General features: G+C 36.0%; 2 protein-coding genes and 1 pseudogene across 2 annotated transcripts; all 3 read left to right on the plus strand.

The window, feature by feature from the left end:
• On the plus strand, positions 21,606-22,732 carry LOC109837611 (annotated as a pseudogene).
• Positions 27,025-45,901, plus strand: LOC109819596 (transmembrane protein 208 homolog). The gene is made up of 5 exons (XM_020385378.1): positions 27,025-27,186; positions 35,416-35,609; positions 43,697-43,781; positions 45,438-45,503; positions 45,596-45,901. The coding sequence occupies exons 1-5, from the start codon at positions 27,103-27,105 to the stop codon at positions 45,686-45,688; spliced, it is 522 nt and encodes a 173-aa protein (XP_020240967.1). The 5' UTR covers positions 27,025-27,102; the 3' UTR covers positions 45,689-45,901.
• LOC109831120 (probable E3 ubiquitin-protein ligase ATL45) lies at positions 47,375-47,797 on the plus strand. The gene has a single exon (XM_020398462.1). The coding sequence runs from the start codon at positions 47,375-47,377 to the stop codon at positions 47,795-47,797; it is 423 nt and encodes a 140-aa protein (XP_020254051.1).

Raw genomic sequence — 72,089 nt, forward strand, 5'->3', positions numbered from 1 at the left:
CAGTTGAACTCCATAGGTTTTTAAGAAAAGTTCTGGCGGGATGTCTGAAGGCGTACGATAGTCTGGCGATCTGGTGACTATCTTGCGCCCCTGCCTGGAATTTCATGGCGAGGAAGAAGAAAGCTAGCGGAAGAAAGATCCTAAACATCGGTCTGAGGTCCTCAAGCTCTACTCTCCTTGATTCTGATGATCATTCTGATAGTTTCTTTGAGGAAGATGATGAAGGCAATTGTATAATGGGTTCAACTGGTCAAAAAGGGGAAAGAAAGAAGAAAACAATGGAGGAAATCCTCAATTCCTCTGATTTCATTGTTAATCCTTCGATGTCTCCTCGAGTGAATGGAATTCAAGCTCGACAACTCAATTCTTGTGGAGATAGTGACTCTCGTAGGGTTTCATGGGCGGAGGAGGTGGATCTTGAGGTAATTTCTTCTGATTTCCCCATTCTTCAGAGCTCTCCTTCAAATCCTGCAAGTGTTCCTGGATTAACCACAATGATTCCTGAAAAATTAACTGATAAGACTACTGTTTCATTGAAGAAAGTTGCTGAGGTTAATCCTCTGCCGAATGTGGAAAATCCTTTAAGTCACCATCCAGTATCTGATTTTATTAATGAGGATGTTAGTAATCAGACTAAAGGGACTGAAAATATGGTATCCAATGATCTTAAAGAATCAAAATCTTTTGTCAGTCTCTTCTCTGATAATAGGAAATCAGGGAATGGAATGCCTCTAAAGTTCTTGCCATCTACACAACATAATACAGTTTTGTTCTCTAATGATGAATGGAAGGAGGGAGAAGTTATTTGGAAAAATGCCTTAATTGGACATATCATTGGCTTAAATGTAAAATTTAAAGCTATGGAAGCCTATGTTAATAAACTTTGGGGAAAGATTTCTATACCTAAGGTTTCCTTAATCAAACAAGGATTATTCCTGTTTGATTTTCAAACTGAGAAACAAATGAGAGATATTCTCGAGGCTGGCCCTTGGTTCTTTGGCTCCAGACCTCTGATGCTGAAACCTTGGAGCATAGACACAGATATAGATAGGATGCAAGAACAATTTTACCCTATATGGGTGCAATTTCCCCAAAGTTTGTGCTGTTTCATACCAGGCACAAGACGGTAGTCATGAGTCACACACACCTAACCTTGAGTGGCGTCAAGATATACAAGGCAGTAGAGAAGCTTAACTTTCAGAGTAAATTAACACAACCCAAAAGATCACTTTTTAGTACACCATACGTAAGGAGAAATGTTGAAAGAAAAAGGATATTTTAATTAAGGAGAAATGGTTAGCAGCCCAACTTCAAGTTTGTGCTGTTTCATACCAGGCACAAGACAGTAGTCATGAGTCACTTGGCGTCCTAAAAGTCCATCCTTGTGAAGAGTCCACTTGTTCTCGGCATACTTCTTCTTTGAAAATGGCGGTAAACCAGTGACAAACCTACCGATGAAGTATGCATGATTTATCTGTGCTGGCACTTGCACGAACATTATACTCCTAGAAAAAAGGACGTACAGCAGCAACAATTATTATACCCTTATCAAAGTTACATCACAACTACGACAAAAAGAACCCTTGTTCTTGCATATTCCAATTATGTGTTAACCATCTATTAGTTTCACAAACAGATAATAAATACATATATATAAATACTTGCGTATCTATAGACTATTTATTAATAAACAATATAACAAAATATTTATTAATATATTTTTATATATAGATGTACAAACATATATGTATATTTATATACAATCCTTTTCCGTTCAACCTGCAACCTGCACAACTCAGTACATAAATCAGAACGTTCATAGTGGTTTGTTATTATCAAATAAGGTTCATAGACAATTATACCCTACAATCTCCCCTTTTGATGATAACAAACCTAGAAGTTAAGATTGATTCTACATTAACATGTCATGTGTTGAGTGTGTTCATTCATGGAGCATAACTTGCCAAATTGCTCCCCCTATCGACATGCTCCCCCTAAAACCGTGCTCCCGGTCGTGAAAATAATTTCTCCATATTTTTAAAACAATTTGAAACAACCATCAATCTTAACCTCTCTCCCCCTTTTGTTTTGATCAAAAGCATATAAAGCAATAGAAATAGTCATATAAGAAGAAAAAAACTTTGTACGTATGATCAAGAGATGACATAAAGACACATATGACTAATCAAAGCATATGTCAAATCATGAATCAAAATCTCCATGTGCTCAAAAGGTGTAAGTGAGAGATATAAAATGATAGGAAGCATGATTAGAATCACAATGGGGTTTTTAAAAGAAAGAATTTCCAACCAAGCTACCACTTTTCCCGCAAAAGATTCAAAATATGTACTTATATAAGAATTACGTGTCCTCAACTCATTAAGAATGAGACCAAGATACTCACATCCAAGTATAGCCATATAAGAATTATGTGTCCTCAACTCATTAAGAATGAGATCAAGATACTCACATCCAAGTATAGCCATATAAGAATTATGTGTCCTCAACTCATTAAGAATGAGATCAAGATACTCACATCCAAGTATAGCCAAAATTCCCTCTTGATTCCTCCCATGAACGAGAGATCCACCAAATCAAGCGATCAAACCTTTAAACAGTTAGGGTCATCTCAACCTCCCATTTGGTCAAACTTTTGAACAGTTAGGGCCAGAGCCAAAATCCTCTTTCGGTTCCTTCCATGAACGAGAGGTTTACTTTCAAATTGGATGATTAAATCTTTGAACAGTTCGGGTCATTCCAAACTCCCATTTGGTCAAACATTTGAACAGTTAGGGCCAAAGCCAAAATCCTCTCTAGATTCGTTCCATGAATGAGAGGTCCACCAAATCGAGCGATCAAAGTTTTAAATGGTTAGAGTCGTCTCAACCTCCTATTTAGTCAAACCTTTGAATAGTTAGGGCCAAAGCCAAAATCTCCTCTTGATTCTTTCCATGAATGAGAGATCCACTTTCAAATTGGACGATTAAACATTTGAATAGTTAGGGTCGTTCCAAACTCCTATTTGGTCAAACATTTAAATGGTTAGGGCCAAATCCAAAATCCCCTCTCGATTCATTCCATGAACGAGAGGTCCATCAAATTGAACGATCAAACCTTTAAACAGTTAGAGTCATCTCAACCTCTCATTTGGTCAAACCTTTGAACAGTTAAGGCTAAAACCAAAATCCCCTCTCGATTCTTTCCATGAATGAGAGGTCCACTTTTAAATTAGATGATTAAATCTTTGAACAGTTAGGATCATCTCAAACCCCACTTGGTCAAACTTTCCTACAAATATGGCCAAAAATTGGAATTCTCTCTCGATAAATGAGAGGTCCACCTTCAGATTGGGTAATCAAATCTTTGAACAGTTAGGGTTATCCGTATCTTTTTGATTCTCAAAGTGGAGATCTCACTCTTAGTTTCACCTTTCAGATTCTCGAAGTAGAGATCCCACTTTGAGTTTTTTTAGCAGGAGATAGAATATAAAATTCTTCCTCTTCGGTATCAGGTTCCTTTTTGCCCCAAGAAAAGACAAGCAGGAGATAGAATATAAAAAAATCTTCCTCTCCGGCACCAGGTTCGTCTTTGCCCTAAGAGAAGACATAATCTTTCAACATCCAAAATCCATGCCTCACACGTATGGGGACTTTATCTTGATCCCTATATAGAGATAAGCTTGCATCTAACACATGCAGCTGGGTGGTCCGTTCTCGTAAAAACAACAAAGTATACTTATTCAATATCGTAGCGACCAAAATCCATGTCTTTCACACATGAGTGACTTTATCTCGATCCCTAATTAGAGATAAGCCTATGCCTAACACGCGTTACCGGATGGTACGTTCCTGTAAAAATAACAAAGTCTACTATTCAGTATCGTAACACTAAGTCTAAAAGAGTTTATTCTTTTAGTGCAACATTACATGTAGAATAGACTTAGACAATCTACATGCTAGCCTAACTCAAACCGTAATCGATAAAGACTCATCAAATCTGTTCATAGCTGAGAGTTTGCCAAAAATCCTATAATAAGTAGCTCGCGACGATAGATTCTCTCTCAACTTGTATGGAGTCTGCGGTGATAGTCAAGCCTTGGTAACCTCCTCCTCCATAACATTGCTTTAATAGTCATTGACACACCAACTTTATCAGTTGGTCTCGTGACTCAAGCACCTGGGGTAGATTTAGAGGTAGTAGCTGTATCAGCACCAAGGGCTGGTCCTATAATCAAATCTCGCACAAATAGCTCAACCTGGCGAGTGTACGATGCATTCTCAGCTTTTTTTCCCAAACCCTGAGAAGTATATGAGTATAAACTGCTCCTTCATGCTCCAACGCCTTAAGAGTTTAAACTATGTAGACTCTAGCTACGTACAAGTATAAACTGTGTTTACACCATATCGAAAGTCAACGGCTGACGGTTTTGCCAAAATCAGGCTCAGGACAATTCCATGCCAAACTCACTCCTGGGAGTTCAATCGTAATTCAGATACAAACTTCCGACAAAAATGATCAGTTCAATGTACACTCAATGACATGAACTAGTTCAGACATTAACATATCAGATCCAGTTCTAGATTTTAATGATGGTCAAACGATAAACGCAACACTATAAGTATTTCAAAATACTCGACAAAACACTGAGTAAGTTGAAAGTCGAAGAAGTTGAAGAACTGAAGCCATTCACAGGTCCTTTTCACCCAATCTCCTCGACAAAATACTGAAGAGATTGAAAACATGGCCTATCTTATCCAAAGTATTCCAGACTCCTCGATAAAATATTGAGGAGACTAAAATACTTTGGATGGGGTATCTGTAGGCATAAAAAATTATCTATAAAACCCCAAACTCAGCTTAATACAAAGAGAAGATGAAGAACGGCATCATCTAAGTTAGAGATAATCATTCAATGTAAAAGAAAGCAAATGAGAATGCAAAACAATAGCCAAAAGGGACTGGAACTGTCTCATAGTTACCGAGACAATATACACTATCTCGCATAACTGATGCGAGACAGTGTAGACCGTCTCGAAAATGCGAGACAGTAAGAACTATCCCACAAACTGCAGGACAGTTCCTTATATTTTCTAATATTTTTTGTGACTTTTTGTGGGGACCACGTGACTCCTTAACTACTTGGGATCATCCATAAACACGGGGAGACCGTTACAAAATAAAGAGATGCTCAAAATCCCCAGAAATCATGGTATTTAACAGATTGAATGTTGGTTACAAAACTGCAGGAACGACCCCTTCTTTCGAGACAGTAGACACTGTCTCGAAATTAAGAGTTAACGGATGAGGTTTGTTTTAACTTCTTATCTTCAGAAATGGTTCCCAGGGGCTATAAATACTTCCCCTACACCCTTGTGCATGGAGATCTAATTAGCAGCAGAGAATTAGCATTGTGGTGAGCTTTGTGATCCAGAGAGAGAGTGTTCTTCACATCCTGAGAGCCTTTAGTATTTTCCTTGAGATCAAACCTTGTTTTGTTCTTGAGAAGAGTGTTTTATCTCACCTTGTTGAGATATCCACTTCTATCCTTGTTTCTAAAAAAAACATCGACTCCAAGCCTTCTTCAGATCAATCTAGATCTGTGACTCGATCGTCTATGTACTAACGCGTCCCCAGCACAGACAAAGATCATACGCAAGTAGAGACTGCTAAACAAGAGTTTTTGCGTGTGTTTCTAGGAGATCTCATTTATTTATTTTCATTTGTGTAAGAAAAGTCTTATAAAAAGGCTCCTTCTTATTGAATATGTAATTGATAAACAGTTGTGATGGATTCCACAATATAAAAAAAATTCGACGTAAACATTAGGTAGTTGGTATCCTAGAAGCATGTTTAATGTTTTTTTACTAACTTTGAAATTTTCAATCATCAATTCTAGATCGTGGATTCTGGATTCCAAGAAGATATTTTTATTAACTATTAAGGTACAACAACTAGCATAAGTTTTTTGATTTTAAATCTCACTTTTCAAAAGATCATCCTTTTGTTTTTCAAACGTTTTTTTTTCTCCAGAAACTTTTCTTTTTCCTTTTCCAATTCCTTTTCAACCATTGGGCATTTTTCACAAATAGTTTTTGTTTTCAAATCATTTTTCAGTTTATCTACTTCACTCCAAATTTTTCTTAGAAGTTTTGATTTCTAATTCAAGCATAGAACACCTCTCACAAATTTTACTTTCTTGCGAAGCATGTTTTTCTTTGATTTTAGCAAGAAGTGTTTTCAAGGTTTTATTTTTATTTTCTAGCTTTTTATTTCTTATTTTCAAATTATAATCATCTTCTTGCAATTTGTAATTTTATTTTTATTTTCTAGCTTTTTATTTCTTATTTTCAAATTATAATCATCTTCTTGCAATTTGTAATTTATTTCTTGAAACTTCTAGCTTTTTATTTCTTATTTTCAAATTATAATCATCTTCTTGCAATTTGTAATTTATTTCTTGAAACTTCTTTATGCTAGCTTGTTGTTGTTCTATCCTGGTGTACATGTTATCACAAATCGCAATAATGTCAGACTTGGATAAGGATTGTACCTTATCGTCATTGTCGTTCTTGTCGACGTCTCCCATTAAGCACAATGTCAAGAAAGCCTCCTTCATCTCAGATCATTCTCACCATCATCATCCTAGGTCACCATAATTTATTTTTCACTATTCTTCAGCAATGGACAGTCAGCTTTCAAATGGACTGGTTTCCTGCAATTGAAATAATTAGATTGATCAGCTTTATATGACTCAGAAGATTTTGCAGGAAAAAATATTTAAAATGACTGAGGTTCTTAGCCATTTTTGCTCTGCCCCTCGGGGTTCCGATGATCTTCTTGAAGCCTCGAACCATCATGGCATGCTCTTCGTCAAAATCATTTCACTATCATCCTTTGCCTTTAAAGCAAGCGGCTTCTTGCCTTTGTTCTCCTCTAAATCTTGTATCTCACGCGCTTTGAGCTCCATCTCATGTGTCATAAAGTTCCCAATGAGCTCCTCTAAGTTTTTATGGTTGAGATCTTTTGCTTCTTGGATGGCGATGACCTTCGACTCGAAACTTCGCGGAAGTACACGCAAGATCTTCCTTACCAACTCAACTTCTGTATATGACCTTCCAAGAGCCTTTGAGTTGTACACGATGTGTCTGAATCTTGCATACATGTCGTCTATACTCTCGTTTGGCTACATTTGGAATGCCTTGTACTCATGACTCAATAGCGCCAACATGAATTCCTTAACTTGTGAAGTGCCCTCGTGTGTAACCTCCAAGATATGCTAGATTTCTTGCGCAGTAGAACAATGAGATATGAAATTAATTCCAGTACGATCTAAAGCACATATAATAGCATTCATTGCTTTATTATTTAAAGAATATAACTTTTTATCATCTATGTCCCACTTATCCTCTGGTTTCTTAATGTCTGTGTCCTTAATACGTATAACAGGTGGTGTGTAACATTTAACGGCTATATCCCACACTTCAAAGTCAACTGACGCTAAGTAGATTCTCATTCTAGCTTTCCAGTAAGCATAATATGTCCCATTAAATCTGGGTGGCCTAGCAATTGACTATCCCTCGGCAAAAGCACTATCATTAGTGTCCATGGTAATTATAGGCTTTCCTAATCTCGAATTAGAATATAATCATGAGTCTAAACTAGGCTCTGATACCACTTATTGGATCGAGGAATAGCCTAGAGGGGAGGGTGAATAGGCTATGACCAATTTATAAATTTTCAATTTAGCCAAACAACCACGCAGATATATCAAATCATAAATGCAGGTAGTTATAATATGCAGAAAGTAATACAGAATATAAAGCACACACAAATATACCCAGCTTCAGCCTTCACGCCTATGTCCTGCAACCAGAATCACTAGCAAAATAATTTCACAACCCCTTACATCCAGTAAGATTGGCTACCCACCGCAATCATCCTCCCCGGCATGATTCGTTAGTTACCACCACTATGAAAACTGAATCTACAAACAATTCCCATGAACTACAACCTCGTAGTCAGCAACCCAACCTAAAATAGATCTAGAGTCCAAAATAAGCGTAAAAGACAATACAAATCGATAACGAATAAAAATAAAATGAACAAAATTTAGAGAAGCTCAATATTGTCTTTGTCATATCGATCTAGAATTTTATGAAGTAGCACTCACTGTAAAACTAGTATTGATGCATCCATCTTTGAGTCTACTATGCATAGCTTCTAACAGATCGCAAAACGAAGATTTTTGTGAATTTCTATGAATTTTTTTAGTGAAGTCTGTGCAAGGAGGAGAATCTGCATATTCTGTTATCTTTGTCGAGTTGATCTAGAATTTTTTGAAGCAGAATTCACTGTAAAACTAGTCTTGGGCATCCATCTCTGAGTCTACTTCATACAACTTCTGATGGATCGAAAAACGGAGATTTTGAGAATTTCTATGAATTTTTTAGCAAAGCCTGCGTAAGAAGGAGTATATGCTAATTCTGTTGTATTCCGCTCTCTTTTTTTGTTAATTACACTCCCTATCATCATTAACAGCCTTTAAGTAGGCTTTTCTAACCCTAAACTTCTTAGGGTTTAATTCTGCCCCTTGGATATGACATGTGGCACATTCTAGGGCTATAGAAAAGTCAAAACACCCATAAAACACTCTGTACACATACAGATATAGGACTTTGTATTTGTACCACTTTTTTTGCACTTCATATGCTACGTGGCACGTAATTATTAGCTAAAATATCCTCCCACGGTCCTTTGCCTATTTTTCTCTCTCCCTTCAACGGTGCACCCATGTGAGGTGGGGCCCGCTTGCAGCTGAAATCACGCGCATTTGATGCGCACCGCTCGATCGACGCAATGCTGAACAGATCGGAGACATGTGGCTTGTAGTGATGAGATATGCACAGTAAATCTTAGCGGGGCCTGTTTGTGTGAGTTTTTTCCTACAGACTTTGAACAAGGCCTTGCGGAAATCTTGTAAAATAAATTTTCTTGGGCTTTGGAAATAGTATGCATATATATATATATATATAATTATATATTTGTTATAAATTGAATTAATAAATACATATATATAAATACTTGCGTATCTATATACTATTTACTAATTAACAATATAACAAAATATCTATTAATATATTTTTATATGTAGATAAACGAACATATACGTATATATACAGAATCCTTTTTCGTTCAACCTACAACCTGCACAACTCAACACACAGATCAAAATGTTCATAAATGTTATTATCAAATAAGGTTCATAGATGGTCATACCCAACAACACCAACAAATATAAAAATAAATCCAGATGTAGATTTTCTTGTATCAACATAGCCTTAAAAGTTTGAATCAGAATAGCCAATCAATTGTAACTCCTCAGACTGCAAAGTCAAACCAAATGACTTAATTCTCTTCAAGTACCTAAGGACTTGCTTGACACATTCCCAGTGCCCTTTCCTAGGATAGATTGAAATCTATTAAGAACTCTCACGGCATAAGCAAGATCTGGTCCGGTACACATTAAGGTATACATAAGACTGCTCACAGCTAAAGCATAAGGAAATATTATTTCATCAAGTATATCTTAGATCGAGCTTGGACAATCATTCGTTGTCAACTTCTTTGTTCCATAAGGGATTTTACCTTCAGAATAATAATCCATTTTGAAACGATGTAAAAGTGTATTAATATACTTCTTATGATAGACTTAATTTTCTTTGAGATCTATCTCTCAGAATTTTAATGCCAAGAATATACGAAGCTTTACCAAGATCTTTCATCTCAAAGGTGTTGAAAAATCATTCTTCAGTCTTCATAAGAAGAGGTACATTATTTCCAGCTAGAAGAATATCATCCACATATAGAGTGAACAAAGCAATTTTAGCTCCCACTGTTTTGACATATACACAATAATCCTCAGAATTTTGAATGAAACCATACTCTTCCATTGTCTCATGAAATCTTATATTCCACCACCGAGATGCTTGCTTCAAACTATAAATAGGCTTCTTCAACTTACATAATTTATCTTCATTTCCACTTTTAACAAAACCCAAGGTCACTCTATATATGTCTCTTCAGAAATATTTCCATTCAGAAAAGTTGTTTTAACATCCATCTGAAAATGCTCATAATCATAATATGCAACTAAAGCTAATATCACTTTGATAGACTAAATCCCAGCAACTGGAGAAATTTTTTCACCATAATCAACTACATATTGTTGAGTGAATCCTTTTGCCACCAACCGAGCTTTGAACCTTTCAACATCTCCCTCGACATTTCTTTTTCTAGTAAAAACTCACTTGCACTTAATAGGCTTAATTGACTCAGATACATCAACTAGTCTCCACACTTCATTCTTGTACATAGAACTTATCTCTCCTTTCATTGCTAAATCCCACTTCTCTACATCAATATCAGAAACAAGTTCTTTACATGATCTTAGATCTGAGGCATCTTCATTAAATCTTATTCTTGTTAGTGCAGAAGAAAACTTTTACTTTTATAGATAAAACTCTAATTAATCCCAAGATTGTTTATGTCAAACTATTAAGATAATTAAAAAGATACGGAACCATACCCAAATCCATGGAGTAGGATGTGATTCTTGAGTTTTGAGTAGGGGTGCTAAACCGTATCCGTATCCGAGAAAATATCTGTAACCGTATCCGTTAGGATACGAATATGGTTACTTAAATCTATAACCGATAGAATATGGTTACGGATATGGTTTTGTAGTGAAATATCCGTATTCGTATCTGAAATATCCGAATACATATTAGTCATACTCTTATGATAGTTTCGATTTTTAGATTATGGATTTGTGGTTAATTTTGATGATCAAGTTGTCTAATCTTAACTTTTCAATTATAATGGACATATTAACAAACTCTTTTGCATCACATGAACTATGTTTTTCTCATATCTGTTTTATATCTGCATGCATATCTGCTTGTATATCTGCATGTATATCCGTAACCGTATCTGATTTTAGCGGATATGGTTATAAATTTTTCTTACCAAGGTATATCCGTATCCATATCCGTATCCGAGATGGGTAAGCGGATATGGATATGATAAGCATCATATCTGAGCCGTATCCGGACCGAATGCACCCCTAGTTTTGAGATATAGATTTTCTAAATCTTGTACGTGTATATTTTCCTTAGAGAAACTCTAACCCTTATAAATATGAAAAATCAGAAAGAGATTCTACATAGAGATTTAGGAAACCACAACCCTATTTATAACTGAAGCAATTATTCATAATTATCAATTCAGCCCATCATAAAATTAGCAATTATATTTTAGTCTATAAACATAGGAGGCACATACTTTTAATTATGCATTAAAAGCTCAAATCCTAAATTAGATCACTTTAATAGGTTAACCTTAATTGATAGCATATAATACATATCTATTTAATATATTGACTCATATATTGGATTTAAATCCAACAATTCTCTCAAATACTTCCCTAGCATAAGTATGGTAATTTGCTGAGGAAAGTAACGAACTTGGCTTCTTCTCTCTGTTATCTTTCCTCAGTGGCTCCTAATAGTCCTTCCCTCATTTTGAGCAACTAGAATAGAAGGAATATTAGATTGATGCTCACCATCTTTCTTAAGAAAAACTTTCTCACCAAGAAATTCATCACAATCAAACTTATCTTTAAGAAACTTCACACGTCCACTTTCAATAATGCTTTTATCTATTGGATCATATAATCTGTACCCTTTCAAGTTTCAAATATTGAGGATAGCCAACAAACAAATATCCTTTTGTTTTAGCACTATGTTTATCTCTACTGGAATCAGGAATAAGAACATATGCAACATAACCCAAAACTTTTATATAATTTAAAGAGGGTTTCTTCCCACACCAAAGTTCATAAGGGATCTTTTCAACTGATTTTAATGGCACTCTATTTAGAACAAGAATAGCGGTAAGAAGTGCTTCACCCCACAAAGAGGTTGATAAGTTTGCAAGCGTCATCATAGATGTCACCATATCAAGTAATATTTTGTTACGTCTTTCCACAATTCTGTTCTATTCAGGAGAATGAGGCATGCTAAAAAGATGTACAATATCATTTTCTTTACAGAATTCAGAAGATAATTAAGATTGATACTCTCCACCTTGGTCTGAATGAAAAGTTTTAATTATTATTCCTGTAGCATATTTAACTTCTACTTTTAAGTCTTTAAAAACTTTCAGAGCTTTACTTTTTTATGTAATATATACGATTTTCCATATTTAGAATAATCATCAACAAATGCAATAAATTAAAGATCATTTCTTATTTGCACACTCATGGGTACACAAATATCATAATGAATCATCTCAAGGACATTTTTAGTTCTTCTAGCTTTATTCGAAAATGGTGTTTTAGTCATTTTTCCAAATAAATAACTTTCACAAGTAGGAAATTCTTTTACTTTAACGTTATCTAATAGACCATTCTTAATGAGGCTATCAATTCTATCTTTACAAATATGACCAAGTCATAAATGCCAGATGTAATATTTATTTGAGAACAACATAGATGAACTATTAACTTCACACACTACATTCCCGCATAACAGATATTGATACATATCAAAATTTATGAAGCCATGTAATGTTATTTCATTATCTTTGTACATCACAAATTTTTCATTTTTAAAATAAAAGGCAAATCCTAAATTTTCCAAACAAGAAACAGACAAAAGGTTTCTCCTTATTATTGGAACACAGAGACAACCTTTTAAATTTAAAACTCTATCATTGTCCAAATTCAAATGATAAATTCTAACTCTTTTTACTGATACTTTATCATCATTTCCTATGTAAATAAATTTTTTCTCATCTGCAATCTTTCTGAAAACATCCTTATGCCACTAGGAAAGAACCCTAGAGGGGGGTGAATAGGGTTTATGCTAATCTAATCTGATTTAAATGTCAATTTAAACTAATTAGCAAATATCCTACCAAATATGATACAAGCAATATATGTGCAAGGATATTAAACTAAACAAGGGCAATACAAACATAGACAATATAGTGGATGAAATAAACAATGAGAGAATGACAATAAAGATGAACACAAATATAAGTGCGCCAAACCAAACTCAAACAAGCAATATGATAACGGAGTTCGGACCTTCCGTCCTACGTCTCCGCTCCCCACTCCCAGGGAGAAATCCACTATCACACCGGGTTTTTAACGCTCACCCAAAAATGTTTACACCTCACACTCGGTTTTCGAGCTCACCAAAAACTTTACAATCCAATCTCTTGCAATCACACTCTACACCCTCTAAGTGTTGGTCTCTAGCCCGTATCTCCATCAAGTGTTAGGAATTACAACCTACCTCTAGGCATTACTATCTACCCCACTCCTCTTGGGATGACCCTATCTCTCACCACATACTTCTCTCGGTGTACAAATGTATTACAAAGTGTAACTCACAATTAAGCTCACAAAGCAAATGATTATTCTCTAAACAATGTGAGAACTCAATTAAGTACAACTTAAAGTTACAATCTCTCACAACCCTAATTATACTATGTATAAAAATACTAAAAGCTCAAGTGGGTGTGTGTAATAATGAGATTTAATAAAACAAATTAAACTCAAATAAATCTAGCTTTAAGGAAATGAAAATCAAACCAATAAATAGCTAGATAAGAGTTTAGAAAAACTTCTCTATAGATAACAAGAGAGAGAAGGAGAAGAGTTGAATGCTCAAACACCAATAGATGATCTCCCCAAGCTCTTGTGAAAGTTTCTTTACAAACAAACTCTTAAATAAACTTAAACAAAACTTAAACACCCTTTTAAAACTTGTTTAAAAACTTTCTTGAGTAACCTCAGAAGTATGAGGGCATGGGGTATATATAGGCTCATGAAACAACCCCAAAAACCAAGAGAAAACGTTACAAAAAGACAAGATAACAACAACAAGAAAATCTGGAAAAACTAACCGTTTTGCCGTCGGTCGACTGATTAGTCGACTGATGAGCTGACCGTTACAAGGAACTGGCAACTCATCGGTCGACTAAAGAACACGATCAGGCGACTGATAACCTCATCAGTCGACTGGTCAATCGACCAGAATAAAACAGAAACTGTTGCTTATTCCAAAAGATTTCTTCAGTCGACTGAACACATCTATTAGTTGACTGATAACGTGTTATCAGCCTGTTATGAACAGTAAAACTAAATTTTAAACCTATTTAAAAAATAGCAAATAAATTTAGAAAAAATATAAAACTTTGAGAAATGATTGTAAACATGAAAATGAACATGTTACAAAAACTAGTTTTGAAAAAGCATCTCCCATTTGTAAAATATCATCATTTTGCAAATATATCCAAAACATGAAAACATGAGATACTTAAATTTTGATGTTTTGACATAAACCAAGTTTTGAAACTTTGTAAAATAGTTTATAGACTTGATAAAAAGTATAAACTATAGTTGTTAAGTCTATAAACCAAAAACACAAAATTTTTCCAAATACAATAGAATATAAAACATATAAAAGTGTATATGAAGATATATATATTGTTTCATATCTATATAGCTAAACCAATATATATATATATATATATATATATATATATATACAAAACTAAAATGTGTATGTGTGTATATGATTGAGCTTAAAGTATCAACACACATAATATAAATCCTAAACTAAATTACCCAAGCTTGATGAAGGTCTTCAATAAGTACGACTTGGTAAACTTGCGGATGAAGTTTGAACTTAGATCTTTAACTTGAATTGCATTGCTTCATACCGATATCCCTACAACCTCCATTGGATATGATCGTGAATGCTCGATTTTATCCATCATCGAACCTATTGTTTGCCTAGATTAAATACAAAAATTTAAAAAAATACAAAAAACTAGACAAACAATATTAGTTGTAAATTGTTTGTTAAAACATCATCAAAATAAAAAGACCAACACTTTCTAATTTTCTTGGACCCCTGAAAATCATTACACACATGAACAGTTGTACTAGAATCAACCCACAAACTTAAAGGTTTAACATAACATACACAAGCTTCAAGAAGTAGTGACTCATGTAGTTTAGAATCTTTCTGGTTCAACCAATTTTTGAAGCTCCTACAATCCTTTCTTATGTGTCCTAGCTTATTGCAATGAAAGCATACCACTCTTTGTTCAATTTTCATGTTTCCCTTCTGGTTAAAACTCCTCCAATTATTCCCGTAAAATTGGAGCTTCTTACCTTTATTTTTAAAAATTCTTAGTGTGTTTTGGCTTCAACTCCACATTGGTGGCAGATGGATTTGACTTACTAACATCAACATGTATTTTAACTGAATTTCTATCTTTTTGGTGGCTAAACTTGTTAATCAAATGCTCAATAGACCAATCAGTTTTAGCCAAGGTATAAAAGTTCTCTATGTACTTATAGGATTCAGAAAGTGAATTGAAAATTGTTGAAACTATAGTTCTCTCATCCATAGTTCGACCATGAAACATTAACTCGTCTGCTATGACTACAATATCATTCACATGCTTTTAACATCAGCTCCCTCTTCACACTTGGCTCTAGTGAACTTCTTCCATAAATTATTAATATGAAAATCAGACTTCTTTCCATACTTTGTCTCTAACTTGTCTAAAATCTCCTTAGTAGTCTTAGTATGAAAATATGTCATGCGAAGTGTCTTATTCAGACCACTAAGAACATAAGACTTAGAAACATCATTAGCTAACTTCCAATTATTATACTTCTATAAGTCCTCCTCATATTTGACCTTTTCTTCATCATTAGTCAATGGATGGGGTAAGCTAGGTAGTTTATCTACAATCACAATGTCCTTATATCTATAAAAGGACAATAAGATATCAACCATTTGCTTCCAATCCATATAGTTGGTGTCATCTAAAAGCTTTGGTTTTAGTATATCAGCAAACGCAGATCCACCGCTAGGTGTAGGAAAAAACACCTAAAATTTATTCATATGACATTGATTAAGTTACTTACCTATTGGGGAATTGTAACTAGATTATTAGTCATAATAATCGATAACTCTCACTTACCTGTTGTAGATTCATGAAGAATTACCAATATACTATGAGGGAAAAAATTAGTTTTACTGTAAATATCTTGCATTACCCATTGGGGATTTTGCAGTCTCATCATCACACATTGGATATGTATATTGCATTACCTGTTGGGGATTTTGCAATGATATATCAAAAAAAATATTTACTATTAGATGCAACTTAAAATGAATGTACAAATAGTAAAAGTTCTAAGCAAGGCTACAAAAGATTCTTCTACATATATATATCTGAGTATGTAATCATGTGAGAACTAAAAAAAATTTAGCAAAGGCATTAATCACTTGTATTTGTTCGTATAGCTCATAAAATTAAATAAATAATTTAATCTATGAATTGAATATTAAACCCATATTAAACATAATGCTAATCTTGACTTTAGTAATTTTCAAGATAGTTCTTCCTGCTTCTGGTATATAAGAACATTTTCAAGCTCATCAAAGTAAAAAATAATAATTTATAAGTGATTAGCTTGTTACCATTCAGCTAGACTTGATTTAGATTGCATGCCTCACTTGTATGATATTGGAGCTATTTATACGAGAGTTCTTAACGCGTCACCTCAATGTAGGACATTACTGTTAGATATAGTAGTATTAGGATATCTGCTTTTCTTTATTTTAGTCTCACATCAATTAGGATTCTAGGACCTCTCCTCTTACTCTTGTATTTAAGTAGTAATACAATAAATAAAACAAGTCTCTTTTTCCCAAAAAAGTCTTTTTTTCTCTCAAAAGTCTCTCTTCTCCCAAAAGCTTTATTCTTAACATGGTATCAGAGTCATCCTCTTGATCCTAGAGAGACTTCTTTCTTCTTTCTCTACATCGAGCTACTGAGGGGGTTTGCCTAAAACTCCATGCTTCCTCTCGATGGCCTTGACACCCGATTCAACTTTGACCACCCCATCACTTACAACCTCTCATCATCCTCTGCTCACTATAAAACCCTTGCCCTAATCTTTGCCAAATGATATTGTTCATATGGGCGTACTATTCACCCGCGAGCTACTATCCTATTCGACTTACTGTTCATCTTGAACCTTGCTGCTTTGACACTGTTCACCCGCGGAGTTATTGTTCATCTTGAACCTCACTTCTTCGACACCAATTTCGACAACGACCTCTTCTTGGCTGTCACTGCTACCAAGGATAACCTTCCTCATCGACGTTCAACTTGGTGGTTGTCATCGTTCTTGAGTCTTCACACTTCCAGGTCGGACCCGCTGGTCGTCATCGTCCTTGTGGCTTCAACCCTCATCCAGACCATACCGCTGCATACTCTTGCGTTGCGAAACCCTAGCAATTCCTCCACCGCAAACATTTGCATGCCATCACAACCACTACTCTGATTGGTGTAATTACACAAACTATTCATTGCATGCACACAAGGTGTTCGGCGAATTGTCTTAGCAAGATTTCTCGCTCCTTGGCCAGCCTCCAACCAACTTCTCTTCAGTCAAGCGCTTTCCATGAACTAACGCTTGCAAGATCTGGTCACCGTGCCTCTTTTTGCGACCGCAGGACAGCCCTCTCACGACCACTGTGCGTGATCGTTGATCACTGCTACAATATCATACCTCACCGCTTGTAAGATCAGGCATCGCTCCTTCTCACGTAATTACAGGTCTGCCCTCTCGCAACCATGGTGCATGACTATCGATCACCACTACAATAACATGATCTCACCGCTTGCAATTCCAACCACCGATGTGTTCTAATTCAACCACCTCTCGCAAAGCCATGCTAACAACCATCTATGAAAAAATTTACTCGTTTATCCAAACTCACAGTTCTCTACCAACAATGAGTTTGACGGGGGGTGTTAGATATAGTAGTATTAGGGTATCTGCTTTCCTTTATTTTAGTCCAACATCGATTAGGATTCTAGAACTTCTCCTTTTACTCTTGTATTTAAGCAGTTTAATACAATGAATAAAATAAGTCGCTTCTCTTCCCAAAAGGTCTCTTTTCTCTCAAAAGTCTCTCTTCTCCCAAAAGCCTTATTCTTGACAATTACTAGCCATAATTATCATACACCACTTGCTTCTCCATCTAATACCACACTTAATTCATGGTCATTAAACTTTTAAAACCTCCAAAACATAAATTAAAAAACAGAGAGACACCAACTCTTTATTTATAAAAAATGATTTTTTTTATTTTTTAAACCACAAATAAATAAAAATAAAAACTAACAATCAGCTCATGTGTTATTTTGTTTTCTATCTCCTTTATTGGAGCATTGACTTGTAATCTTTTCTTATATTTTTAGTTAACCTAGAAAAATCCAATTTATTACACTAAAAAGTTCACAAGGAAATAAATTATTTTATTAGTCGTTGATGGATATTACAAAACTAGACTTAAGAAAGAAAAAGAAATAAAATAAAGATGGTCAAACAAGGTGAGTTAATAACTTAGTCTACGTTAAAAAAAAAAATCCACGTGTCAAAATTTTTTTAATGTCCCGTTATAAGGAATAAATGATTCTTAACAACAGAAGATAAAATTTATTTCATCTTCCAGCAGTACACGCTATCTCTATGTAATTGTTTTACTAGTAATAGTTTCTTAATTGAACCCAAGAGGAGTATGAGTAGTACTTCAAGATATCATGTTTGACTCTCCTGAATGACACCGATACGAATTTAATTTCATGATATACTTGAGACCATGTTTTTGGTGGTGCCTTATAGGCACGATTGAGGGTGTTATACATAGGGGTGGGCAAAAACCGAAACAAACCGGTTCAACCGAAAAAACCACCCGAAAAAACGGATCGGTTAACCGAACCGAATTAAATAGATGAGAAGAAGTCTCTAAACCTTCCGAACCGAATTAAACCGGTTTGGATCCGGTTTGAACCCCTGAACCGCCCAAAAAAAACCGAACCGAATTCTTAAACAAAAAGTAGCTGGGAGCCTTGGGTGTGAAGAAAATTTATGGCTGAATGTTTAGCATTTAAGAATTGTGGGGTGGAGTTTATACTAACATATATTTGAGTACGCTGATATAGTTAAGTGAGATTTCCGTAAATCAATACAAGATGTTGAGGTTGAAGGATAAATTTAGTGTTTTGGTCAAATTTCAGTGATAACATGAATACAGCTTGCTGGTGCTGGATATCAAATTAACCTATAGTATAGGCTGTCAAGGATATAAGATAATTCTTGATGAGAAAAAGGCAGCTAAAAATTAACGAAAATCATCAAAAGGTGTGTGTGCCTGCCAAACATTGTTCTTTCTCTAAAAAAGGCTACATAATTACATGGTCCTCCTAGTGTATTAAGCTAGTTATATTCAGATCATACAATTTGATTAAGTGGCTTAGTACAGTTTTGATTGTTTCTTTTCAGTTTTGATTGCTTCTTTTCAGTTTTGGATATAACTAAAACTTACCCAGATTTTTGTGAAATGGAGTTAATTCGGTTCAAAACCGAAACCGAACCGAACCGAACCGAATTTTGGTTAGGCCGAATATTCGGATGAAGGGGAAAAAATCTGGATCTGGATGAGAGTTTTGAGAATCCGAAAAATTCGGATTGGATGCGGATTGGGCTTAAAACCGAACCGAACCGAATACGCCCAGCCCTAGTTATACACATGGTTCGAAGGATCGTGAGGATTTTTCCTAGCCTAACCAAAACCAAAATAAAAATAAATAAATAAAAATAAAAATAAAATAATAATAGAAAGAAAAGTTTCTTCATTGCTAATTAAAAGTAGCGAAGTCAGAAAAGTTTCTTAATTGCTAATTCAAAATAGAGAAGTCTACAACTTCAACATATCCAACTACTTAGCTAACTTAGGATAATGGTGAAAAGTATCACTACTATTTGTTTTGTTTGAAGGAAATAGCATTTCTACTCATGCCTTCCTACTTCAAACGCAAAATGGAAAAACTATGAATAGATGACAAATGAGATTTGACAAAATAATTTAAAAAAATAAAATATTAAATAGCAAATTTATTAATTTGACAGAATTAATTGACAAAATGAGGGTCTACCTCAGTCATAAGAGACTTATTAAACAATTTGAAAAATGGAAAACAAAGTCAAAAGAACCTTGAAAGAAATTAGACTTAAATTGACACATTTCTTTCAAGTCTACCCCACCAAAGTCTCAAGGTCAATTTCGTCATTTCATGTAACCTCCTCTCCGGTTCGGGTCACCTCACGTGCCTACCTCATACACGTGTAATCCACGTAGTCCTTTCCACCCTGGACTCGAAAGGCCATCTTTCCGACCCTCCCTACCCACACCCAACCGCCTCCTATCCGCTACTATAACCAAACACAAAACATCCTGCAACAAGCGGGGCCCATCTCTAATACCCTTCGAAAATCGACACGTCACCAAAAATCCCGCACTGTCTGTTTGAAGATCCACAGCGGATCTGGGGGGAATGGTCCTTACGTAGCTTAGCTGCCGACGCAGCGTGTAAGGAGAGGGACGCAAAGGAGCAGACCCAAGTAGCGTGAGTCTCATCCAACGGGTTACATTGCTTTTCATCAACCCTCTCAAATCCTAACCGTCAAATTCCTCGCCTCTGTCCAAAAACGTTAGGCTTTTTTTATTGATAAGCCCACTGTTCATGCTAATACAATTTTAGGCCCATCGGCCTCCAAAATTATACTTAAACCCAAAATAAATAAATGTTTTATTTTAAACCATTTTTGATATTTAAAAAAAATAGTAATTGGAGCATGCAATTGATCAAAGTGACTTATAATCCATTTCTAGAGCTTATAAGTCGCCGAGACATATTTGATAAACGGTTTATTTAAACTTATAAACCAAAAATAAATGAGATGAGTTACCCTACCTTATTTTTTTGGTGGCTTAAAAGCCATATGATATGACAAAGTAAAAGATGAACCCACCCATAACATTTAAGAAAATTTAAAAGCACCGGTTCTCATCTCCAACTCATTTTTGATCATTTTGACAAACGCTCATTTGCCAAATACTCTACAATTGAAAATAGATTATAAGCTGTTAAATTTATCAAATATGTTAGATTATAATCACTCGGCTTCTAAAGCCATTTGTAGAGTGTAAGCTAAGTAAATTATAGTCCAAAGTTGTCAAACATACTTCAAAACCTAAAAAATAACCGTTGTAAACATACAACATTTGTTTCTTCAAGTTTGTGATTCATATTCATAGAGATTCTTTACGATACTTTAGGAAAGATCAAAACACAAATGAAGTCGTTGTATCAAAGAAGAGCATTGCAAAAAGACCAAGTAATGAATTAGCAAAAAAAGTTAAAAAATATTCATTATGTTGTTTGGGGTTTAGAAAAACGATTGGCCAGTTGGGGATCCAAAATCAAAATTAAGGTAGAACTTTGGGTCCTCAAACAAAAAGCCCAGAACGTTAATATCCTCTCTCTCTTCTCTCTCTCTCTCTCTCTCTCTCTCACCTCCTTTGAGCCTTGTTTCAGTTTTGTTGAGCTGTAAACCTCGCCGCCCTCCATCTCGTCTCTCTCTCCGTCTCTCTCTCTCTCTCTCCTTCAAAATATTCGATCTCTGATAAAAATGACGAATCGGCGAGTGACGGGCGAGATTAGTTGCGCCATGGCTGGAGCCATTCTGACGACCCCAATTCTTCTCGACTTGCCGAGATCACTGCCGACGCCGCCCGCAGCGAATGCAACATGTAACTGCCTCGATTGCCCCGAATCCGCGCGATTCTGGCTTCTACTGCCGCTCCCACCGCCACTCCGGCCACCGCGTCATCCAGGTCAGCACCCCCAACCCCACATTTTCCCCCAACAAAAGAGGAAAAAAAACCGATTCTAGGACCCAATGGCAAACGCTGATATTTCGGGGCGGTTTCCGTAATTTTAGATTCGGCGGTCGTCTTACCACGACGTTGTGAGGGTGTCCGAGATCCAGAAGGTCCTCGAGCATCGCGGCGTGCAGACCTAGTCATCAACAGCGCAACGTGTGCTGTTCTCAACGAGCGGCCGCAGCCACGTGCCAGCGCCGGAAAGGCGCCGCGTGCCGCACGCGTGCGAGATCTGCGCGCGATCCCTCCTCGATCCCTTCCGTTTCTGCTCCCTTCGGCTGCAAAGTACCAATCCACCCCACATTCCCATTTGCATTTACTTTCCAGTCCGTTTCCTGATATTTTTTGTTTCTCTCTTTTATTTTTTAGTTTGGTGGGCATAAAGAGAATGGGGACGCAACGTTCGTGCTTGGCGAAGAAAAGGGGCACCGGCGTGATGTTGCCGGAGGATCGACGACATTCGCTGCCGTCGACGCCGCCGCCGCCGCCTGCGCCTGCGACGGCGTCGCATAACTCGAGGAGACGAAAGGGTATACCGCACCGCGCTCCTTTCTCTTCGTGAGATTACCAAAATGCCCCTGGAAATATTCGTTATTTACAAAGAGAAAAGAGGAATACATTATTTACAAGCAAGCAAGAATAAGACCAACAACAGCAACAAGAAAGAGAGGGAAACTTCCAATGCAAAAATTGGTATTATATAGTATACGGTGTCGTTGGGACTAATTATGTGTTTGGTTGGGGTTTCGAATTATATTAATCATTTTTATTTATTTATATTGGGTCCTCTTTCTGATTTGTATTTTGGTATTGGGCTAATTTGATGAATAAATAAGAGTAGGGGGTCCAGTTGTGGGGGTGAACCCAACCCACCACATGCGATGGTGATAGGATTTGGGGTTGGAAAGGGAGAGGAGCCCTTTTAATTATTTTTCCCCCTTTTTCTTAATCTTCCAAATTGTTTATTGTTATTATCAATAATTCTCAATTATTAATAGAGAGCCTTGGTTAACTTTAGAGGTCCCATGCTTTATGATACATTAAAACTTGAGCTAACCCAGCCCATTTCTCTTTGTTTGTAAGGTCTACGTCCGTTTCAAAAGGACCACAACAGGAGGAGAAAACATATAAAAGGGACCCCTATAGAAAAATCATATAGAGTAAGAAGAGTCTAATACATGTTTAAATTCAATTTTAAAGATGATTAATTTTAAAACATATAAAAGGGACCCCTTTTTATGCTTGTTTGATTTTTTTTTCTTCTATACGGAGTGATGTCTTTAGCATTAATTTTTTCACCACGCCACAAGTTGTTGTCTCTTTATAAACGTATTCCTTCCACTTATGATGGCATTTTAGTTGGCTTATGGTTTTCTATCAAGTCGTGTACCCCACACTAGGGCTTGGAGATGGATGCAACAAGTGACAATTGGCAATAGGAGAGGGCAATCTATGGGACTTGCCTTTCTAAACCTTGTCCTTTCTTCATATTTATTGAAAATGATTGCGAGGGCGCTTTATTTTTAATCATAGGAATGTGATAGTAAGTTTAATGGACATTTTGGGAGAAAAGGCATGTTAGTTGCATGTGTTTATGTAGATGGAGCTCGTATACAAGAAAAGTGATTAAAAAAAACTAGCTATTTCCCCCCAAAGTGTGGTATGTGATCATTATGTGCAAGGATATGTGCCACTATTGTTCCCTTTTTTGGAGTGAGTTGCTTACCTTTGTTCTATCCCTCATTGGAAGTAGCCACTTGACTTACCTATTTGGTTTATGACGAAGCAAAGCTTCAATTACATAAGAAGATAAAACCATAACCACTTTAATTTTGTGACTTGTACTACAGTGGAGGTGCAATTTTACCATACCTAAGAACTCCCCATGAATTTTTTTGAATAATGCATGTCTTCTACTTCATATTAAGGGGCTGTTTGTTTGCCTAACGAAAGAGGGAAATCAAAGAATAGGAAACCTATTTTTAAGAAAAATTGTTTTGATATTGTTTGGTTGGCTAAAAAAAAGAAGAAAATCAAAGAATGAGAGATGAGTTATCACATTATTATTGGATGATGTGGGTGATTTTTTAAGAAAATTTGTTTTGAGATTGTTTGGTTGACTAAAAAAAGGAAATAAATTATAACAAACCTATTTCCTGTAATAGGTTCTTTTCTTGTGTTTGGTTCATTCATAAAAATAAAAAAATATATGAGATGAGATGAGTTGTCATTATATTATTGGATGATGTGATCCACACTTAAGGAAAATCGATTTTCTAGCTTTTTTTTTTGGAGGAAATAGGTGGAAATGAAATGTTAATGAGATAAAATGAGTTGTCACCATATTATTGGATGATGTGAGTGATTTTTAAAGATGAGATGTGACGGAGATGAGATGAGTTGGATGATGTGACCCATTTCTTGTGCTTGGTTTTTTTAGGAGATGATATGATATGAGTTGTGAGATGAAAATAATATTTTATTAGATGTTGTGGTGAGTTTTATTGATGAAAATGAATGAAAATAATATTTTATTGATTTCCATGTACCATTTTTATTTTCTTGATTTCTAGGAAACCTAATAAGAAATTAGAGTGGTTGTATGTCATTGTTCCTTAACTTTGTAAGGAGGGTTGTAGACGTAGACATTGGATATGTTATTTTATTTTGTTTCACGCCTGTTTTCATTCTTAGTGATTTCCCCCTGAGTTCAAATTTCGAGGAGATCAAGCTTCACCTTGCCTTTTGAAAACGGTCGCCCTCAAAAGACTTGTTCAGAGAAATGACACCAAACGCATCTTCCAAAAACCAACCTTATAAAATTTTACCGCCGGTCATTTAAGCTCAAATTTTGTCAGTATCATTGGTGTTAGTTAGTGAATAAAAACAGTAAAAGTCGAGGAGTGATGCTTTAATAAAAACGAAAATTTGATGAAAGCAACTGATTTTCACGCTTCTTTTGAAGTCATGATCACCTCTTCGCGATAGTTGGTGTATTGAAAGCGGATGATGTCCACAAAAGTTCCTTTCGATGTTGTTCCTCTCTCTCTCGAAAAGAAAATAATATCTAGGGTTCACACTTCTTTATTCGTCCTAGGCCAACATGATTCATGAATTTATAGATTTGCATCTTAAAACTGTATCCAAATATTTGAATCCATGCCTGATTAATTGGATAATGAGCCTAGATTTTATTACGGGGATTCTGTCGGAAGAAAATCTTACAAATTTATGGTGAGTTTTAAAGTATAAATCTTACAAGATATGACTAAATATCGAAATAAATTATTTTAATTGCATTTGTAACTAAACACAATGATCCAATCTAAATTCAATTGCGTAATTATGTGTTTGATGAATAGAAATACAATATTGGAAGAATTGCAATCCTTTTGCAACAATCATAAGGTACAATTACTAAGGACAAAACATTAGTTAAGTTTTCCCATCAGAAAAGGCAAAAAAAAAAAAAAACATTATTTAAGTTTCAACTATTCATAAAGTAGTGAACCATAATGATTTTTGCTTTTAGAAGAGTGACGTTGTCCTATGCTCGTTAAGATTGCGATGCAAAAGGAATGATGTGATGGTTTTAATTCGATACTGATGTGCAGAAATCATAGCAAGGCATTGTGAACAATATCAGATTATTCTGAATAGAACAGTGATAGCTACACTATTATTCTAATGTTACTTCGACATTGTAAGATAAAAAATTATGGAGTCCATTCTCTTTTGTAGAAAAATGACACGAAGAGAGTTTAAAGAATACAATGTACTTCAAAACATCTCGCCAGTGTTATAGTGTCTTTTATGTCAATAAGTCATCACTATGTTTTCGGGTCACATACACAAATGCAACTTGCAAACCCGCTCACACCCACACGCACAAATGTAACTTGCAAATAGATATAATTTTTCAGAGATAGAAACTCAAATTTTAAGGGAGAGGGTATGTCGCTTATAAATGATTGATAATAAAATAAAAAATTTGGTATTTTGTATCTCTCAAATACATTTCAATTATTTGCAAGTTACATGAAGGAGAATCGGATGAGAAAATGTTAAAAGTTTAGGGACGTATGAAATACCTCAAAGTTTAGGATGGGTATGTGATGGTAAAAACTTTTATCATTTTGAATGTATGTGTTGGTTGGTTTTTTGTTTTTGTTTTGGTGGGGTGGGGTGGATTTGTTGTCCACGAGCAAATTATCTAAATTCTTCTCCATATTTGGCACGCTCGTGCTTCTTGTCGCGAAATAATAAATCCTTGAAAGGACTTTAATTTGACTCATATCAACAAAGTTTTTTTTAGGTGATAGCAGATTGAGGACGGTAACAACGAGAATAACGTTGGATTATATAACAATAAACAACAGGGGGGCAGGATTAAAATGTTGACGCATGACATTTTTAGCTTTCCCCCCTTTTATTATTGCTAGTAGTTGTTAAAAACATCTAAATTCACATTATTACACGACTAAAACAAACTAAAGAAAAAAATAAAAATGGCATCAGAAAGCATAAAAAGGGTTGAAGGAAGCTTTACACGAATCAGTTAAAGAATTGCAACGGATTAAGTGGAAGATGTATATCTTATTTAGAAATAGATTATAGTTATAATTTACCAAAATCACTTATTTGCAAATCAATCCCCAAATCGTCAACTTTAGGAAAAAAAGTATCTAAAATCAATAAATCATTAGATTGTTGAGTAAACATCTGACTTTTATGTTGATAATTTTTACATTATATAATTACACAATACCCTATCAAAAGTTGATGACTAATTGATTTGAGTATTTTTTTTCCCTTTCAAATTTGATGATTTGAGAGATAGTTTTTATAAATACAAAGATTTTAGAGAGTGGTTTTGCAAATACCCACGATTTAAGGGTCATCTATGCAAGATCATAAGTTTTGACTTTTTTTTGAAGCTAGGACATCAAAAACAATTTCTTAAAAAAACCAAATAGGTCATAACATTAAAGAGGTTGGTTTATGCTGACCTGTCAAAAAGCAGAAGCAATTGGGCTGGCCATTATTCTGTCAAGTACTCTCCGTACAGCGTAGCCCATAACATAACATAACTGGATCCTAATGGGCCGGGCCCCCAAGCACCGTACGTATCTGGTAATCGCAGTTACACTACAGTAAGAAGCTCGACCAGAGCGAGCGAGCGAGAGAGAGAGAGAGACAGAGAGGAGGGTCAATGGCGAATCAAGGAGCGAAGAAGAGGAAGGAGGAGAACAAGAAGCACATGGCCAATCTCCTTCGCCTCATCATCGCCTGCAACGTTAGTGTCTTCGAAACCCTAGCTTGCTATTTTCTCGGATTTAATTTCTCGATCTGTTCGATTTCAGTTCAGTTGCATTAGATTTATTCACTAAATAGAGATCTATGTGGATCAGTGGATGAAAACATGAGAAATTGCCCTAAATTTCCTCTTTTTAAGTTTAGGATGACTCTATTTGGTTTTATTTGCCATTTAGGGTTTCATTCGGTCTAGGATTTGTGCTAAGAAATTGTGGAGATAAATTGTTCGGAAATGGCAAGAAATCGATTGAACAGAAGAAGAATGAAATTGAGGTAGCAAACTTATCTAAAACGACTAATCTGAATGATATGCTGAAAATGCTTGTCATATGTTACACAACATGATTTTATAGGGTTCTAAACAACTAACCTGAATGACATGCAAATGCAAGCAAACATAGAATAACAAAAAAAAAAAAAGATCGAAATTGTAAATCTAAACTAATAATCAAAACGGTAACGAAAGCTATAATGGTGATGGGAAAGATTGACTTAGACCTGTAGCACGTGAGAAGTCACCCAAAATTTGCAGAATCTGTAATGGGTAGTAAGACTTCTTGAATTGATGTGAGTTAGAGCATGCAAATGACCTTCAAGGTTGAGGTTCTTTACCAAACGCAAACCTTTGACCAGCGCAATTGATTTAACCACAGGATGATGTTGTGATTTGTATTAGATCTATCTCTAGTCATTGATCGCAAAGGTCCATGAAGGAAGCTTGGGTTGGCAGGAGGTCCGGAGAAGAAAACTTCATGTTGGTTGTGGAATGTGGAGGAATCGGCGCTTTGGGGTTTGTGGATGGACTAAGGAGATTGGGATTGGATGAAGGTGGTTGTAGCGGGGGACTAACGAGGTGGTGGTCAGCACTGATGAATTCGGTGAGATCGGCATTATGATAGGGCAAAGTCGAGCGGAGGACAGAAAAATCAAAATATAAGGATGAAGGTGGGAGAAGATCAGAGGCAGAATCGTCTTGAGACAAAGTTGATGGACAAGACAAGGTGGTAAAGATAAGGCAAAACTCCAATCACAACTGAAGCGAGGGTGGTTCTTGACTGTAAGGATCAACGGTGAGCCGGTGGAGGAACCAACGTCATAGTTGCTGGTTTAAGGGGTTGAGGGCGGAGTCAAGTATTTTCACGGATGAGAATTGTATCAGAATCGCAGATTGTGCTCAGGACGTGGGAGTTCGGTGAGGATCAGGTGGTGTTTGGGTTCAAAGTCGCAAGAGTTGTGGAGCTTCGGTTCACGTGAGAAGATGATGAGACGTATTTGAGTAGAGACCATGTCAGAATCTTAAAAGGGATGGATGCTCTTAGATTGATTTTGAATCGCAGCGAGACAGTCTTTACTGTCTCGCAGCGAGACAGTCTTTACTGTCTCACCATGCGAGACAGAATTTACTGTCTCGCATGTGAGACAGCTCTCAGATGGTCAAAACTGCCTTTGTAACTGCCCTACACGTGGCCACTAACTGTTCAAGAACGTGGGAAACGTCGTGGGCGAGAATCACGTGGATAACTGCCAAAATAACGGAGTTTGAAACGTGGGAAGGCAGTTACAGCGAAAACTGCCTGACGGTTACTGTTTCCGAGATAGCGTTTACTATCTCGCGGGCCGAGACAGCAAACACTGTCTCGCCCGCCGAGACAGCAAACACTGTCTCGACAGCCGAGACAGCAAATGCTGTCTCGCGAGTCTGTTTTCGCCAACTGTTCTTGGAGGTTATAAATATCCCCCGAAGGCCATCTGTCTCACGGGCCGAGACAGCAAACACTGTCTCGCCCGCCGAGACAGCAAATACTGTCTCGACAGCCGAGACAGCAAAAGCTGTCTCGCGAGCCTGTTTTCCGCCAACTGTTCATAGGGGCTATAAATACCCCCCGAAGGCCATTTTTCAGGGGGGCTGATCATTTTGAGCATTTCAGAGCAATCCAGAGCAGAGAGAGAGCAGAGTTCTTGAGCTTCTGGCAACTCCTTGATATTCAGGCTTTGACTTGATTTCAAGAAGAACGACTATCTTACCTTGATAAGATATCGTTTCAAGTTCTCACTTCGATAAACGAAGTCAGAATCATAAACCCCTCACGATTCGATCAGAATCTGTGATTTGGTGGTCCACGAGTCAAAGCGCTCCCGGCACAGGCAAAGATCCCACGCAAGCAGCGATCCAAACAACGATCCTGCGTTTGTTTCCCAAGAGTTCTAATTTTTTATTTTGTTGTGTAAAAGAGGTCTTATAAAAAGGCTATTTCTTTGAATTTATTGTAATCGAACGAAGATATAATGAATTCCACAGCAAAACCAACTTTTGACGCAAACAAGCTGGCGAACACAGTGGGAGCCAACGGTCTCGCTGCCGAGACCGTCGTGTCGCAGCCAATCATCAAGATTCCAGTTGAATCCATGGTCGAATACGAATTCGACCAAACCAAGTTTGAGGAATATCTCTTATCATCCTCTTCAAGATCTTCATTGTCTCGCAAGTACAAGAGGATCTCACCACTGAAGAAGACTTCCATGCCAAAGAAGACACAAAATGAAAACTCTCGCCTGATTGTTGCTGAGGATTTTACTCGCATCACCTCTGCTCACAATGACTCTTATCTAGTTAAAGAGTCATCGAATCAAAGCCCATCAGCATTGACGAAGAGAGCTCGTCAGAGACAACGTCAGCGCCGCGCTCGCCAAATGACTAAAGCGTTGGAACAAACCGACGGGGTTCGTTATCATGCGGACTTAGAGTCGAGGAAGCATCGAGTGGTTCAGTTGTCTCAACAACCAATCATTTATGTCTCTGCTAAACTCATGACGGAGGAGTGGACTACTGTCAGAAGGACTCGTTCGACCCTTAAAGAATGCATACAAAAACATCGTGCAAACGCTGCTCATGTCCGTACTCTCTTACAACAAAGACGAGAAAGGAAGAAGGAAACGGTGACCAAAGAACCACCGAAACTCTGCAACAAAGACGAGAAAGGAAGAAGGAAACGGTGACCAAAGAACCACCGAAACTCTGCCAAGTTTGGATTCTAAAGTCTGGAGTTGTGCAAAATCAGCATGATTCCAAAAACTGGAGTTGTGCAAAATCAGCATTCGGAGCCCGTTAAGACTCCATACCCACAAGGGGGTGGTTCTAAACGTGCGACCCCCGATATAACCTTGGATCGTTTAAAGGCAACAATAAATTGTCCTGAGAATGCCAACAAGGTTTTACACCCTCAGAAGAAGACGCATTCACCAAAAGACATCGTCATACCTGAGAAGTCATGCCAACAAACGATACGATTTTTTGGCAATCATACCGATGAATCGTATTATCAAGTTGGGGGTGTGAATAAATTTCAAAAAGGAATTATTCGCTCTCATTGTTCCTGTGCACGACTTATAAGATCAGCTATCCAAGATGATGAATTCCTTGAAGTCACCATCAACGTGGCTGATAAAAGAAAGTCTAAGCGGCATTCAAGTGACTCAAATCCTGACTTTTTCCCGAGAGGAAGAGTCAATCCAAGAATTCTCTAAGGATGTCTCGACTCCAATTAGGAGCCATCAGACGCAGAAATTACAAGAGAATGCAAGAAGGAATGTCCTCGGAGGATGAATTCTCGGACACTTATTCTGCAATCGCTTCTGATGATACAATGTCTAGCACAGGACAAACCAGAGAAGTACTCACGATCACCTCTGATCAATTTGCTCAAATACTTCAAGAAGCTCTAGCCAAACAACGTGAAGAAATTAGAGCTGAAGTCAAGACAGAAACGGAGTTAGCTATCCAACAAATGAGAGAATTGCTAGCTCAGCGGCCTCAACCCCCTAAGTCCAGTCAAAGAACTGAATCCAGCCGTCACACTCAGAAAGTTGTGGATGACAGTGATCCAGAAGTGGATAAAGTTATTATAGCTGATACACCTCCCAATGACAATAACACTGGGGGTGGTTCAACAGATCCTCCCAATAACGATATTGGGGGTGGTTCAATAGCACCTCTCACTGGGGGTGGTCCAATTATCTTTACTCGACATCATTCAGAAAGAAATGAAGACGATGACGGGAAAATGCAAAAACTTGAAGACAAAATCAATGCTTTGATGACGGCTCAAGAAGTTAAGAAGACGGGTATTCCATGTCCTTATCCGAGGGAATGGGATTCAATACCATACCCGACCAAATTCAATCTGATTAACTTCACACCGTTTGAAGGGAAGAGTTCGCCGATTCAACACTTGATTTATTTCAAGTCTCATTTGGGCATGATCTCTGGAAACGAGGCTTTAATGGTCCGGTCATTCGTTGGCACCCTTCGCGGGCCCGCCTTCGATTGGTACCGACGGCTCAAGCCAGGGAGCATCAATTGTTGGGATGACATGGAAAGTTTGTTCCTCAGCAATTTCTTCGATGATGACACCGAAGTGTCAATCGGAACCCTTTTGGATGAGAAGCAAAAAGACGGAGAGTCTATTGATAATTTTGTCAAGCGCTTCCGTGACAAGGCAATAAATTGCAAAGATCCTATTACAGAGGAGTTCATCCTGCAAACATGCCACAATAACCTCTCCATCGATGTCTTGGAAGCTCTGGGGGTCGTGCCATCCAAAACTTGGAAAGAGTTGAAATTACGTGGCGAACAAGCTGAACACTTTCTTAAAAGAAAGAAAGTTGAGAGAGGTCAACCGACGGCATCCACAATTCCTGTGAACGCAACTCTCGATCCGAGGTTCCAAAAGGAGTATTCTTTCGAAGATGATGAAGCTCCAGCCATATTGGAATACCTCCTCGCTAATGACAAAATTGAGCTACCACATATTAAAGATCAGGATGGAGCTAAGAGGATTACGGATCCAAACTATTGTGCGTGTCACAGAAGGGTTCTTCATCCCACCGAGATTTGCTTTGGACTCAAAAACAAGATCCAAGCCCTAATTGACTCCGGCGTCATAACGACGAAAGAAGTCGAGTAAAGACGACCAAAACAACTCCATTGGGTACACGAGTATAAACTGTTTTCCCTGACTCCGATGAGTATACGAGTATAAACTATTTCTCCATCTCACTCCGAAAAGTATACGAGTATAAACTGCTCCTTAATACTCCAACAGGTATATGAGTCTAAACTATTTCCTTTCTTTCACGGGAAGTTCCTGGAGAATGCCATGCATGGTACTTTTAAGGATAACCCGATCAAATAGCTAAACATAATGATAAACTCAGTTTCGCAAGAAAAAGCTGGGGGTGGATGGTTCATATAACGGAAGTTCCCAAAAGAATGCTATATGTAATTTTCTTAGGAATAACCCGATCATTACAAATAAAGTGTTAAACACTACATCTCCACGGTGATTTACGAATATTCTTTTGCTGAGATAAGATTCGATCACTTCGTTGGATCAATCTTCCTTCTCAAACCCTCATTTGGTCAAACCTTTAAACAGTTAGGACCAAAGCCAAAATCTCCTCTCGATTCGTTCCATGAACGAGAGGTCCACAAATTGAATGATCAAACCTTTAAACAGTTAGGATCGTCTCAAATTCCCATCTTGGTCAAACCTTTAAACAGTTAGGACCAAAGCCAAAATCCCCTCTCGATTCGTTCCATGAACGAGAGGTCCACAAATTGAACGATCAAACCTTTAAACAGTTAGGATCGTCTCAAATTCCCATCTTGGTCAAACCTTTAAACAGTTAGGACCAAAGCCAAAATCCCCTCTCGATTCGTTCCATGAACGAGAGGTCCACAAATTGAACGATCAAACCTTTAAACAGTTAGGATCGTCTCAAATTCCCATCTTGGTCAAACCTTTAAACAGTTAGGACCAAAGCCAAAATCCCCTCTCGATTCGTTCCATGAACGAGAGGTCCACAAATTGAACGATCAAACCTTTAAACAGTTAGGATCGTCTCAAATTCCCATCTTGGTCAAACCTTTAAACAGTTAGGACCAAAGCCAAAATCCCCTCTCGATTCGTTCCATGAACGAGAGGTCCACAAATTGAACGATCAAACCTTTAAACAGTTAGGATCGTCTCAAAACTCCAACTTGGTCAAACCTTACTACAGTTAGGACCACAACCAAAATCTCCTTTCGATTCATTTTTTGCGAACGAAGGGTCCACTTTTGAATTGAGTAATCAAACCTTATGACAGTTAGGATTATTCAAACCAATCCAGATTCTCTAAGTGGAGATCCCACTTTGAGTTTCTTTACTCCAGGAGATAGAATATAAAATTCTTTCTCTCCGATTCTGGGTTTATCTCTACCAACAAACAAGAGACCAGGAGATAGAATATAAAATTCTTCCTCTCCATCATCGGGTTCATCTCTACCAACAAACAAGAGACCAGGAGATAGAATATAAAATTCTTCCTCTCCATCATCGGGTTCATCTCTACCAACAAACAAGAGACCAGGAGATAGAATATAAAATTCTTCCTCTCCATCATCGGGTTCATCTCTACCAACAAACAAGAGACCAGGAGATAGAATATAAAATTCTTCCTCTCCATCATCGGGTTCATCTCTACCAACAAACAAGAGACCAGGAGATAGAATATAAAATTCTTCCTCTCCATCATCGGGTTCATCTCTACCAACAAACAAGAGACCAGGAGATAGAATATAAAATTCTTCCTCTCCATCATCGGGTTCATCTCTACCAACAAACAAGAGACCAGGAGACAGAATATAAAATTCTTCCTCTCCATTATCGGGTTCATCTCTACCAACAAACAAGAGACCAGGAGATAGAATATAAAATTCTTCCTCTCCATCATCGGGTTCATCTCTACCAACAAACAAGAGACCAGGAGATAGAATATAAAATTCTTCCTCTCCATCATCGGGTTCATCTCTACCAACAAACAAGAGACCAGGAGATAGAATATAAAATTCTTCCTCTCCGATTCCGGGTTCATCTCTACCAACAAACAAGAGACCAGGAGATAGAATATAAAATTCTTCCTCTCCGATTCCGAGTTTATCTCTACCAACAAACAAGAGACCAGGAGATAGAATATAAAATTCTTCCTCTCCGATTCCGAGCCTGTTTTCGCCAACTGTTCATAGGAGCTATAAATACCCCTCGAAGGCCATTTTTCAGGGGGGCTGATCATTTTGAGCATTTCAGAGCAATCCAGAGCAGAGAGAGAGCAGAGTTCTTGAGTTTCTGGCAACTCCTTGATATTCAGGCTTTGACTTGATTTCAAGAAGAACGACTATCTTACCTTGATAAGATATCGTTTCAAGTTCTCACTTCGATAAACGAAGTCAGAATCATAAACCCCTCACGATTCGATCAGAATCTGTGATTTGGTGGTCCACGGGCTAACGCACCTCCGGCACAGGCAAAGATCCCACGCAAGCAGTGATCCAAACAACGATTCTGCGTTTGTTTCCCAAGAGTTGTAATTTTTATTTTGTTGTGTAAAAGAAGTCTTATAAAAAGGCTATTTCTTTTGAATTTATTGTAATCGACTGAAGATATAATGAATTCCATGACAAAACCAACTTTTGACGCAAACAGTAGTCTTATATGCACTTAATCTTAAATGGTCAGAATCACACATGGGCACCTATGAGGAAGCTCTCCAGTCTCCATTTTTCTCTAGCTTTAATTTTACTAAGTCATCTCTGCTTTCAATGAAGTTCACTACTACTTTTTATAGAGTTGTGATCCTATCTCTAATATAACTTTATGCTTCAAACTACAATCTGATAATCAAATAATTTAATCCTAATACAATTTAAAATCCAAATTACCTCTGTCCTAGCAGAATTCAAAAAGCAAACAACTAAATTAAAATTCAAATCTATCTAAATTAATCTGATCTCTATCAATGTGCCTATGAAGTTTCATTGAATACTTGAAATGGCTATAGTTGTCTAGCATGCCTCCATGCCATGTCTCAGAATCTCATAACTTAAGCAACAGTGTTGGTCTTGATTCACGCATTTAGGTTTTCTCTCTATGTATCTGGTATAAAAATTTGATATTCATGAGTTCCAAGTAACCCGTGCAAATTATTTGGCTAAACAGAATTGATGTTTATTTATACTATAAAATGATTTGAGTGACGAACCATGCCGGTTTACTGATCGATTACTCTCTTGATCATGCACTTGAAATTCTACCAGGCCAAATTAGAAGTCCTTTATTCTTCTTTTCTAAAGGTTTTGTACTTCATATGTGCCTAACTGATATATCTGCAGGTCATTTATGTCTTGATCAGAATGCTTTTCTTTCACTCTTCCTTCACATGGAAGCATTGGGTTGGTCTCCTTGTGACATCTGCTGCCTATGGTATTTCTTATCAGCAACTTGCCAATATGGCAAAGCCAGCATACTCTGATAACGGAGAACTTTTAGATGGTGGGTTTGATATGACCACAGATGGAATTTGTGGGTATGCCTTCTGCCTTTGCTGACTGAATTCTTGAATATAAAACAGAGGCTTCAATGACTATATTTGTTATGAAAAATGTGTTACATAGCTTATGTGGTCCTTTATCTGAAGAACCTTAAAGAATGATTTTGCCCATTTTTTAATGTAGTTTCATTATTTTTGTTCTTTTTGTATATAAGTCGTGATCAGCTGTTTTTACATCTAAGAAGTACCTTCACTTGTTCCCTAAAAGGTATTGTCTATACTTGTATAATTTAGATTTTAGCAAGTATGAGGTCTGTAGGGAGAGTCGAGCCATACTACATCATAGGGAACAACAAACAACCTTCACGAATCAGTTATAACTACTTTACTGCTTGTAGAATAGAGTGACAAATACACTTTACTCCTTGCTAGAGGGTGTCAATGTATTTTGTGGGGCTGTATTATATGGTTTCCAGGACTTATTGTGTAAACCTCGGTAGTATGAAGGCATTAATGTACGTGAAATATTTCATAAAAATAAAAGGAAGCATATTAAGACCTGACAGAAGCAGGCTAGGGGCTGCAGGGTGGCCATCTACTCTTAACCATCCAGACTATAGAGATCTGCCCTGTGCACTTGGTTGGGTGGCAGTGTAAAATACTAAGCGACTGTCTAGGTACTGAAACAGGTAGCTGAAAGAAAGAGGCAACTGAAAATGAATTATGTGGTTTTGGATTGGCTTAGACAGCTTAATGGTTCACTTTGTCAGGTAGCAGTGTAAATATTAAGGGACTCCCTAGGTGCTAAAACAGACAATAGAAAATAAATTATGTGGTTTTAGACAAACTTAAGGAACTTAAGGTAGTTTAAGTGCATAGTAGCATTGTCTGCTATAGTCGAGTTCCCACAGATAGAAGCACAATTTGCTCATAATTCACAGCTACCCTTAACCATCCAGACTACAGAGATCCGCCCTGTGCACTTGGTTAGGTGGCAGTGTAAATACTAAGCGATTGTCTAGGTACTGAAACAGGTAACTGATGGAAACGGGCAGCTGAAAATGAATTATGCGGTCTTAGATTGGCTTAGACAGCTTAAAGGTTCACTTTGTCAGGTGGCGGTGTAAATATTAAGGGATTTCCGAGGTGCTAAAACAGGCAATTGAACATAAATTATTTGGTTTTAGACAGGCTTAAGGAACTTAAGGTACTTTAAACAGCATAATAGCATTATCTGCTATAATCGAGTTCCCACAAATAGAAGCACAATTTGTTCAGAAATCACAGCTTGATGATTGTGATTTTTGTCAAATTGGCTATCAATGACTTATAATTTAGTTTCTTGATGATTGTGATTTTTGTCAAAGTGGCTATCGATGACTTATAATTTAGTTTCTACCTGATTGTATTTTTTTTTTTCCAAATTTGAAGAGAGTTATGCAATTTTTTTGGTATTTATCATACTTGGTGTTCTCATATTTTTAATTAAGACTAAGTGGAATGCACGTGGTCAAATATTATAATTGTTGATTTTTAGTTTATGTGTTTACTATAACATAGTTGCAAAAAAGTTTATGATTATCATAATATATTAAAAAGTTTCAGATATTTCAATATATAAAATCTTGTTCGTTTCAACACTTTACCTTACACATAATTAGTGAGGTTTAAAGTCTTAAAATATTAATAATCTAAGAGCAATTTAATGATTTGGAATTTTAATTTAAAATATTAATGATGTAAGCACCAATATCTAAAAAACTATTATTATTAATGAAAAAATAAATCTTGAATTCATCAACTTAAAATGATAGGTTTATCTGGTCAGAGGATTTTGTTTAATTATAAAGAAACCACTTGCGCCTATTGTCTACTTCCACTTTCTATTATCTGGCGACCTAGTATTATAGATATTCAAAAACTTTTTTATAGAAATTTTAAAGTTAGAATGTGCAAATTTAATCAAGAAAGAAAATATAAATTATGTGATTAATACCAAAATCTGATATTATTATCTTCCTACATCTTCTCAACTAATTAATTAATTTGTCAAAACGATTACTCTCTAATTTTAGAAAACTATAAAATACAATTTGAGAATGATTTAAACATATTTTGTACACATATGGATTGTATTTTAACAAAACAATATAGATCTATCCAATATTGAATAATATCCAAAATTTTAAGCTAAAGAGTTAAAAGAATCTAATAACACTCATATCCAAACCATATGCTTCATAAAAGTGAGACATATAAAATGAACAACTTAGTTTATTTTGTTAAATAATTTATTACAAATCATAAAAGATAGGGGGAACATAAGGATCACATAGTCATTCTAAATAAAGATTAAAATTTTTTCTGCTAATTTTGTTGCAAAAGATTTTCAGAGATATTGATAGACTTGCTATAAAATCCACTCTTATAAGATTAATGTCACATGTGTCTTAAATTGTGCTTTGTTTATGGGTTAATTTTAGAAAACTTTCCTTCAACTATGGGGGAAATATTAAAAAATCCTCCCCCCTCAACTACTTGAAATGAGTAAATGTTTGTTCGTCAAAATTGGGGTGTTATAGTTAATCTATCTCAACTTAAAATTTTTGATTTAACCCTATAAAATTTTCTCAATTTACCTCTCAAAACTGATATCATTGAGTCGAATTCATTATGTGATCAGTACTTAACTTAGAAAAACCAAAATATCCCTCAACCATAAAAGAATTAGCTTGGTTTTTTGCTAGATGAAAGAAAAAGTGAAGATTTAGAGGTAAAAAGAATTGTAAATTGGTCGTAATTCTTTTATTATCGGTTGAGAGTTTTTTTTAACTAAAATGGCTTTATTTAATAGGGCATTTTGACAAAATCACTTATTAAACTCTTTTACATTAAGGGAGTTTGTTAAGAGATGTGTAAAAGATCAGGAGAGTTTTTATAAGACACGCCAAGTCGAAGGGTGTTTTCTAAAATCGCACCAAAGTTAAAATGAGTTATCTACAACACCTCTATAGTTAGGAGGTGCTGTCAAATTAAATTAGTTGAGTGGTTTTTTGAGACATTCCCCATACTTGAGAGAGTTTTCAAAGAATTAACTATTCTTTTAAATTTAGCTCAAATATTTTATAATTCTATATTAGTACCTAAATTATAAGTAATTTCAAAATTTTAAGGGAATAATGTAGAATTATTGGAGATTTAAAATCAATGAAATGATATCTAAATTACCTTTAAATATTGCTCTTATAGGTAATATATGAAATATTGGCCGATATAGAGCTCTATCGACTAGGGCTGGGCATATTCGGATCGGGCTGGTTTTAAGCCCTATCCACATCCAATCCGAATTTTTCGGATTCTCAAAACTCTCATCCAGATTCATATTTTCCCCCCTTAATCCGAATATTCGGCCCAACTGAAATTCGGATCGGGCCGGATCCGTTTCGGATTTGGGCCGAATTAACTCCATTTCACAAAAAATCTGGGCAAGTTTCAGTTATATTCATCAAATCAAAACTAAAATCAGTGAAATGAGCGCAAACCATATCAACAAGTACATACCATATCACAGTAATAAACTCATTAAAGAGTTACTTAGTTACAAACCATGCAAATAGTCCAGAAATAATTAAAGGAACACCTACTTAAGTTCTTAAGTTCAGTACATTGAAATTAAAATAAACATTAAACAGACAGCAGCAAATCCCCATATTGGCAAATTCTACATGGTCTGATGATGAGGCTGAAGCATTTGTGACAACAGATTCTATAAAAACAAGAGAATAACCATATCAATCTTTAAAAACCATACTTACAAAACAACAGAGATATATAAATTCAAAAGCAAAACAAAATAGCTACCTGATGTGAGCTTTTCCAACTCAGAATACTGCTCCATTTCAGTCTTGATAGGCTCAATAAACACTGGCTTAAACATTGGCTTGCTAGTGTCTCTCAACCAGTCACTAGTACATACCAAAGCCTCAACCATTTTTGGGGTTAGACTTGCACGAAATGGATCCAGAATCCTTGATCCAAGGCTAAAAGCACTTTCAGATGCTACTGTTGAGGCAGGCACTGCAAAAACATCCATTGCAATTTGAGACAAGATTGAGAACCTAGCTGAATTCTCTTTCCACCAACCCAACAGTTGAAAGTTAGGGTTTCTAGGGTCCTCAGATGCCTCCATCATATACTTGTCAACCTCAGTCTTTATCTCCATCACATCTTTCTCCTGTCGAAGCTTTACAAACTCATTCACAGTTACAGAATGGTTATCCTCCTCATCAACTATTCCACTTGAGGCTGACATTGGCTGAGTTGAATTATAAGAAGCAAGGGCAGCATCAGGATCATTAGCTGCATACTCATTGAAGAGCTCCTGCAATGTGCTCTTCACATTAATCACCAACACCTCCGTCAGCTTCTTGTCTATCTTCAATTTGGGGAAAAGGAAATCCAAGTATAGAAACTTGTACCTTAAAACAAAACATAATAAAAATACGTAAACAGAATAACACTACCAACAGATGCAATAAGAAAAGTAGTAAACAACACATAAGCCAATAAGAAAAGAAGCAATCAAAACTTCAATAGTGCAATACCTTGGATCTAGAACAACCGCAACGAGAAGAATTTTGTTGATGTTTTCAACTTTCCCCCAATATTTGTCGAATTTCTCCTTCATTGATTTGGCAATTTTGGCAATCAATACATCATTACCTTGCAAAAATACGCATAAGAGGCATTTAGTTAAAATTGTTAAATTGTTAAAGACATAAAAAAAGAAGATAAAAGTAAATTTGAGATGAAGTTTAATAGTTTACTATCGATGCACTTGTTCATCTCTCCAATCAGTGTACACATCCATTGGATTGGCTGATTCTAAGTCACAACTTGTGTCCCACTGAAATCAAGGATTGCCTCATAGGAAATCTTCAAAAACCTCACCAGCCTTCCAGATTTGTTCCAATCCTCTGCAATTAGAGGTCCAGCTCTATCATTGAAGTATGCAACAAATTGTGGATCCTCATCCTCCAACCTAAGAAATGCCTTCTGGTACTTAAGAAATGCCTTTTGGTACTTAATGGCTATGTCTAGCATTAAGTATGTAGAGTTCCACCTAGTGCAAACATCCAAAGGCACTTTCCCACCTTTGTGCTCCACTTTTTCTTGAGCTGCACACTTTCTAAACTTCTCCAACCTAGAAGGACTTGATCTAATGTACTTCACACAATTTCTAATGGACTCAACCGAGGATTCCAGCTCTGCCATTCCATCCTTAACCACTAAGTTAAGATTGTGACAGCAACACCTCATATGCGGAAACTCCCCTTTTAGGACTAGCTCATTCCAATTCCCTATCTTCTTTTTCATGTAATCTAAAGCCACTTGATTAGGAGAAACATTATCAACAACAATACAAATTTTTTTCCCTATTCCCCACTTAATAAGACAAGTTTCAACTAGCTGCCCAATAGTCTTCTCCATATGGTTTGGTATCACACAAAAGTTCAAGATTCTTGTGTAAAATCCAATCATCAATAAAATGAGCTGTGAGCACCATGTAATTTAAGAAATGAAGTTGGAGGAAAGAATCGGAGGAAGAGAATTTGAGATTTGGAGGATTAGGTCTTTGGTTTTGAAATCTGGGAATGGAGTTAGGGTTTTGAGAAGGAGAGGCAGATCGATCGATGATGTTGTGGGAGAAATAGAGGTAGGGTTAGGGATTTTTAACTATTTATATTAGACAATTCAGTGTGGTAGGGTGCACACTAAAGAGTTGTGGAGACCAATCAGGAGGTAACAGATATTAAAAATAATAAATATAAATAATATATATATATAAATCCGGGTCGGTTTTTTTCGGGCGGTTCAGGGGTTCAAACCGGATCTAGACCGGTTTAATCCGGTTTGAGCGGTTTAGAGCCTTCTTCTCATCCATTTAATCCGGTTCGGTTAACCGGCCTGTTTTTCGGACGGTTTTTTCGGTTGAACCGATTTTTTTTTGGTTTTTGCCCACCCCTACTATCGACTGTGATATAAAAGGTTAAATATTTTATCTTAATAATATTTATGGTTTTATATTATTTTTTTTATTTGGTTTTTTTTCTCATATATCGATCATTATCGAAAATATTGGATGGTATAACAAAATTGAGTCATTTTCAATTTGATTGTGGGCTTGGTATTAGGTCGTGTTTGGAAACCAAAACTAAAGCACAAGTCATAAAAGCCACTATTCATATCCCAAATCTCTTAACTCTTAGCTCTCCCAAATCTCAAGCATATATCTTGACGCAAATTCTTATGTTAAAAATTCATCAATATCTTAGATTATAGATTAAAATATTATATTATGTATGAGCATTATCTCATATGACACCCAGATATTTTTTACATAACTCCTATTATTGCAATCAAATATCATGGATTTTATTTGTCCAGCATTTATATGATGCCCAACACTTTGTAGTGGTCCTTCGAAAGCCTCTTCTAAAGTTTTCTAAGCAAAGTATACAAATTTAGAAATAATTCAAAATCTTAAGATTATTCAAAATATGATGCTTTAATTTCCCCACATTTCCTCTAGTATATAAATATAAACTAACCCGCTGGCCTCATATTATACGATGAATATTATTTATCAAAGAGATCACATACTATTGCTTGTGGTTAACAAAGGTTTTAAATTTTTATTGGCTTAATTAAATTAAATACCTTACAGTTTATAAAACTTTCAATTACATACCTCCACTTGTAACTTGCTGCACTTAAATATCCTAATGTTTTTAAAATTGCATGTCTGTGCCTTCTATATGTAAGAATACTATTTGTAATTTTCCTATATGAATATAATGATATAATTTTAGGATAATTCTATATTTTCTATTCTTTCCATTAATAATTTATTAACATGCAATTGTCTTTAATATACTATTAGACATTACTAATAATTATTATGAGAGTTTTACAATAACATTAGAAGTTTTAGGGACCAAGTTAGACAAACTTGAAGTGACATATAATATGATTAATTAACAATAATAATTAATTTAGTTTAGTTAGGATTAAAATATAATATTTAAAAAATTAGGGTAATATAGTCTATAGAAAGTTTTTTCTACAACTTCCTCTTTTAAAGGGAGTATGATTCTAAGTGAAGTATATAATTTCATTTATAATTCAAAATCTTGAGGCTTATTCAAAATATGATGCTTAAAATTTTCCACATCTTTTGTACTATATAAATATAAGCTAAACCTCTTGCCTCATATTATACGATGTATATTATTTATCAAAGGGATCACATACTATTGCTTGTGTTTAACAAATGTTCCAAATCTTTATAGGCTTAATTAAACATAAATAGCTTACAACTTACGAAAGTTACATTCATTTACCTCCACTTATATCTTAATGCACTTAGATATCCTAGTATTTTCTAAAATTGCATGTTTGTACTTATGTACGCAAGAATACTCTTTATAATTTTTCTATGTGAGTGCCACGATATAATTTTAGGACAATTCTATATTTTATACTCATTCCAAAATAATTTATTAACTTACAATTGTCTATCAATATAGTATTATGCATTATTAATAATTAATATGAGAGTTTTACAATAACATTGGAAGTTTTAGGGCCAAGTTAGACAAAATTAAAGTGGCATGTAATATGATTAATTAATAATGATAATTAATTTAGTTAATTTATGATTAGAATATAATATCAAAAAAGAATAGGGGTAATATAGTCCATGAATTTTTTTGCCACAACTCCCTCTTTTAAAGGGAGTATGATTCCTTGGCTGCAAATAGGTGCGTATGAGTATTTATTATAATAGTGCTTATAGAATTGTGATCCTTTATGCATTTAGGGTGTTCATCATACTGGTGCTTTGAGAATTACTTTTTAGAGGAAAAGAGATGCCTGTTAACAATTGAATAATCATAAGACGAGCAAGCAAGAAGGAATATAACTTCAATGTATGTACAAGGAACATACCACAATTCATTTTTGGAGCCTTAACCATCCGTATCTTTTCTTACAATATTGTTCCACCCTCATAGTGGAAAGTCCTATCTAATTACCAATTGACGAATAATTTCTATTTGCAGCTACTTGCATGATGTGATCTACATAACGAGCTTTGTACAAGTGATGTCCATTATATCTGGAAAATTTTGGTGGACTTATTTGGTGGTAAGGTTTCTAATCCAATATATAGCTTTTATGTTTGCTATCATGTTTATAGTCTTGCATCCATATCTATCTATATACTAAAACAAGACCCTACAGTTGCTACTTGGCAACTTCTTAGAGTTTTTTATATTAATTTTTTTTTTACAATTCAAATAAATAATATGATAATATTGGTAATATGAAAAGTTACCTTTGTAGTGCAAACAATCCATTAAAGAAACTATTCATTATGTATAACCCCAAAACAATTTAACCCATGAATTAAATTATACTTTTATAACCCATCATTAACAATTAATTCTCACACAAACTCATTCAAATTTTCAACGTATAACCCCTTTCTCTACTAATGCACTATAAAAATTCACCATCATCATCTTCAACCTACAATATTGTATACAATCAGTTTTCAATTCAAGAATAGAAAATAACTCCATTGGGACTTCATGAGCATGGGGGAAAATGCAAAAAAAATTGTTTTCATTTTTATTTTTATTTCACTAATAACGTATATGTCTTCTGTCTCATATGATTAAGTTCCTTTTTCTTTAAGTTATTTCGTATGAGAATCTTGCATTAATGTACCTCTTGATAAATTTTGAATTAAACCAATCATCATGTGATTCATACTGAAATTTAAAACTAATTATGCGATGTACAATCATAGAACCAGAGAATGTATGTACTAATAATATAGAACTGAGGTGAGGGAGGTGCAAATAACCCAATTATTTTTTGAAAGGAGAAATTATTATTTGCAAATCTGTATTTGGTGTAGGTTCCCTAATTAAGTTGTGGGTGCAAGTTTCCAACCTATCAAGCCATTCGACAAAGAGCCATACAAATTTTAAACCTTTTACTTTCTTGGTTTGCACTTTATTTCAAATTCTATTTCCATTGAATGCAAACAGAGTGATATAAACTGCGTGATTATTTGTACAATTACATTTTATAGGATGAAAGTTAATATGACTAATTTTATTAAATTAGATTTTAGTATACAATATGTTCAACAAAGTTACATCAAAATTCAACAATATGTCTATAAAGTTAAAGCGCAATTCAAGTTGTAATGACTACGAGAAAGCATTTTAATAAGAGGAATATAACAAAAAAGTTGATGTAGCTTCTTTAATAAATAGTTATATTTAAATCAGGCTTTATCTTTCATATAAAAGAAAATGTAACAAAGAAATTCCCCATAGTAACATGCGGGTATAGCACTAGTGCTTCACTAATTTCTGCTCTTACAAAGTTGTAATATCCATAAATGGCCATTGCATCCTCACTTGTGCCAATGAATTTTCAAATTCTCGCTAATTTGAAATATCATGCAAACTTCAAAACTTGATCCCGTGCTTTTGATTTTTAAGACGCAATGGCTCTTTCATTGGAACCAACTACTGGAAATAGATTTCTTGCACTCTTCTTCTTCCTTCAGTGTCCTCCCATAGGTGCATCATAATGTAATTGATTAACAGTACATGTAATGTCGAGTGGCTTATACTGTAAAATAAAACAACGTTATATTGTTTTTTCTTTTCTTTTCCGTCTCACAACTTGTAGGAAGAATACATGGTCTAAATGCATCGTCTGAAAGCTTGAATGCCTATCTCATCTTAGAGTCTGTGTTAAAATGTATTTTCTCCTTCTCAGATACCAGTATTTGCTGCGTACAAGGTGTCCGGTCTATTGAAAGGGTTCCTTCCACATGGTTCGGAGGTATAGAGTAAACCCAACTGTCTATTGTACTTCGAGAAACTATTTGTTTCCTGTTGTGTAAGATAAATGACAATCTTTCTTCTAACATGCAGGGTGGTGTCGAGGATGATAAAAGTAGGAAGAAGAGGGAAAAGATGGAGAAGAAAGCTTCTAGAGGCAAAATTCTTAGGACAAAGGCTAGGTGATATATATACCAACAACTTCTTTATTTACTAGTAAGTGCTGTGGCTTCTGTATTCCTAGTGAATGAGAGCGAAGTATAAGCCTTAGTGAATGAGTTAATAGCATAAACATGTATATTTATGCCATAGTTATGATACAAAATTGTTTCTTGATGCTCTTCAAGTATTACTCTACAGTCCAAAAGCTTGCTTCCCCAGGTGAGCTCCTTTTCAATATCTTCTCCAACTTGGTTGTGCTCAACTCTCTCCTAGTTTACTGCAAAGTTTAAACATCAGCTCTTTCCACAAAATGAGATCTACACTTTGCTTTTATGTTGCTCACCTGGATTCTATTTGTATCTGATTTGATCTGGTTCACTCTATGCCTTATAAGAATTATATCCAACTAAATTTCTATCTGATATGAGGAGGGGATTTGAATGGGATTCAAGACTGATCACCAAGTCATGAAGCATCAGGTAGGTTTACAGGATAGTTTCTATGTCAAATGCACTGGTTCGAAACCTGAGCAACAAGGAAACTACTTCTAATTAAGGCGTTCAGAAAACAGGTAATGGAACTATAGTGATTTATGGGAGTTAAAACCATTTGTAGTTTGTGACCTGCCGGCCCTAGCATGTACGTATGCTCAAACCACTCACTAGAGGAATTCTTATTGAAAATTTGTAATTAGCCCTCGTACTCATTGGTAATTTTACAATGAAATCTCCCTGGAGTCCTACCTATTTCTTTACATATTAGGTTCATGAAATAACTCCTCTGGTGCTTTCTTTCACTGTCTCTCTCATCATTCGAGCTAGGATGAGGAAGATAACATTAAAGAGCCAACAACCAGAGCATAGAACTTAGTCGGTTCTCCATGAATGGAGGGTTACGTTCATGAAATACATAGGTTTTCATTGGATTTTTGGATCCTTCTATAGAAAAAATAGATCAATCTTATGCAACTCAGAGACGTGCCTATAAATTATGCTAGGAAACTTAGGCGCAGACTTAGAAACAGTTGCTCAACAATATTGTGCGTTGTGACTCACAGAAAGTAGCATTCTTTAATCTCGGTGTATTTGTTAAGATCTGTGTTTACGTCTCACATATTTGCTAACTATTCATATCATTGACTGCTAAATAAAAAATATAAACATCAAGCCTGTCTTAGCCCCATGACATTCTCCAAAATACTTAAAGCTTATCTTCATGGTTAGCACCCCAACAAATAACTAAACCTCTCTAACTTGTCATTAGAGACAAAGACATAAAGACGAAGACATAATACCTGTCAATGACATTTTACTCACCAGATAGAAGGTTACACATGTCCACGATAGTGTATGTACTCCTATATCATCTATTTCATAAACAAGTTCTTTAGGCACCCACTTGAATGTCTTGACCCTTTACATGACATCACATGCATATTCTTTTCATTTTTTTTGCAAGTAGCTTTTCTTGTGTGCTTGTCCTTAGCATTATATTTTGCTACCTCCAATTTTTTTCTATTATAGTGACATAGTTGACCTTAGGAATATGACAAGGTCTTTTGAGGTTGCTTCAGAGAATAACTATTCCTATTTGCCATGACCAAGGAAACTTCAGACATTTTGGAAAAGTCTTACAGATCCTGACCGACTCATGAAGGAGATGAGGGCTTAGATAAACCCTATCAAATTCAATCTTCAATGAGCACATCTAATGGCTTCAGCTGAGTCTCCATCTCCAGAACCTAGCCTTTATGTTCCTGCTCTCGTAATAGCTCTAGCTATCCTCGTTTGCGTAGTTTTAGCGCTTGCAGCACTCCATTTCATCCTGAAGAAACTATGCGGGACAAATCCTCAAGCACGCGCTGGAGTTGATCAGAGGATTCTTGCTTTGTTACCTGTTCAAACTTACAACAAGAATTTCAAGTTCCTTCCATCAGGTTCCAACGAGTGCTCAGTTTGCTTGTCAGGGATTGAAGAAGGGATGAAGATTCGTATCTTGCCAAATTGTTGCCATCTTTTTCATGTTCAGTGCATCGATGAGTGGCTCTCCTCTCACTCTAATTGTCCTTTTTGCCGTTCTGAAATAGTTGCAGGCTCGCCTCTCACTCCAGATGAAGATTTGCATCCTGTATGATTATCCCGTCTAATTTTGGTGTAAATAGAGGTCAGATGAAGATTTGCATCCTGTATGATGACCAGTAGGCTTATTGATTTCATTGTGTGAGTCACTGTTTGTTTTTGTTCATAGTTCATTGGGCAGAACACAAGGCTTACGGTGCCTTCTCTCAAGTTCTGTCTTAGATATCATGTGGTTATAATAGGGAGAAGTATAACTATCTCTGTCTTGTACAATTAGTTTGTTTAGGTTCAAGTTTCTGTTTTTGTGATGGGATCACAAATTTGAAGCATAACCAATATACTAGGACAAATTTTGAAAATCAACCTTTTTGGCAATTTAAATAGCAAAACCGACCTCATATGGTTTTATTCAGCAAAACCGACCCTTTTCAGAAGAAAAGGGTCGGTTTTGCTGCGGTGTAATTTTTACGAAATGTACGGGACTACTAGTCCCGTGCATTTCAAAGCTGGGTTGAAATGCACGGGACTAGCAGTCCCGTGCATTTCATTTGAAATTGCAACAGCGAATGGGAGACACAAACGCTTGCAAAGTTTTAGAATTAGTTGTTTAATTCTGCACATCAAATCATAATCTTTTATCAAATGACTAACATTTTAAATGTTTCTTTTCAACATAACTTAGGATGCATATAAAAGCAAAGCAAATAGCTAAAATCAATTATTCACCATATTAACAACAAAAAATGAAAACGGAAGGTGATCTATTGAAACCTGCTTGACTAAAATCATTCAGATACCTCTCTCTCCATCATGAAAATACTAAGTTAATCACTAGAATCAGTTAAAATCAAGCAAAAAACAGAATTTACTACCACTAAGACTTCTACATTCACCAGACAACTGAAAGAACCAAAAAGTCCACCGACCCACATAAACGCATAAATAAATAAAAAAACCAAAATATATGCATCAAATGAACTCACGGGAAAAAAGGCCCATACCATGATTTCTTTCAAATTTATATTACAGGCAAAATTAGACTCTTCTAGCCTCTTGGTTTTCTGCCCAAAGTACAAGAAGCAAAGATTCGTTTGTTACCTTATAATTCTCTGATCCAAAAACTTGAAGAGGGTAAAAATTCAGCAAGGGGCGTAGGTTGGGCCAAGAGAGAGAAGGTGAGAAAACGATAAGGGGAAAGAGCTAGATGGGTTTCTTCGTCTGCAATGAAATGCTATTCGCTGTTGCAATTTCAAATGAAATGCACGGGACTGCTAGTCCCGTGCATTTTAACCCAGCTTTGAAATGCACGGGACTAGCAGTCCCGTGCATTTCGTAAAATTTACACCGCAGCAAAACCGACCCTTTTCTTCTGAAAAGGGTCGGTTTTGCTGAATAAAATCATATAAGGTCGGTTTTGCTATTTAAATTACCAAAAAGGTTGATTTTCAAAATTTGTCCAATATACTACTATAGGAGCATTTTGGTTATAGTCTTTCGTAAATACAGTTCAAGAACAAAAATTAGTTGCCCAGTCTTCCTCCTTTTTTTTATGGAAAGGTGTAGAGTTACCATCTCAAAGTGAGATGGGAGGCATTCTGAAAACTGAGGATAAAGAATCTCCTACAATATGAGAATAGAGAAAACTCTTCTAGATGGAATGGTTTGTAAGAGAGCATGAGTTTCTTGATCATGAAACTTTTTTGTAGTTATCGGTTCATAATTGTTGGTTAGCGTTAGGACCTTGTGATGTCGATATAGAATTAGAATTTGCAGAAGCTTTAGGTTTTCCCACATGAAAAGTCTTAGGGTAAACGAGTACCCTCCAGAGCTCATCTCAAATTTTAAATTAAACAAGCGAAAGAGGGAAGCTTGAATAATACATCTACAGTGCACATGAGAGGGACTTATAGCATAGTTGACTTTGGCAGGTTCAACTTTGCTGTTATTCCCCAAGATTTGAAGTCACCATCTTCTACTTCATTAGTCGAAATAAGAGTGCCACTTGGCCTGGAGCGCCGTTGAGTTGTAACTTAGTCTTGGTGTTGGGTTATAGAAAGAGTCTTAAGAGGATGTTTGGCAACCTACTCATTTAAGTAGCTTTTTCACTTACAAGTAGCTAATGTGGTGTTTGGTAAAAAGTGACTTATTCCACTTATTTATTACTTATAAGAAGGCAAAAAAATAAGTTAGGATTTCTCAACTTATCTTTTGTCCGCTTATAAGAAACTTTGCTTATTTTGGCCAAAAGACACTTATACCCTCATACTAATTCCTTTTATTCTCCAGGATCAGATTGCATAATTTTGTTTAATTAATTATTTTAATGAAATAGTTTTATTATGTTGAAATAAGAAAATTAATAGTTTTTTAATAATAGTATTAATTAAAATTATTTAATCATATACTAATTAACTAAATACTGTAAATATTAGTAATTAAGAAAAAAAAATAGTTTGATATATAAAATACATGGAAAAATTACTTTAAGGCCCCAAAACCCAAAAAGCAATGTGCCCCAGCCCTTCATACTATTTGTAACGTGCTGCAGCCCCTAATTTTTAAAAAAATTGTGTCCTAGCCCCTCCAGCTCATAATTAGCCCAATATTATATGTTTTTTAATCCATAATCCTAGCTTTACCCCTCCCCACATCTTTTTTAATCCTCTTCCCTCTAATCCTAGCCCCCCCTCAAGCCCCTAAATGACAAAAATCCAAAAACCCAAAGCCCCAGCAAACCCCCATTAAAACCCCAAACAAAACCTTCAAATGGAGCTCCCTCCTCCCCTCCAACCCCCTTCAAACTCACAAATCCACTCACTCGCTCTCAAGCTCAACCTCCTCTCAAACCCCTACCTCTCCTCTCCTCCCTCGCCCTATCCTACGGCCCCATTAAGAGCCCCACCCTCCTCTCCCAATCCCGCGACCCCCGTACCCCCCTCCCGTGGACGCTCCTTCTTTCCCAATCCAATCCCACTCCGCCCTCAAGCTATTCGACAAAATGCTCCAACTAAACATCGAACTCGACTCCGTAGCTTTCATTGTGTTAATGAAGGTTTGCGGGCAATTGGGGAGTTTGATGTGTGCTTTTCGTTGAGGTGCATGCTTGTTGACGAGCACCATCATGCCCGTGGCTGCGAAGAATAGGATGGCCGACGAGATGTCGAGGGGGTCGACGGTTAATGGAGGAGAGGAGGAGCTTGTTCCAGTCATTCATTTGCTCGCCGATGATGGAGTGCATCTCCGCCCTTTTTGATGTTGTCTTGGCGATTGCGTACAGTTTGAACATTGGAGACTCGTCGGTACTGTTAGATGATCTGTGTGCCGTTTGTTGGGGTTTTAATTTGTTGATCATAATATTGTCTTGATCGCTGAGGGAGAGCTTCTCTATGTTGATCATGGCAGTTGGGAATTGCCTGGAGAGGGAGATCGTGGGCTTGTTTCTGCTCGGACTGACTGGACCTTGGAGGCTTGCTTGGAATCTCACGTGTCGCCGGCATGAGGTCGATAGTGATGGAGATAATGATGATGATGATAGTAAGAAGATTTGGGATTGTAGCTTGACCATTATTTTTTTTCCTTTTCTTCCTTTGAATCTCCAGTCTATTTCTTCGATTAATTTTGTTTGAAGGTGTGTTTTGTTTTGTTGTTTGGGGGTTTGTGTTGTGCAGAGGGTATATATAATAGTGGAGGAGGGAGGGGATGTGGGATTTGAAGCAGTAATTCATGAATGTAGTTGAGATAATTATGAGTTTTGAATGTGATAATATTGTTGAAATCTTGGTTTTTTGTTTAAAACTGGAATGTTATTAGTTATGAAGATGTGAAAAGGTCCACCACATGTCTGAGCGAAAATAAAATTTAAATCTTGTTCATATAAAAATTCATTTGATTTACGTAGTCTATATATGATGTGGAAATTTTCAAAAGAGCAAGTTATGTGTTGTACATGTGAAATATAGCTGATTAACTATTAACCTTTAGTTATTCCATATAAAGTATAATGGTCGAGACCGACTACAACGGCAACATCTTCAGGCTTACTTGATATTTTATATTATATAATCTTATTCAAAAGTTAACAATTACTCAATTATATTTAAGAAGGACTAGGTAAATGTTAACAGTCAGTCAACTATAGTTTATATATATTAGGTAAAACATAACAGTTAATCTACAAAACTTAACATTCAAAAGAATAACAATAGCAGTTACTCAATTATACTTATATGGAATAACTAAACATTAACAGTTAATCGGGTATAGTTCACATGTAATAGGTAAAACTTAACATTTAATTAATAAAACTTAACATTTAAAATGAAAAAGTTAACACTTAGTCCACTATACTTAACATGGAACAGGTAAATGTTAATAGTTAATTTGCTATAGTTCACTTGTATTAGGTAAAACTTAATAATTAGTCTACTGAATATTTATATATCCATTATTTTAAATTAATTATTAACGTTTACCTATTCTATGTTAAGTATAGTGGGGTTTGTGTTAACTTTTTATTTTAAATGTTAAGTTTTGTTAATTAACTGTCAAGTTTTACCGACTACATGTGAACTATAGCCGATTAACTGTTAATGTTTAGTTATTCTATTTAAGTATAATTGAGTAACTGTTATTTTTATTCTTTTAAATGTTAAGTTTTGTATTGTAGATGTGAAATATAAATAATTAACTATTAATATCACAAAACTTAACATTTAATTCATTTTGCATTTTACTTTAATTAAAGAAACACAGTTAACATATTAATGCGATAGTAAATTTATACAACATTTGTATATCACACCCTGGTTATAGTTCATATATATAGATAAGAATTTCAAGTCATATACACGTTAAATGATAGCAATTAATAGATTACAAATAACAGTTAATAGATAATAGATTATAGTTAACAGTTTACAAGTAACAATTAACAAATAATGGATTATAGTTAACAGTTTAGAGATAACAGTTAACAGATAATGATTAATAGTTAACAGGATGAGGGTGTTAGTTAACAGATTATAAATAACAGTTAACAGATAATGGATTATAGTACACAATTTACTAAATATAGTTAACAGTTTATCAAATATAGTTATCAATTTACCAATTAAGGTTAACATGTGATACATGTGTATCTTCTCTTCGGAACTTAACGATCCTCATGGGAGCTTGAGGATAGATGATTCTCATGGTAACTTGAGAATAGAGGTGTAAAACAATACAGTGGAACGCAGGTTGAAGCATGGAATGGGATGGCGAATCGAAGAATCGAAGCGTCTAGTTTTCAGCTCGTGAGTCGACTCATACATGCACATGAGTCGACTCATCAGGTTGAGTCAACTCATGCCTGTCATGAGTCGACTCACGAAGCCCAACAGTTTTGTCAGAAGTTTCTGACCGGTCAACTCATGACTGTCATGAGTCGACCAATGTGTCATGAGTCGACCCATGTGTCATGAGTCGACTTATATATGCACATGAGTCGACTCATCGATGATTTCCTGGTTCGTTTGGGTTTCTGTTTGCACAAATTCTTGTGGGGTTTGGACTTGGTTATTTACCACTTTGCCATCCACGTTGTTACACCTATATAAGAGATTGTTTAGGGTTTCTAATAAATCATATGTAATCAAAGAGAGATTATAATCAAGAGAGATTATGGTTTAGAGAATTAAGAGTTTGTTCTCGATTATAGTGAGATTGTGAAAGAGGGATTGTAATCTTTTCATATCATAATCTAGAGAGGGTATTTTTCTTCGCCATATACTGAATTATTCTTGTGTTTCTATCATCCTCTTTTCAACTCACCTTTGATAATTTTGCGATCAAAGGTGCTCACGCGACGATTCGTATCAAGTTGGCATCAGAGCGATCAGATTCTATAAAGTGGGCATCATGTGTATGGTCCTGACTCGATCGCAATACAAGAAGCTAGGCGAGATCCTTATTTCATTAGAAGGAGTCCAGAAATTAAGGAAGGAGAAGATGACTGAAGGGGATAATTCAGCAAGGCTTGATGCAATGGAGAAGCAGATCGAGATGATCGGTTCTACACTTAATCAGCTCGTAGGTCTCATCAATGGAAAGGATAAAAATGAGGAATCTTCTTTGAAGGGTAAGAAGAAGCTCGAAGAGCCCAATGTAGAGGGCGAGAAAACTGGTTCTGATGAGGAGGCCGAGATTGTTAAGACTGCTCCACATCAAGGGGTAAGAATTACTACCAGAATTTAAAAATTGATTTCAAGGTGGAGATTCTTGTTTATGATGGGAGTGTCAATGTGGAGAAGCTCGATGATTGGATCGAGCGTATGGAGATGTATTTCACTCTCTATAGATATTCATCCAAGGAGAAGATTGTGTTCGTGACTTTGAAGCTTTCAGGGCATGCGTTGACGTGGTAAAAATCCTACTGTAAGCAGGAAAAGAAGACGGTGTCGCGGAACAAGTTTAAGGAGCTACTGAGAAAGCAGTTCTATCCAGTGGGGTTCCTTGAGGAGCGTTGGTACAAGTGGTACGACTTACGCCAAAGATTCAATCAGACCATTCAAGAGTACACGACGGAGTTCCAGCAGTAGGCGATGGTTCTAAACGTCGTGACGGACGAATACTCCATCTTCATGAAGTACATGACGGGTCTGAACGAATACATCCGGAAGGAGATGAAGCTATTCACGGTTGAGTCTATTGCAGAGGCAAGCGTGAAAGCTATTGCCATCGAGGGCAAACAAAAGAAGAGCAACGAGGCAAAAGGAGATGCAAAACAGACGGGAGGTGAGTCTAGTGGTTCCAAACATGAGGAGAAGAAGGGTGATCCAGGGAGAGTAGAACAGATTTATAGTCACTGCAAGAAGACATGACATATCGCTAATCGATGCTGGGAGAAGTATCCTCATATGAAGCCAAATGGGTTAAAGAAGAAAGAGGAGAAAAACACATACATGATAGCACAGGGTCCGAAGGAAGTTCCTGGGATGATAGTGTCCAACAGTACTCTCAATCTTATGGCAGGGAAACAGGCCATGAAAGAGGACGAAGACCCCCAAAAGCAGCTCTTTGTGCTAAAGTTGCAAGTGAAGACCCGTTTGGTTGATGCCATTGTTGATCCAGGCAGCGAAAAGAATTTGATATCCGAAGCATTGGTTTAGAAGCTGGGTCTGAAGACAGTCAAGCATCTGAAACCCTATCTATTAGGGTGGATTCAGAAGGAGACGGGACTAAGTGTAGTTGATCAATGCACAGTCAGATTTACGCTCCACGAGTCGTATATTGACGAGGTCACGTGCGACGTCATTCCATTGGATGTTTATTAGGTTATACTGGACAATCCGTACTTATGGGATAGATACGCGATCTACGAAAGACGGGCTCAGAATTACACATTCACCAAGGATGGTAAAAAGTTCATATTTCGTTCGGCATCTCTTCCGAGGGAGGCAAACTTGGCAACGGTGACGCGAGCGAAGAGGCTAGTGAATGCAAGCAAGAAGTTCATCTCGCTGTGCATTAGACTTCATGACGAGCCATCAAAAAGGAGTTGCATGTTAGAGCGGAAGACGACTACGATGAGGTGAGAAACGAAGGAGTCATTTCTAGTTGTACGTCGATATCAGGTTCTTAGCAAAACCAGGTGGTACAGAAAGGATGAAGGAGCTTGCGAGTTTCCTTAGCTGAAGTTCTAACTTTAATAAGACTTCAAGTTCCTAAAGGGGGATCTATGATACGAGTGTATCTTCTCTTCGAAACTTAGCGATTCTCATGGGAGCTTGAGAATAGATGATTCTCATGATAACTTAAGAATAGAGGTGTAAAATAATACAGTGGAATGCAGGTCGAAGCGTGAAACGAGATGGTGAATGGAAGAATCGAAGCGTCTAGTTTTCAGCTCGTGAGTCGACCCATATATGCACATGAGTCGACTCATCGGGTTGAGTCAACTCATGCCTGTCATGAGTCGACTCACGAAGCCCAACAGTTTTGTCAAAAGTTTTTGACCGGTCGACTCATGACTGTCATGAGTCGACCCATGTGTCATGAGTCGACTCATATATATGCACATGAGTCGACTCATCGATGGTTTCCTGGTTCGTTTGGGTTTCTGTTTGCACGAATTCCTGTGGGGTTTGGGCTTGGTTATTTACCACTTTGTCATCCACATTGTTACACCTATATAAGGGATTGTTTAGGTTTTCTAATAAATCAGATGTACTCAAAGAGAGATTCTAATCAAGAGAGATTAGTGTTTAGAGAGAATTAAGAGTTTGTTCTCTATTCTAGTGAGATTGTGAGAGAGAGATTGTAATCTTTTCATATCATAATATAGAGAGAGTATTTTCCTTCGCTACATACTGAATTATTCTTGTGTTTCTGTCATCCTCTTTTCAACCCACCTTTGATAATTCTGCGATCAAATGTGCTCACACGACGACTCGTATCAACATGTTAACATGTTAAATGAGAACGTTCACACATAAGCGTGAACTTGATAGGATTTAGGGCTCTGTTCATCAACTTTATTTTCCTTTGTATTTTCTTTAACATACTTATTGATGTGTGAAACATATCAAAGCACGCATATGAGAGACCATCTTTACGGGCATCATGTGTCAACACACATTCGAAAATAAATTCAAGAGATAAGAAACTATAAGGTAATAGGAGATTTTTGCACCAAAACCATCTAACAGAAAATTGTTGGGGTGCATAGGTGCTTATCAATCTCATACTTGAGCTAAACGGATGCAATACATTCCAATTCGACGTCAGTACAAATAACTAACGATATCAATCTCATACTTGAGCTAAACGGATGCAATACATTCCAATTCGACGTCAGTACAAATAACTAACGAAGATAGGGATCTCTATTTGGCAATTTGCAGCAATACATTCCAATTCGACGTCAGTACAAATAACTAACGAAGATAGGGATCTCTATTTGGCAATTTGCAGACAAACAACATCACAACGGAAGCAATTGTGACAAGTGACATCTAAGAAAGCCTAGCTCGTGCTGCGCTAAGTTACACCACAGCCACATGTAACATTACAAAAACTATAAGGCAGATAGAAACATATTTGAACACTCGAACAAGGGTACAAATGTTAATGTACAAATCAACCCAAGAGGATATTTATAGCCAATATTAGATGAAAATTTTGTATTAATGGACATTGAACTCTACACAAAACCAAAACCACCAGAATGTTAAAATGCTACAAACACTCAACCAAGGCTACAAATCTCAAATACACATAAGCCCAAGAGAATGTTTGTAGCCAAAAGATCAAAAGAAAACTTATGTTTTAATACTCAGTCAACTCTACACGGAATAAAAGCACCATAATATTAGAAAGACCATAACTTAAAGCTAACCGTCGGACCCGAGTCCAAAACCTCCTGAATCAGCGAAAAGCACATATTGAACTCCCCACAGTCCTTCATTAACACAATGAAAGCTACGGAGTCGAGTTCGATGTTTAGCTGGAGCATTTTGTCGAATAGCTTGAGAGCGGAGTGGGGATTAGATTGGGAAAGAAGGAGAGTCCATGAGAGGGGGTTGCGGTGAAAGCGGGGGGGGGGGGGGGGATGAATAGAGTTTATGCTAATCTAATCCGATTTTATGCCAAATTAAACTAATTAACAAGTTATCCTAGCAAATATGATATATTACAAGATATATGCAAGGATAAGTAATATAAACAATAAACAAACAAGAGTGATAGTGCGCAAATAAACAATGCAAACACACAATATGATCACGGAGTTCGGACCTTCCGTCCTATGTCTCCGCTCCCCACTCCCAGGAAGAAATCCACTATCACAACCGGATTTTCTACGCTCACCCGAATAACGTTTACATCACACAATATCGGTTTTCAATACTCACCGATCAACGTTCATAATCTCACAATGTAATTACACAAATCTCACCTCAAGTGTTGGCCTCTCACGTGTCTTCCTCAAGTGCTCGGAATTACGACCTACCCTTTAGGCATTACCATCGACCCCACTCCTCTTGGGACCGACCACGTCTCTCACCTCTATACTCCTCTTGGTGTATTTGTGCAATACAATGTGACCTCACAAATTAACGCTCAACAATAAATGATTGTTCTCTAAACAAGGTGATAACTTAATTAAGCACAACTCAAGATTATAATCTCTCACACCCCAAATTATACTATCTATATCATACTCACTTTAAAAGCACGAGTTCGGAAAATCTTTTTTAGACAAATATACCCCTTTATAGTTTGAACTACCTTATCTATAATCAAATTCTAATTTTCAATGGTCAATATTACTCTTCACTATTTTGAATATTTTATTTATATCTTAATCTATCCTAATCATAATCATATCTTATCCTAATCCTATGTGAACCATGTTTAGCTTAACAATTTAAAAAAACTAATATTAATAAAATATATAAAACATAAAAATGATATTAGTTTGTTAAGATAAAAAAATTACAAGTAGATAATATATTATAATACATGAAGTATTGCAAAAAACCATAAAAAGTTTTAAAATTGCAGAAAAGACCCTGAAAAGTTTAAAATTATAAAACTCATTCAAATGTCTCAAAACTTAAAATAAAAAACATGAAATTAAAAAATTAACATCAGTTTGCAAAGAATTTAAAATTTACAGTTAACACCTCAATGTCTCAAAAATTATAGAAACACCCTCAAAAGTTTAAATTACAGACAAGCACATTACAATTCTAAAATTTTAAAACTTACAAACAACACAGATGAATTCAAGAGATTACCATGATACACCTAAAATTTTTGATATTTAAATTTAAAATTTTTAATTAACACCCTCAATATCTCAAAAATTATAGAAACACCTTCAAAAGTTCAAATTATAAAAAGCCACCCTAAAATTCTAAAATTTGTAAATAAAATAAGATGAATTCAAGATATTACTCTTAGACACCTAAAAATTATTATTTGCCAAAATTGACCTCAAAATTTTTAAAAAACTCCTTCAAAATTTTAAAATCGTAAAAAAAACTCTAAATTTTCAAAAATTTTAACTAGCACACATCAAATTCGTCGATTGGTAGACCGCTGAAATTTAATATTTTTCAAAATTAATCTATAGTTTTAATAATTACAAAAGACACCCTCAAAATTTTAGAGTTACAAGAAATATACTAACATTTAAAAAATTACCACCAACACATGAAACATAGAATTTACAACTACCAAACTTAAAAGTAAATTTTTTTAAAAACTCTTTCAAAATTTTAAAAATTACAAATCACACCCTCAAAGTTCAAAACCACAAAAATGGGCTAAAATTTTAAAACTTGGCAAAGAAAAGTGTAATTGTTTGGTATTTTTCACACACACACACACACACACACACACACACACACACATATATTAAAAACTCTTTCAAAATTTTAAAAATTATAAATCACACCCTCAAAGTTCAAAACCACAAAAATGGGCTAAAATTTTAAAACTTGGCAAAGAAAAGTGTAATTGTTTGGTATTTTATATATATATATATATATATATATATTAAAATTTCTAATTTAGGGATTTACTATCCATTTTCAGCATCTAAGAATAGTCTAAGTTGATACTGGTAAACAAAAACAATAAGAATTGATTAAAAACATCCGGTTAATGGATAAAATTTTTAAAAATATTATAGATTAAAAATTATCGGCACTATATAAATTAAAGTAATTTCATATAATTTTAGTAATAAGTTGGGGTAGCCAAAATACATTCGTAACATTAATTGATAGATGTTTAAATCCATAGAAATGATAAAACACTATAATATTATACCTTAGCATTAATTGATTTTAATTTAGAAACTTTAATCTTTGACGTTAATAATATTTATAGGGTAAAAGAATACAAGGAATTACATATGGAGAAACTATTAGAATATTTAGAGATAACTTTAAAAGAATTGAGTTATTTCCATTGCAAATGGGAAAGTGATGGAAATAAATCTAAAATTCAGAAAACGTCAATGAATCACTTGAATTGGCATTAACATAAGACATATCTATTAATGAAGCACTGAATGAGTTACATTAAAAAATAATTTAATAACTTTATCCTAATCAAAGAAAAAATCTCCATGGAAGACATAAGAAAAATTAGTAAGTATTCATAAATTCCATACTGTGTTCTTCAAATTAAATATTAATATTATAATCTAAGAGAAATTGATAATGAATAATACAAGTATTTACTTTAGATCTTTATGGAAAATGACAGGAATAGAGCAAATGTAATATTATTAAAATAACAGAAATTCTTATTGGATGCACATCATAAGAATTCATTTTAGAGGAAAATAAAGAGATAGCTTCTAATTTATTTAAGTAATAAATTAGGAACACAAAGAATTTTATATATATGAAATTAATATTTATTCTCATTGAAATAGAAAAAAAATCAAAGTCTATATTTTGAGCAGTTTGTGTTGAACATCATAAGTACATTTGACTTCTTTGTAAAGTTAAATGAGATGATAAAAAATTAACGAGCCTAGGAAAGATAATAACATAAAAAATATAAAATTAGCCTGATGTCACAATTGATGTAGATGATGAAGACAATACTCTAGAATTGTCTGAGAAATGATAAATGATAAAGCTGAAGAAGGATTGATCTTAACTCAATAAAAAATAAAATAGAAGAAATAAAAACAATATTTTATGAATATTTTATAAAATAGTTTAATTATTTTGAGTGAAATTAGGAATCTTTAGAAGGGAGTTTCATGAAATTTTTTCAGTACTTTTATATTCTTATGTGGATGTTTTTATCATATAAAAGTATACTAGAGTTAGTATTAATCTTTAATTTATATTTTTTTATGAAGTCTATCAATTATTAGGAATAAACTTCATATTCTCTTTTGCATCGTTTTAACATACTTTAAATCAATCATTTTGCTATATTGGTTTTAAATATTCATCTTCCTTGTATAACACTATTTTAATATTTTTTACTTTGCAATGCTATACTTTCTCCAATAAAGCTTAGTTTCATATCGGTCAAAAATAATATAAAAATTCAAATTATTTTCAAATTATATTTGTTTTTTGTCAATTTAAATATCAACATGAAAATTTAAATTGGGTGTATCCCATTTAAATGTCAATTTAAATATCAACATGAAAATTTAAATTGGGTGTATCCCATTTAAACAAACATAAAAAAATAATCGGGATGTGTATCCCATTTAAACAAACATAAAAAAATAATCGGGATGTAAGAGTTTAAAAAAAAATGAGCACAAACTGTCAAAAATACTTAATCATGGTATTAAATCACGTGCATTGCACATGTGTAAAAACTAGTAAATACTAAAAGCTCAAGTGGGTGTGTGTAATAATAAGATCCAATAAAACAAACTAAACTCAAATAAATCTAGCTTTAAGGAAATGAAAATCAAACAAATAAATAGCTAGATAAGAGTTTAGAAAAACTTCTCTATTGATAACAAGAGAGAGAAGGAAAAGAGTTGAATGCTCAAACACTAATAGATGATCTCCCAAAGTTTTTGTGAAAGTTTCTTCACAAACAAACTCTTAAACAAACTTAAACAAAACTTAAACACCCTTTTAAAACTTGTGTAAAAACTTTCTTGAGTACCTCAGAATATTAGAGGACAAGGGGTATATATAGGATCATAAGTCAAAGCCCAAAAACCCAAGAAATCTCAGTAAAAAGACAAAATAACGGCAACATGAAAATTTGGAAAAACTAACCGTTATGTCATCGGTCAACTGATCAGTCGACTGATGAGCTGACCGTTATAGGCAACTGGCAGCTCATCGGTCGACTGATGGGCACGATCAGTCGACTGATGACCTCATCAGTCGACTGATGACCTCATCAGTCGACTGGTCAGTCGACCAGAATTAAAACAGAAACTTTTTGACATTCTAGGCGATTTTTTCAGTCGACTGAACATATTCATCGGTCGACTGATAACATATTATTAGCATGTTGAAAAAAATAAAACTAAACTTTGAAGTGCTTTTAAAAATAACAAATAAATTTAGAAAAATATAAAACTTTGGGAAATGATTGTAAACAAGAAAATGAACATGTTACAAAAACTGGGTTTTAAAAACCACCTCTCATTTATAAAATATCATCATTTTGCAAATATGTTCAAAACATGAAAACATGAGATACTTGAATTTTGATGTTTTGACATAAACAAAGTTTTGAAACTTTGTAAAACAATTTTATAGACTTGATAAAAAGTATAAACTATAGTTGTTAAGTCTATAAATCAAAAACCTAATATTTTTCCAAATACAATAGAATATGAAACATATAAAAGTGTATATGAAGATATATATTGTTTCATATCTATATAGCTAAACCAAAACATATATGTATATATATAACTATATATATACAAAACCAAAACGTGTATGTGTGTATATGATTGAGCTTAAAGTACCAACACACATAATATAATCTCTTAAACTAATTACCCAAGCTTGATGAAGGTCTTCAATGAGCACGACTTGGTAAACTTACGGATGAAGCTTGAGCTTGAATCTTTAATTTAAATTGCATGGCTTCACTTCATTATTCCGTCAACCTCCATTGGATATGATCGTGAAAGCTCGATTCTATCCATCCTCTAACATATAATTATTTGCCTAGAATAAATACAAAAACACAAACACTAGACAAACAACATTAGTAGTAAATTATTTGTTAAACATCATCAAAACAAAAAGACCAACATGCAGAGGTCACGGGATTAGAAGAGGAGGGTGAGGCTCTTGGTGGGGCCGTAGGAGAGGGCGAGTGAGGAGAGGAGAGGTAGGGGCTTGAGAGGAGGTTGAGTTTGAGAGCGAGTGAGTGGATTTATGAGCGGAAGGGAGGGGAGAAGAGGGGAGAGGTTGAGGAGAGGACGAGGGAGAGTGCGCGGGGGTCGGGGAGTTCTTCGGAGAGGAGGGTTTTAAGGGGGTTGGAGGGGAGGATGAAACTCCATTTGAAGGTTTTGGTTGGGGTTTTAATGGAGGTTTGCTAGGGCTTTGGGTTTTTGGATTTTTGTCATTTAGGGGCTTGAGGGGGCTAGGATTAGAGGGAAGAGGATTGAAGAAGAAGTGGGTTAGGGTAAAGTTAGGATTATGGATTAAAAAACATATAATATTGGGCTTATTATGAGCTCGAGGGGCTAGGGCACAATTTTTTCAAAAATTGAAGGCTGCAGCACATTACAAATAGTATGAGGGGCTAGGGCACATTGCTTTTTGGGTTTTGGGGTCTTGAAATTATTTTTCCAAAATACATTTTAGTTTAATATTTTCTTCTGATAAAGTGATAATATTATTAATTAATAGTTAATTAATTTATTATTAATAAAAATTATTTTAATATGAAATTAATTAATCTAAATATTACTAATTAATAATAAACAATAATGTAATATATAAAAATATTTTTAATAGAATATATTTCTTAATATTAGATAACTAATTTTTATGAAATAATTAATTATATGATTACTAATAACATTTTATTAATAGGAAATTAATTACTTAATCCCAATCTTAGTAATTAATAATCACAAATAATTTAATATATAAAAATATTTTAATCAAATATATTTTTTATTATGAGATAAATTTTAATTAATTAACTATTTTTATTAATAATAATATTTTACTAATATGAATTTAGTTAATTAATCTCAATTAGTCATAATATGACGTTATAACAATATGTCCATTTTAGTCATTTGATATTTTACACAGCCTCATAAGTCATTGGTCTACCAAACACATAACTACTTATATATCCATAATAAGTTAAGGGGTTTACCAAACATCTTACTTATTTTCTTTACATACTTACAAGGAGTTTTGAGAATAAGTAATAAGCAACTTATAAGTATTCAAAGAATAAGTAGTAGCCAAACATGCTCCAAGTTCATGAATTAAAAGAAAATAAATCAGATTGAAAAATTGGAGTTATTATTCTTTTAGAATATTCTATGTTTTTATAATAGTTTACATTTCAGATGGATTTAAGATATTCTAAATGAAACATCCATTTAAATTGCAAAAAGAAATTAAATACAAATTGAAGCAAATGGAAAATTTGTCTAGGATTGAATTTTCCTGGTAGAATAAGCATCATAAACTGTTTCTTTTCTCCCAGTTCCAAAGACGGGTTCTCCAGAGACACAAACGTCTAAACAATTTTATCGTGAATTTATCTAAAATTGCTCTTTGTAAATTGATTTTCATTCATGGATCTTTTTGTCTGCTATGATCAATTTATGCTGGCATCCAAGCTGGGTACGTTATGATTCTAATCCATTCGCATGGATTGGAGACAAACCACAGTTGAGGATACTAGTTCCTTTTTTCATATCATTTGAATGGCCATGTCGACGGACCACGGAGAAGAAATTGCATAAATACTTTCTTGATACATATACAGGCTTTTTCCTTATAAGAAGTAAGCTACACAGGCATTATTTTTGGCGAAGTTGCGTTTAAATGCCTTATAGTCTCACCAATGTTGTACTATAATACCCTCTAGTTTAAAACCATGCACCTAAATGCTCCAAAGTATTTAAGTGTTGTAGATAAATGTCTCAAAGTTAAAAAAACACATACGGCACTACCTTTTCTCTATGTATACAAGAATATCACATAGTAGAGGGTACTAAATTGTAACTTTTAGAAACTTTAGGATATTTAAGTGAGGCCATTTACAAATTGAGGGTATTTATATGCAACACTAGGTAAATAAGAGGGCACCAATATGCTATATTTTAAAACTTTAGAGCATCTATTTACAATACTTAAATACTTTGAGACATTTAAGTTTTCACTTTTAACAACAGGGGGCATTAAAGTGGTGCACGGGTGGTGAAACTAAAAAGACTTATGGAAAAATTGTGTCAATGCCTCAAATTTTAAAACTCAATGTGCCCCAGCCCCTCATACTTTTTACAATGTGTTGCAACCTCCAAAATTTGAAAAAAATATGGGCCGACCTTCCAGCTCATGATTAGCCCACATTTGACCTAAAAACCTAATTTTACCCCTCTTCTCATTCTCCTTCTCCTTCTTCATCCTCTTCTCCTTCTCCTTCCTCATCCTCCTTCCTGGCGATCCTCCAATCCGTCGCCGACTTTGCATGGGCTTCACCGGCGATCCTCTTCCTTATCTCCTTCTCCTTTCTTATTCTCTCCTCCCTCATCCTCCTTCCTCCCCGGTGATCCAACCCATTCGTCTCCACCGCTCTCTTCACTCTCTACACTGTCGGCGGCTCTCGCACCTCCGCCCACAGCCTGTTCGATGAAATTCCTCAACAAAATCTCGTCTCAATCACCGCCATGGCTCGTGCTTACTCCACCTCCAACCAACCCTCTGAATCTCTCCGCCTCATTCAGTCGTAATATACTCTGGCTTCGCCCTCGATTCAGATGCTCTCGACATCACATTCTCCGTCTGCCGAAAGCTTGGGAGATTGAGTACAGCTATGGAGGTTCATGGGTTCGTTATTAAAGGAGGATATGAGAATGACTTATTTGTAAGTACTGAATTGAATGGAGTTTATAGGGATAATGGAGAATTATCGCTTGCCTGTAGACTGTTCAATGAAATTCCTGTTAGAAATGTTGTTGTTTGGAATGAGATTGTTCAGCGCTACATGAAACATGGTTTTCTTGAAAAGGCCGAGGAATTGTTTGGAGATATGATGGATAGGGATGTGGTTTCTTGGAATACCATGATTTCGGGGATTTGTCGAGCTGGGTTGTGTGCTGTTGATAATAGTGTATTGTAGTGGGTTTTTGTCCCACATTGCTTGGGAGAACAAACCTCACACTCCTCTACTTGTATAAATATATGTGCACACTCAATATTCAATTCAAGGGAAATTTACCCAAGATTCTCTCTCTCTCTCTTACTTTAACATGGTATCAGAGCTAGGGCTATTTCCCTTTCAATAAAATTTTTAACGCTTTTGCGTTCTTTTGCCAAATCTTGGCCTTATTGCTTTGCAGCCGTTTAATGTTTTATTTTTTTTATTTTTATTTTTAATTATTTGGCGTTCATCTGCCAGATATTTTGGCATTGTCGTTTTGCGGCCTCTTAACGCGTTTCGCGTTCTCGTTTAACCTTCGGGTTCTATTTTAAACCTTCGGGTTTCATTCTAACCTTCGGGTTCTATTTTAAACCTTCGGGTTTCATTCTAACCTTCGGGTTCTATTTTAACGGCATTGTCGTTTCAAGACCGTCTCTCGGTCTCAAATTAACGGCATCGTCGTTTCAAGCCGTCTCTCGGCCTCAAACGAACGACATTAGTAACAGCATCTCGACATCTTAACGTCTCAAGATTGCTGTTATGGCTCCTTCAGAGAAGATTCCCAAACCACCTTTGCCCCTCAATGATCAAAGTGACTGGGCAGGGTGGTCCACCATTGTCACCAATGCCTTGCGTGGCGCTGGTTTGCTTGATCATCTCACCAGTACGGGACCAGTTCCACCGTCCATCAGCACTGTTGCTTCATCCAGTACTATTGCCTCTGGCAGTGGTGATGTCGATCTTCAGACTGCTCGTGCTCTCTATGTCAAGGAGAGTTCAGAGTGGCAATTGCAGGAATTTCGTGTTATGGATTATCTCACTCGCTGTGTTGGCTCTGGTCTCACTGTCGAGATTGGCTCGCTTCCCTCTGCTCAGGCCATGTGGACTCGTCTCACTGAGCGTTTCACTGAGTGCTCGGGTGCACGGGAGGCATATCTTCTGCAACGCATTTCTCTACAACGCAAAGGTAGTTCATCTCTGCAGTCCCATTTTGGACAAATGCAAGCTTTTTGGACAGAGTTACGCTCCATGCTTCCTGGACGTAATTCCACATATGAAGACTGGCTAGCCTGGTACGAACGGCATGAGGTGCATCAATTGTTTCAGTCCCTTCCTGAATATTCAACTATGGCTGATCAACTACTTCACCAGCCTCAATTTCCGACTTTGGCCTCAGTTATGGGAGCTCTCACTGCTTATGAGACCCGGCAGCAGACAGCACGACTCAATTTGTCAACAGACACTCCTACCTCTTCACTCGAGACTGTTTTGTCTGTACCTGTCACTGCTCCTGTTATGAATTATACTTCTCCACAGGCTCCCTCTCCACAGGCTCGATCTAAGCTCTCTTGCAAATATTGTAAGAAGGAAGGACACCGCATTGAGACATGCTTCAAGCTTCATCCTGAGTTACGTTCCTCAGGTACTGGACGTGGTCGGCGACCCCCTCAGTCTCAACCCTCTCGTACACCAGGATTGTTGGCCAATGCTATACCTTCTACTACTTCAGACTCTACTATTCAAGCTATTGAAAGTCTTCGCCGTCAACTTGATGCTTTTCAACATATCACCTCTACATCCGCCGCACAACTCTCTGGTATGCATTTTGCTGGTTCTTCAGCTAATCCTTCAGTCTCTGGTATGAATGATCTCTGGATTTTTGACTCTGGTTGTTCCTTTCATATGACTTGTAATGCCTCACTTTTATCCTCTGTCTTTACTTCATCCTCTCTTCCTCCTATCTACACAGCTGCTGGACAACCATTGTCCATTACTCAGTATGGCTCTATTACCCCACAAAATGATCCATCTGGTCGTCTAACACTTGGTCCCGTCTATGTGGCTCCACAATTGTGCTTGAATTTAATTTCTATTAGCTCTTTATGCATGGCGGGCCTGTTTGTCTCATTTTCTTCTGATACTTGTATTGTGCAGGATCCACAGACGGGCAAGACGGTTGGGGCGGGTCGTAGGAGGCACAAACTGTATTTTCTGGAATATCTTCACCTTCCAGAGTCCATACGTCCACGTTCTCTTGTTGCTTCTCTTTGTTCGTCAAAACCCTCTACCTCGCTTCCTGCCAATTTATGGCATAGACGACTTGGTCATGTGTGTAATAAAAGGCTGGAGAGTCTTATTCAGTCTGGAGTACTTGGTCCTGTATCATCTAGTTCTAGTATTGAGTCATGTGCTGGTTGCAAATTGGCTAAATTCACTGCTTTACCATTTAAAATGAGTACATCTGTATCCACTTCCTTATTTGATTTAGTACATTCTGATATTTGGGGGCCAGCTCCTTTGCCTTCTTCATCTGGCTACTTATATTATGTTAGTTTTATCGACGATTTCTCTCGTTTTACATGGGTTTACCTACTTAAGAATCGCTCTGACGTACTTACTGCTTATCAAGCCTTCACTGCTATGATTTTCACTCAATGGCAATCTCGTATTAAAGTTTTTCGTTCTGATTGTGCCAAAGAGTACCTATCCTCTGCCATGCGCTCTATCATGTCCTCTCATGGGACTATCTTTCAACAGTCATGTCCCTACACTCATGAGCAAAATGGTGTTGCTGAACGCAAACATCGTCATATCCTCGATACTGCCCGATCAATGCTCATTTCTTACTCTGTTCCTCGTCGTTTCTGGGCTGAGGCTATTCTCACCGCGACTCATGCCATTAATATCACTCCATCTAGCTCTCTTTCCGGTGCTACTCCTTATAGTCGTGTTTATACTCATCCTCCCCGTTATGATCTAGTTCGCGTTTTTGGTTGTCGATGTTTTGTTTTTCTGCCATCTCACGAACGTGATAAATTGTCTCCCAGAGCAGTTTCTTGTGTTTATTTAGGAATTAGTTCAGAACATCGAGGTTATCGTTGTTATGATCCCGCAACTCGTCGAGTTCATATATCTCGTCATGTTCAGTTCGAAGAGGATTCTCCATATTATTCTACTTCTGATGACTTTAATTTCCTCCACTCTACCGATCATGCTTCCCCGTCCACTGCATCACCCACTTCTTCACCTCAATTTTCCTTTCGAGATCTCCCTGACATCTCTCCCTCTCCTTCTGTTGACTCTTCCTCACCTGAGTCTTCTCTTACACCATCTAATCCATATCCTGTGGACACAACTCTCACTCCAGAAAATACTGTTGATCTTCATGCACCTGCGCCAGCATCTCCCCCGCCTGAGGTTCCTCTTGCTCTTCGTCGAGGCAAACGCCCACATGTCATGCCTGCCCGGTATGCTTCTGTTACTTCTTATTCACCTATCTTTCATAACTTTCTTGCTGCCATTCATACTATTGTTGAGCCAAAGTCCTTCCAAGAGGCAGTTCAAATTCCAGAGTGGCGACAAGCTATGGCTGAGGAATTTCAAGCATTTCAGCAAACTCATACCTGGGATATTGTTCCCTGTCCTCCTGGGATCTCTCTTGTTGGCAGTAAATGGGTTTATAAGGTCAAGTTTCGTCCTGATGGCACCATTGAACGTCGAAAAGCTCGTTTAGTGGCTAGAGGTTTTACTCAGCAACAAGGTATTGATTATGAGGAGACCTTTGCTCCTGTTGCTCAGATGCCCACTGTGCGTACTCTCCTTGCGGTCGCTGCTGCTCATCGTTGGCCCTTATACCAGATGGATGTCAAAAATGCTTTTCTTCATGGCTCTTTATCAGAGACCGTATATATGCAACCGCCTCCAGGGTCAAATATTCCTCCGGGACATGTATGTCTCCTTCGTCGTGCTGTTTATGGTCTCAAACAGGCACCCCGCGCTTGGTTTGAGTGTTTTCGCGATGTTGTGCTCAAAGCGGGCTTTATAGAAAGTCATCAAGATGCTTCTCTGTTTGTTCGCACTACATCGCGTGGCAGGGTTTTATTACTCATCTATGTAGATGATATGATCATTACAGGTGATGATATGACAGGTATACAATACGCAAAATCTCAGTTGCAACAACAGTTCCACATGAAGGATCTTGGATCTCTTCGGTATTTCCTTGGTCTAGAAATTTCTCAAGGCCCGCGGGGTGTATTACTGTCTCAACAGAAGTATCTCTCAGATATTCTAAATCAAGCTGAGTTAACTGATAATACAACTGTCGATACTCCACTCCAGCAGAATGTCAAACTTTGCTCTACTGACGGTGAGCCTCTATCTGATCCTACCCGATATCGACATCTTGTTGGTCAGTTGGTCTATTTGTGCATCTCTCGACCAGATATCTCTCATGCTGTTGGTATTGTCAGTCAATTTGTTAGTGCCCCACGTTCTGTACACTATGCTGTCTTATTACGGATTCTTCGGTACCTCCGGGGTACTAGCACTCGCTCACTTTTGTTTCCTGCTACATCTAAGTTAGAGCTTTGTGCATATTCTGATGCTGATTGGGCTGGTGATCCAACTACCAGAAAGTCTACCACAGGTTATTGTATATTTCTTGGTGATTCCCTTATTTCCTGGCGAAGTAAGAAACAAGATGTTATTGCTCTTTCCAGTACTGAGGCAGAGTATCGTGCAATGTCCACAACAGCTAAAGAGATTATTCATCTTCGTCGCCTTCTCAGTGATTTCGGTATTTCTGTTACGACTCCTACTCCTCTCTACTGTGATAATAAGAGTGCCATCCAGATTGCTAATAATCCAGTATTTCATGAAAGGACCAAACATATTGAGATCGACGCTCATTTTGTCCGTCACCAAGTTATCAAGGACAAGACAATTCTACTTCCTCATGTTTCATCCGCTGACGAGCTTGCAGATTTCTTCACAAAGGCCTTACCTGTTCATCGGTTCCAGTTTCTTGTACGCAAACTCACTTTGTTTGATCCAACATGAGTTTGAAGGGGGTTGTTGATAATAGTGTATTGTAGTGGGTTTTAGTCCCACATTGCTTGGGAGAACAAACCTCACACTCCTCTACTTGTATAAATATATGTGCACACTCAATATTCAATTCAAGGGAAATTTACCCAAGATTCTCTCTCTCTCTCTTACTTTAACATGTGCAAAGGCCATATCTTTGTTTCATGAGATGAAGTTATCGAAAATGAAGCCTAATGAAGTTACGATGCACATAGTTCTTTCAGCTTGTTCTGAGTTGGGTGCTTTGGATACGGGCATAGGGGTCCATGTGTATATATCTAGCTGAAATGTTCCTGGAGTGAGAGGCAATTGTATCTACTTGTATATCTAACCGAGATGTTGAGTGGATTAGTCTTTGTTTAAAATTTTATTGTACATAGGCCATTTTGTTGGCTTGAAAATTATATGTAGTTTGTACATGATGCGTTGATAATTGAGAAATAAAAGACAACATACAAAAATATTCATTTAAAATAATGGATGTATAAATATTCAATAGATTAATTATTAAGTTTTATCTAATACAAGTGAACTATAGCAAATTAGCTATTAACGTTTACATGTTCCATGTTAAGTATAGTGGAGTAAAAATGTTTATAAATTTTTTCTTTAAAATGTTAAGTTTTGTTAATTAACTGTTTAGTTTTACCTAGTACGTGTCAACTATAACCGATTAAGTGTTAATGTTTAGTTGTTCTATATAAGTATAAGTAAGTAACTGTTATCTTTCTCTTCTTTCAAAAAGAAAAAAAGAAAAAGAAAAAGAAAATAAACCCTGTACTTTCCCTCTTATGGTTGGGTTTGGTACCCAATCAATCGCTGCTGAGCAAGATATTAAAAAGAGCATCAGCACGCACGTCCTATAAAGACTGTTTACTTTTTCAACCAACTACAGTCCTTACATCGACGTAGAGTCGGAGTGAGATAAGTGACACATCAGTGAGTAATCAATAATATGGAGAGGACGCATGGCCGGCCCAAAAATAACAAATGGTGAATAATACATGATTCGTTGTAGATATAGCCTTTTAACACGCTGCTATGGGAACCCAAAATATGAGACCAATGGGTGAGATTAGTGATGTGTCCTTCTTTTATTGGATAATGAGTTGGCAATGAGTTGACATGGTCAACTCATTATCCAATAGGAAAGGGACACATCACCTGTCCCACCCATTGATCCTATATTTTGGGTCCTTGAAGCATTAATCTTTAACTTTTCCCTACGGAACTCGGTGAACTTTAAGGTGTCTGACCAACCACCGACAACTCCCCCAAACTCGCTGAACTTTAAGGTCCGTCACAAATTTTGAACATATGGGGTTTTGTGAGACCCAAAGTTCTTGGTCCAAGGTAGTTTTGTGAAAGGGTAAATTACACTAAAGCCCCATGACTTTCAACATTTTGCATTAGACCCCCGCAAACTTTGAAAATCAAATTAGATCCCCAATAACTTTGGAATCATGGAAACCCCACCACTATTTTTTCACTTCTGCAAATAATCCCCAAACAATATATGTTTTTCTTTTTTGTGTGGATCAAAATACCCCCAGCTGAAAAAGACCTTCCCACTTAAAAAATCTAACTAATTGTTTCACCTTTTATCCTTAAGCACAATAGTAAAAAATTACTAT

The sequence above is a fragment of the Asparagus officinalis genome, chromosome 1 (assembly GCF_001876935.1).
Source record: "Asparagus officinalis chromosome 1, Aspof.V1, whole genome shotgun sequence".
Taxonomy (NCBI): domain Eukaryota; kingdom Viridiplantae; phylum Streptophyta; class Magnoliopsida; order Asparagales; family Asparagaceae; genus Asparagus; species Asparagus officinalis.

Bases quoted from the DNA above. Each gene is read 5' to 3' on its own strand.
- LOC109831120 (XM_020398462.1), top strand. From the start codon at position 47,375: ATGGCTTCAGCTGAGTCTCCATCTCCAGAACCTAGCCTTTATGTTCCT.
- LOC109819596 (XM_020385378.1), top strand. From the start codon at position 27,103: ATGGCGAATCAAGGAGCGAAGAAGAGGAAGGAGGAGAACAAGAAGCAC. The intron at 35,610-43,696 runs GTATGCCTTCTG...TTCTATTTGCAG, and splicing joins ACCACAGATGGAATTTGTGG to CTACTTGCATGATGTGATCT. The intron at 43,782-45,437 runs GTAAGGTTTCTA...TCTCCTTCTCAG, and splicing joins TTTGGTGGACTTATTTGGTG to ATACCAGTATTTGCTGCGTA.